Below are 55,170 nucleotides of genomic sequence, written 5' to 3' on the forward strand. Positions count from 1 at the left end.
TTCACGATCATGTGCTCCTTTGCAGGCGTCTAAATGATGTCAAATCCTGTCACATGATACTGACCGCATGACTTGATCCAAAATGGTCCCTTTATATTGGTTACTCCGAATGACATCAATGAAATTCATTTTTTTCCGGACATTCTTTCTCATAACAAAGCAACGACTTCTACACATAATTTTAATGCCATTTTGCACTATATATGTAGCAAAATATAATTAAAACCTTTTAAATTCAATAAAACAGCTCTATACAACCTTACATATTTTTGATGTCATATCTTTGTTTTTTATTATTATTAAGGCCTTTGGACAAAAAAATGACCCGTCACGTCACTGACCCATATATGAAAATGTCCACCAGGGGAAAAAAATAATTTATCACTTTATTTACATAAATATTAATCTCCAACGTGCATTCAACAACGTCCGATCTCATGTCAACACACATGCCTTGTGGTGCACTCTTCTTCTTTTGTGTTTTATGGCGGTTGGCAAAGCAACTTAAAGGTGCAATAGGAGATCTGGGAAAATGTTTACTTTAGCATGCTAGCACTGAAGCATACGATCCCACCCTCCCTGCAAATCGCCATCCAAAGCCACGCCTCCTCCAAAACACATGAACGCACACAGCTGCTCTCTGCAAAGCGTCACAAGAGACAACTTTAAACTACCTCATGTCTCAAAGCACATAACATTAGAATAATAATGAACGTAAACAACAGCTTGTACCTGACTGCTGCAGATTAATTTCGGTGTTGATACTGTTGACATGGAAACACATAATTGGCCAGGAGTTTAATTGACAGGCGATCTAACCAATCATAATGCTGAATCCGCCATTTTGTCCGACAAAGCAGTCAGGGGAGTTAGTAGATTAACGTTGGTGGACTTGAACTTGAAAAATGGTGTGTACTGACGTCTTTCCGTGATTGAAACAACATTCCTTATGATGTTCATTCATATTTATTTGATGCTATAAATTAACTAGTAGGAAGAGAAGATCGGTTCACGAGCCGCTTTAACTGAGGCGCTACAGTTTCATATCAAAAGTAACCTGCTCTGTCTTGTCTGTCGACACGTTGTTTGCTCCGCGATGTATTTTTCACTGCGTGAGAACACGATGTGTGGTGTGAGAGCGGTCTTTGCGAACGGTCAATTCCGAGTCTGGCTAAACAGTTCCGGGTAGAACGTCACGGGTTGCCATCTCTTAATTACAGTAGTTATGGCGTAAACGCAGCACAAGGTTGTTGTTTTGATTCAGCAGGAACTGTAAAAGGTGGCAGCTGTTTGTTTGCGGTGCTCAGTGATTGAGGTCTGTCTGTAATCTGTATAAACTGCATAGCATGAAGTGCACCGATGACGTATGATGTCTGAGCGAACAGGGTGCGCGAGGGGTATGTAAAAACATATGTTGACAGGCAGGTAGGACGTTGTATTATTTGGGCTGAATATAATAATTGGATGAACATGTTTTGCTCTACGCCTCCACAGATTTTATATATATATATATATATATATATATATATATACACACACACACACACACATTTAGACTGTTTAACATAGTGAATGCTATCAGGATGAGGAGACTTTCAACCAGTACAACAAAAAAATTCTGTAGAGAATCACCTATTTCCGCCACCTACTGGGATGGAGTGTGAGGCCTTGATGAATGAAACGAATAAATGAAAACAACTAAATCCTTCTTATCAAATATGCATCTCTCAAATATTTTAGAAGAATATCATACACCCTTAACTGTTTCTGTGCATTCTGAAATATATTCTTAACTGTAATGGCATTAATTTACACATCTCGTTTTCAAAGATTTCTTTCTCTGTTATATGCCTCAGTGCACATGTTCAACTGTTTCTGTTATTCCACAGTATTTGCAGCAATCCGACTCACATTTTCCTATAATGTGCAGTCAATAATTAAGGTTTGAGTGTCCTATATGGAGCCTGGTTATAATAGTATCTTCTCTTCTGTTTACATATCTTTCTTTTAATTCAGTCTGCTCTCACGTCAACACAACACGCATGCGTCAGCTTTGAGACATGAGGTAGTTTAACGCTGTCTCTCGTGAAGCTTTTGTTTTCTCCCTGCTGTACGCATTTGTGTGTTGCGAAGCAGGAGGGAATTATAATTTGGAGAGCTCTTAAGGGATGGTGGCATCTCATGCTTTTAAAGCTAGCTCGCTATTGCTGGCCTCTTCGAAAAATGCCTACCCTACCTTTAATGACAGAATTGTCATTTTTGGGTGAACTAACCCTTTAACATGGCGGATGCCACCCTTTGTGTTTGAATGAAATGAAAGTGAAAGAAGATGCAGCGTGATACAAAAGACACAGATGTATGCTGGTTTTAGTTCAGAATCAGACGAGCGCTCTGGTTTACAGCATTGCCACAGATGACAGCAATTATTAGGAGATAGCTGAACATTAAATTCCACAATAAAGTTGTGCAGGGATGACATCAAACCCTAACCTGGAACATCAACTCACCCCTGGCTCCCTCAAGACTTCTCAAGAGTTTTTATAAGGAGGTTTTTCAATTTTTTAATAAAATAAAGCCTGAGGTAAACATAATATGACGATAGACATACTGAAATCTTGAATTTTGAAGCAGTTATGTTTATTTTTGAAAATGTACTTTCCTAGGGCTAGACTGGGGCTAAAATTCGGCCCTGGACAAATCCAGCTCATGGCTCACGAGCCCCCCCCCATGAATGTTTTTGCTGGGGTTAGACCCTTAAATTGGAGTAAATAAATGAATAAATTAATATCGGCATTAATGTATTTAAACGACTACATTTGTGTAGTGTAAAATGTTGTACATTTTTGTCTCTGTTGAGACAAAAAACATGATTTGAATGGGTCAATACCGGTTTCTATACCTCCATGCACACCCTGGAGGAAGAATCCATGTTGTCGCTTTGAAAACGGTTGTTAGCTTTTGTTGTCAAAGGGTTTTCCTTTTTCAAACCATGTCTAGATTAGCAACGGTGTCTGTTTTATATCTCTTTCATTAATTGACAAATGACCTAAAAACATGTGCAGAATCTTGAATATTTCTTTTATTTTTTTCATTTTATATCTTTAAACTCAACATTTCTCTAGGCCTACATATTACATTAAAAATTTGATATGGATTGTAAATTATTGTAAATTGGACAAACCCAAAGTTTTGCCCTCAACTCAATGGTCAGATTTTACACTTTCCCAGGAATTACTCTTGAACTGACTTGAACTCAGCACTTAACTGATTAACGAGTCAATGTACTGCAGTCTTGACTTGTACTGTACTGTATAACATTCATGTCAAATGAGGCAGTGTCAATAGAAACTCAAGGAACTACAGCAGTGTTGATTTATCTAATCAATGTTATATGTTTGTTCCCTCCCTTTGCCAACAATGTGCTCTGTTTCATAAGAGTATTTCTGAAGAACAGCTGTTTCTTCTAGACTGTCAACACTTGCGTTTGCAGTACCACAAAAAGGTGGAGCCATCATCTTGCTTTACATGCACATCAAAAACCTGATGTTTGCCTTTGGAGGAACTTTTGTGCTACTGAGAGAAGTTGTTTGAATGCTTGAGCAGCTCTCAGTATCAGAAAATTATGATATTTGCTGTTGATTGAACAATGATTTACAAAGGAGTGCCTGAATTTACTTGCCGTCTGATGGCCTGCCACCCTAATGATTATTCACTATGGATAGTAATAAATGAAGGGCTTTGTCAATGAACCTTACTTTAAATGAAATTGCATTAAAATTAAATAAAAAAAGATAGATAAAAAGGTGTTTTATATCATTATATCAGCGTGTCAAATGTAATCATATGGATGTATACAAATGTAAATCCATTTGAGCTTGAAAATGGAATTACTGTGTTTTTATTATATTTACTGTATTACTGTAGAATTTACATATAATTCCTGCCTGCTATGATTACATTATTAGAATAAAATATACTGCAAATACAATAAAAAAAGTGTGTACTGTTTTAACAACATCTTCAACAGGTTTTTTTATTTTTTATTTTTTTGCAGTATTCCATTCTCAGTGAAACTTTGTCTTATTTCTTTTTCTTTTCTTTTTTTTCATTTACACAGGAAAAGTCTTATATTGATATATTAAAAACATCATCTTCAGTGTTTTTCTTTTTGTTTTGTGAATATCACATAAAAATTGTCTTGGAAATTTTTACTAACTTTAAAGGGTTAGTTCACCCAAAAATGTAAATTTCTGTCATTAATTACTCATACTCATGTCATTTCAAACTCGTAAGACTTTCGTTCATCTTCGGAACACAAATTAATATGTTTTTGATGAAATCTGAGAGCTTTCTGTCCCTCCATTGACAGCTACACGACTGAAACTTTGACGCTTAATTCATAAAGAGACCTTAAAACTAATCCATATGAATTGAGCGGTTTCGTCCAAATTTTCTGAAGAGACTCGATCACTTTATAGAGTATGAACAGATTGAATTTAGGCTTTTATTCACATTCATCAACTCACACATCAGTTGTGGTAAACGGAAGCTCAAGCATGTTTGCTTGACATGTGAGAACCAATGAGGTTCATTCTTGTGTTACGCAGCATGTTTGAGCTTCCGCAAGAACCAATGAGGTTCTTGCTTTCGCAAGAGTTTTGTCCTCACACATCATGTATGGTTGAGCTTCTGTATATGTTCACTCATCAATGTTTATAAAAATATAATAAAAGCCTAAATTAAATCTTTCAATCATAGAAAGCGATCGTTTCTCTTCAGAAAATTTGGACTTAAGGCTGATTTATACTTCTGCGTCGAGTGTACGCCGTAGCTACAGCGTAGGCAGTGTGTAGCACACGTATCCTATGACGTAGCCTGAAGTGCACCTCTTCAAAAATGTAACGCGTCAATTCTACGCGGACCGCAAGCGCTGTGATTGGTCTGCTAGAACCCCTCCCTCAGGTCAAAAAACTGGCGTGGAGCACTCGGAGAAGAGCGAGCGTTTTCAACTTCCATAAAAATGCTCTGTTTCAGGGGACACATACAGTCAAACTGCAACAAAAGTTGTTACCTATTTACCGCTTCTCTGCCGCTTCTATTTGTAAGCTTCTCTGATAACGTACATGACAAGCTGCTTCTTCTTCGGCTTTTGTCTTGATACTCAACATGACCGCGGACACTGCCTCCTAGTGGTCTGCATGCACGACGCAGAAGTATAAATGAAAACAGACGCATAGCCTACGGCGCGAGTATAAATCAGCCTTAAACCACTCGATTCATATGGATAAGTTTTACAATATCTTTATGAAATTTTTGAAAAGTCAAACGTGACTTTTTTTTTGGGTGAACTAACCATTTAACATTTATTTGCATGACTATTTTAGCCTTGTCCTAATCTCATAATTGTAATCTTAAAATAATAAAACCCATATAGAGTCAAACATAAAGTAGTTTTGAGTAAAGTTTAGGTAAAGGAGACAAAAGCAAGTTAAAAGCTTGAAAACAAACAACTAAAAAACAAGGTACATATCCACAATTTCATATTGTAAATTAATTATATTACTTTTAGTATAATGTAGCCTAATATAATTATAAATGTAAATCATTTTTTAATAAATTATTTTTAATTGAGCATATTTAGGATACATAAATGTGCAGCTTGTGTGATGTCTGATCTGTGTTTGAGTTGGACTTTAAGTTAGGCCTGGGACACACTAGACGATTTTCAAATCTTAACCGATTATAATTCCAATAATTTTGTAGGTAATATAGTAATATTACTATTTTATAGTAATATTAACTTAAAAATAAATGTAAACAGAAACAGAGATATTAAAAAGAATTATTGAGGACGCAGTAACTTAAGCACACGCAACACGCCATTCCCGCTTCGCCCCGCCCCCACCTCATACTGACAACAGCAGTCTGGCCCTGAGAAGCGAAAAAGAAAAGAAAACAAGATTAATCACGTGCATCATTTTTAGGTATGTTCACAAACATGTGGAACTTCATATTTTTGACTATTGTAGTTAATGGGTGAGATTAATTAAACGTGTTTAACGACGTTAAGGATTTGACCACCACCAACGCATCTGCCCGATTTGATACTAATGCAATTTTTTTCATCGCTATAATTTCAATATTTTAATGTCCTACGTATTTGATTTTGAACCATGGTAAAGATATTTTAGCCAGATTTCACGATTCCTCAATTCTTTTTGAGTGCTCGATTTCGCCAAAATATTAAATAAAAAGTAAAATCATAATTAGACAGTTTTCTAAGGGTTCACGATATATTAAACAATTTAAAAGATGATAATATAGCATAACATAGTGCTATCATATATAAACCTACGCTAACATAGGAGAATACTTGTTTCTAAATGTTCACCGCGGTTTCAAAATAAAAGTTTTGTGCATGTTTTGATAACATGTTCTTGTTGAAGAAATTTATATCATAAATGTGGACAAATATTAAAGATTAAGTGGACATTTGAATTACATGTTGCTTGGACAATATTAAAAAAGGATTTGATCATGCTGTAAAAACAATAGCAAGAAGCGTAACAACAACAATCACCTAGCCACTGGCATTTGATATAATACATAATGTATGCAAGTTGATTGTTTACATTATGTATTACATTATGTATTTTGACAGTGTTGTTAAAAAAAACATAAAATAACTTGCTTTTATTACTTTCGTTGAAACATTTATTACTGCCTCATTATTATTATTATATAGCCTATGTAGTTAAAGTCATTTTAAAGACTGTTGTTTGCTTAGGTCTATTTTTATAACCACAAAAATATATTGAGTGTGTGGAAGGGGCGGGCACAACAATACAGTTCTGCTTAGGGCACCCATTTGGCCAGCAGCGGCCCTGCGTATGAATATAGTTATTTTTACTGCAGCTATAAAAATTAAGAACTTAAACTGTTCCCTTCAATAAGACTTCTTTATTTTATTTTATTCTACTATAAATACTGTAAAGATTTTTATGACCAATGTTTCATTTTTGAACGAACTAATCATTTTTCTAAATGTCCACAAGGTCAAACATGCTTGAAAAAAATAGTTGAAGAAATACCCATGAATGGTTATGGATGACATCACATTTCTCACAAGGAAAAAAAGAATCAGGATATGAGCACTGCCAGATGGTTAATGGTCAGTTTGTTTTAAATCATGAAGGCACAGGTGGCATTCAGGAGCTGGAGACACACCCGTGTATCTGCAAAGATGCTCAACGTCAATTATCTGCATCACAGGCAGGATGTTCAAACCTCACACGCAATCATACGTGGTCACTTGAAATGTACTGGCATTTGGCTGCACCTTGTCAAGAAGCAGCTTGATGGAAAATTTGATTCATTTGACACATTTATGATCGTTTCCAACTCATATGTCAACAAAGTAACTCAGGACACTAAAGACTAATAATTACTTACACAAGACAATGTTTTAGCTATTAGTCTTCATTTCATTGCCCAAACCAGCTGCTAAATTCATCATGTACTTTATATTTATTTTGCAGGTTTTAGTAGTGAATGTTATTATTACTAATCCTCCTCATACATGTAAACAGAAACTGTAAATTATTCACACCCTGGCGTAAATATAAAATTCATTAAATATATTTTAACAAACCTTTCATCAAACATCGTTCAGAAAGGCCGAGGAACTACCGCCCTCACAAACACACACATGCCATCACTGGACCTTTGTAATACCAGGTCAGCATCACATACGAAGGCTGGCAGACCCTCCCTGTAGGGTGGGGTGAGAAAGGTGAATGAGAAATGATATAAAAGGGGGTATGCAAAGAAATCCATCAGTACTAAGCTCTACCTGTAGACCTCTCTCACCTCCCACCATGGAGTGGAGAACATCTACAGTCTGCATACTGCTTCTGGCGCTTATCGGCATTCAGGTGGATTCGAAGAATAGTAAGAGTTAACTATTTTTGGCAGTGTTTCCTTATTTTATTTTAGTTTAGTTCATTATTTTATTATTTTTAATAATATGAAAATGGTTTAAATTATTTTTATTAACATAATATTTGTCAAAATCCTTTCTAAATGTATGTATTTATGTTACTGCAACTAAACAACAATCAGAAATTATTTAATTCATTCAGGTTCATTCAAAGAAAGGTAAGAGTTAACCATTAGAGTTAAAACCTCCAATACTTGAAATGGTTTTTGAGGAGGGCATCTCATTTTATTTTATTGTATTTTATTTGTATAAAAGGGTTAATATGAATTTAATAGTTACTGCAACTAAACAACAATCAGAAATGACTTAAATAAAAAAATTAAATAATTTTGAGTTACAATTTGGTTGTCCCCTTATTAAGACTTCTTTATTTTTTATATATTTTTTAATGAATTAAGTAATATTGACAACTAATATGCTATTTGGAAGCTTTTATACTCGAGATCCAATATCCTAAATGTGGATATCAAAAAATTAAGATGCATACATTTTTTTCTAAATCATGTTTCCAGAGGATTGTGACTTTGACCATGGCATTATTGGTGGTAAAATATCTTATATGATATCTAGATAGCATGATGTTGTGGTTGGAGACAGCATCAGCATCATCTGGAAAAAACAGGAACCAACCACCTGATAACACTTACATGTACACTTTTTTGTCATTCCGATTGGAGTCATTCCTATTGAAAGATTCAGTGGACTGTTTACATGAGACGTTATCTAATCCGATGTTTACATGTGCCGGCACTTTTAATCGGAATGACTTTGTGACATGCGCACATCAGCCTATGTCCTGTTTGCCGCCTTTTATTCCTGTCAACATGGAGTTACATTGTTTCTTATGCACGCTATTTTTATGTAAAGTGTTGCTCTTAATCAAGCAACAGCATGAATTTGTAGCATATTGCTGCTGGAAGGCATGAGGAAAAGACGGGCCCAGGAAGCTAACCTTTTTGGTGGCTGTCCATCTCTAAGGAGCATTTCAATACTACCCCTCCCTCCTCCAAAAAGCAGAAGCATGTGGATGAAGGTCCATAGTAATGATACACCGGGTTCCTTCAGTGTATTTAATAAATGCTTTGTTTTGTTTTTTTCTCAGTTTTACTCTAGTTTGATTTTTCCGCCGGCATTTTGCGTTCTGACGACCACAGACCTCTTGACGTAGACGCAAAGTAATCGGTTTAATGCGTTTACATGGAAGAATTTTTGTTTTGTTCAGTTTATAGACCCCTCTCAAACCGATTACAATTTCATTCGGTTTGGGCATTTTTATTCCTATTGAGGTGCTTATATGGAGCATTTAATTTGGATTGGACTTTTAAAACGATTATGTGCTCCATGTAAACGCCCTAAAAGCACGTTTCATCACTTGAACCTGATACTATTAGCTCGACTGATGACTTGCTTTAGAAGTTACTAAATATTGTCAGTTGTGAAAAATGTCAAAAAGTTAATTTGCTTGATCATCTTCGTATAATTTTGCAATGATCAACATTTGAAATGCCACTTACATCATTTCTCTTAAATCATTTCTCAATAAACTCACATTTCTTTCTTTCTTTCTTTCTTTCTTTCTCAAATCTTTGTTTTCTCTCTCTCTCTCTATCTCTCTCTTTTTTTTGCAGTTTCTCCCAGTAACCATGTCAACAACATCTGCAGCATGTGGGGAAACTTCCACTTCAAGACGTTCGATGGGGACGTTTATCAGTTCCCAGGCATGTGCGAGTATAACCTGGTGTCGGACTGCCAAAGCCTCATTCGCCAGTTCTCAGTTTTTGTGAAGAGAACAGAGCACACCAATGGCCCAAAGATCAGCAGGGTGTCAGTTAGTATCAGTGACATCTCCGTTGAGTTGACCGAGAACCAGGTTGTGATCAATGGAGAAAAGTAAGATTCTGCAGAACTTAAGTGCTAATTTGCTCCCACAGCAAAGGCTTTAAAAAGTTTTCTGATCAGTCAATTTTTCATTTTAATCTTTTCTCTTATTCAGAGTAACACTGCCTGTGCATGTCTCAGGGATCCTTGTGGAAGAAAACACAATTTACACTAGGCTCTATTCCAAAATGGGCATCACTGTCACGTGGAACAAAGAGGATGCAGTTATGGTGAGGATATGTGTCTCGTTATGAGTTCAAAACAAATTTAACTATAGATTTTCATATGGATATCAGTCTGATTTAAGTTTCACAAACCTAACTACACTAAACTTGCTTCAAAACGGTAACTTGAGTCTATTTTGAACGATTGATGAATAAAACTGGCTCATAAAATACGAGTTATCTGTTATCGAATCAGACACTGCTGCTGTAGTATTCTGATTCACTAAAAGAACTGGCTTGTATGAGTCATTTGTTACAGTTTTTGCAGCGTCTCATTTAGGAGGCTGCGTCCTCCGGAGGTCGCATTTGAAGGCTGCATACGTCATCGAGGCGGTCTCATTTTAAAAAAGTAACCGTTAGATTGCGAAGTAGGAAAGCAATTTCAGTATTTTACAACTCACGAGGAATAGGCTAACAGTCAATTTTATTAAGGTTACTTTTCTAATATAATACAGTGATGACATATGCAGCCTTCAAATGCTATTTACGGAGGACGCAGCCTCCGAAATGAGACGCAGCTAGTGTTATTGCTATGTTTTTGATTCACTAAAAAGAACCGACTCATTTGAGTCATTTGATATTGAGTCAGACTGCACTGTTAGTGCTGTATGTTTTTGATTCACGAAAAAGAACCGACTCATATGAGTCATTTGTTAGTGAGTCAGACTGCGCTGTTAGTGCTGCATGTTTTTGATTCACGAAAAAAAAACCGACTCATATGAAGTTTGTTAGTGAATCGGACTACATTTCTAGCGCTCAATGATTCACCAAAGAGAATCAGCTGGGATAGCGCTATACGCTTGTTTTTAGCGTGAAGCTCACAAAACAATTCAATCGGAAGACATGGTTACTTTCCACTAATTTGCGGTTCATGGTTTTAATTTATCCTCAAACTCAGTTCAGACCGTAAACTAGCATTCTAAGCTTGGAAAAAGTAAGATTTATTTAGTTGGTGGTGGTGTAAAATAATCAACGGCACATGAAGATTCGGTGTAGGCTACAACGGCTGCTTTTTGGATTGAAAAAAAAAAAAAAAAATCTAATTCTTAAAGGGTCAGTCCACCCAAAAATGAAAATAATGTCATTTATTACTCACCCTCATGTAGTTCTACACCCGTAAGACCTTTCATCTTCGGAACACAAATTAAGATATTTTTGATGTAACGTTAATCCGATTATCTGTGAGGCCTCTATAGAGGGTATGCATCAACATCACTTTCCCGCCGGAACGCGCTCCCTCAGATGGACTGAATGGCAAAAGTACGGTGACCGGGAGGGGACATGTTCGGTTCACTTAGTTTTGTCGTGGCAACGACATATAAACTCGTGGGAACGTAATAATATGTCGTGGCCACATGATATTAATTCGTGGAAACGTGATCATTTTGTCGAGGTAACGACATCCTTATGTCGTGGCCTCGAGATCATATGGTGAGGGAACCATATATTTTTCTCGAGTTAAATTAATGCGTAAACAACCTGCGCGACCATGGCAACCTGGAATTATCAGAAATAGGCCTATAATATTTATTTTTAATTAAGAATAATAAAATAATGGCGGAATTAAGAAATTATTATATTAATATATTATTTGAATGTTGTCTATATAGTTAACATTGCGCGCAATGTAAGCTATAAATAGCCTATTAGCCTGTATCATGCGCGATGTTGCCAATAGACAGCATTCAAATGAAGTTTGTTGTAATTTTTTTTTTTTAATAGCTTAAATATTCTTTTTTTTACGTATAACCTATTAATAATAATACATTTTTCGAACTTCATTCAAGGGCAGGAGGGGCTGCAAATGATAACAAACGCTCATTTAGCCTATCTTCACATAGTGAATGAATACAGTCATAAAGTCACATTTTTATTGGCATGATCGGGCATTTAAAGTATTTACAAAATATAGCTAACATAGCCTACAGAAAGGTAAAGAGATATGGGAAATAAAGCAAATTGACTTTCTTACAACTTGTCAAAGAAACCTAATCCATAGATATTGACATGCAGCCAGGAATCGTGTTTCCTGACATTTATATGTGCCTGATTTCGACGCCGGGGAAAAACATAAAGCAAATCTGCCTGTGAATATTTTATATAACTACAATATAGGTAGGTTTAATCCGAGGAATCACTTATATCAATGTTATATCGTCATATCGTCCAGCCCTAAAACTTGTGTAGTTTTTGTCAGTGTTTATTTAAAAACACCCAGTTATGCATAATATAAGATGGTAAATATTTCATTGATGAGTTGTCAACACAATTTATAACAATACAATATATACGGTACGATTTTACCTCAAAATCCAACAATTTAACACAAAATGATAACTGCAAATCCATGTTTCTCTGCCTGGAGTCCAGCTGTTTCTGTGAATTGCAGCGATACATTTGCTTCTTTTTTCTGTAGCTTTCAGCAGTCTGTAAAAATATACCTCAGGTTTTGTGTCAAAGCTATTTGTACAGTAAATCGCAAAGCTCTTTCCCGTTTTGGATGTGTTTTGTGTGTTTTTCACGGCATTCACGCTGAAAACCAATACTGCCGCTCAGTCTTTTGCCACTCAGTGGGCGTGACCGCAGTCATAACGGTCGACGGTGACCGAACCTCTCAAGATCCGTAAAGGTACTAAAACATATTTAAAACCGTTCATGTGAGTTCAGTGGTACTGCCTTAATATTATAAAGCGAAGAGAATACCTTTTGTGTGCCAAAAAAAATAAAAAAAATAATGACTTTTCAACAATATCTCGTAAAGTCGTGCTGGCCGATTTCAAAACACTGCTTCTGAGCTTTACGAATCTTTTGTTTCGAATCAGTGATTCGGATCTCCTATCAAACTGCTGAAATCACGTGACTTTGGCGCTCTGAACCACTGATTCAATTCGTAAAGCTCCGAAGCAGTGTTTTGAAATCGGCCATCACTAGATATTGTTGAAAAGTCGTTATTTTGTTTTTTTCAACCTTTTATTAAGGTTGAACCACTGTAGTCACATGAACTGATTTAAATATGTTTTTAGCACCTTTATGGATCTTGAGAGTTACAATGGCATTGCTCTCAATAGAGGCTTCACTGAGCCATTGGATTTAATCAAAAATAGCTTAATTTGTGTTCCGAAGATGAACAAAGGTTTTGGGGGTGTGGACGGCATGAGGGTGAGTAATTAATGACAGAATTTTAATTTTTGGTTGAACTAACCCTGAACTAACTGTGCAATGATATGTCAATCACCATATTTTCTGAATGTCCCACCTGAGCACCAGAATTTATGACACAACATGACAGTGTTGAGGTAAAACTAGTTTACACCACAGGAAACCAGTAGCAGACCTTTCAAGGAAGTAACCAGTAAATGATTTAGCATATTGTGCAAACACTGCAACATGTGAAGTGAAATACTAAGGCAATTTTCTGTTACACATTGAAATATCTGCATTTGTATCCTTATGTACATGCCATGGTTATTCAAAACAGTGAATTTCAGTCTGCAGATGATATTCACTGGTGTATACTAAAAAAAAAGGAGAACTGTGAAAATACCATGGTATATGTATATGGTAATAATTTAGTACCAAAGTATTATTGCCTGAGGCCATCATTATACCATGTTACTGGTTCCAAGGGCGTCCACTGGCCTTTTCCCACAAGACTGAATACAAGTGATGTCTATTCCATATTCCAGTCTAGTCCTTGCTTTGATGAATTATCATTAGAACTGACTTAATGTCAAATGGCCAAAAATACAAAGTCAAATGATCTAACAATGAAGTTTTGTCTGGTATTTTGTTAGGTGGAACTGGACTCCAAATATTCCAATCACACTTGTGGACTGTGTGGTGATTTTAATGGAGTTCCAGTTTATAGTGAGTTCATTGAATCTGGTAAGTTACTTTTACAGACTGATTTCTTACTTTACTGAATTTATTCATTATTGTCAGTTATGAACAGTAATGATTAATCCTCAAGAGGTTTAAGAATATCAGAAAAGATCAAGTGCGTCTGTATCTTATTTAATACAGAACGGAGGATTGGCTATACTGAGTTTGGAAATAAGCACAGAGTTCCCAACCCAACACATGACTGCGAAGATCCTTTTGAAAACATCGATGAGCAAAATGAGGTGGACCAATGTGAAAAATATGTAAGTTACAGAAAAAAGTTGTTTATTTCAAATTAAACTATTAATCACTCCACCTATGTCACAACAGCAACTCAAGGTATCCCATGTCCTTTTCACAACAGCGGGCAGATTGTGTAGACCTTTTGGAGGATGAAAAGTGGTCTTCTTGTAGCTGGGTTTTGGACCCTGAGCCATATATCAAGGCCTGTACAAATGATATCTGTTCGCGTGAACCTGAAGACGAAGACACCACAGCACTCTGTGCGACTTTGTCTGAATATTCACGTCAGTGTTCGCACGCTGGAGGAACTCCGCCGACCTGGAGAACAGCAAAATTCTGTGGTAAGAAATACCATGATAGATCTGGTAAAAATTACAGGATTGTTCTATCTTTTTCTTTGCTTTGTATCCTTTTGTATATAATTCTTTAATTATGTTTACACAGCTATAGTAGGAGGGATCTAGGCAATTTTTCTCTTCGAATTAATATTTAAAAATTAATATAGACACATCCAAAGATTGAAAGAATAGAATAAAAGTTCTGAAATTATTATTTTTGTTATAAATAAAAATGTTTTCTGGCTTCTTTCTAAAGTTTTTTTTTTTTTTTTTAATCTTAGGCCCGATTTCACAGAGAGGGCTTAGATTAAACCAGGATTAATTCTTAGTTCAATTAGGGCATTTAAGTAGCTTTCATAAATGTACCCTAGAAAAAACATTACTGGTGTGCATCAGACAAAACAATGGCACTGACATATTATAAGATATTTCAGTGCATGTTACTTTCAGTTAAAAAAGCTCAAACATGCATTTTAGTCTGGGACTAGCTTAAGCCTTGACTGTGAAACTGGGAGTAAGTCTCTGTTTGACTTGTATTCCCATGTAGCCATCACATGCCCCTACAATATGGTACATTCTGAAAGCGGCTCCCCCTGTATGGACACATGCTCACACAGAGACACAAACACACTGTGTGAGGAACACAACATCGATGGCTGCTTCTGCCCACCAGGTCAGTACTTATATAATAAAAATACACAGTGTTTTTTAATGCCGTTCAAAAGTTTGGGGTCAATTTGTGGAGAATTTTTTTACTTTTATTCAACAAAGATGCATTAATTATATAAAATATATTTCTTTTTCGAATAAATGCTGTTCTTTTGAACTTTCTATTTATCAAAGAATCGTGAAAAAAAATCTATCACGGTTTCTACAAAAATATGAAGCAGCACAACTGTTTTAAGCATTTATAATAAGAAATGTTTCTTGAGCAGCAAATCAGCATATTAGAATGATTTCTGAAGGATCATGTGACACTGAAGACTGGAGTAATTTCATAATATTACTGTTTTTTCTGTATTTTTGATTAAGTAAAGTAGTAAAATGTTTCCCAACCCCAAACTTTTGAATGGTAATTTATGTCTTTTTTCTTAATAAAGTTGATATTAATGCAGTGTCTTTGTTATAGGAACTGTGTTTGATGACATTTCAAACACGGGCTGCATCCCAGCAGAAAAGTGTCAGTGCAAGCATGACCGTGTCTACAACACAGGAGAGGTTCTTCGCAAAGACGAGGAAGAATGGTAATTAAACATATCTGTAATATGAGGATACCTGAGTAAAATGTGTGTAACACTACTGTTTTTTTTTCCAGTGCATTCTGGGACCCTTTATATACTGTATCTCATGCATTTTACTACTCGTATAGAAGAAAATCAGGCCACCCTTTAGATTAGGGTCCAGTTGTCACTATTAACTAACTATTAAATATGACTTTTGCCTCAATAAAATCCTAATTACTGCTTATTTAATACTTAGTAAGGTAGTTGTTAAGTTTAGGTATGGTCATGCAGAATAAGGCATTAATATGTGCTTTATAAGTACTAATAAACAGCCAATATCCTAGTAACATGCATGCTAATAAGCAACTAGTTAATTGTGAGAATTGGACCCTAAACTAAAGTGTTACTGAAAAATATTTATATTTGTTATTAATAGTATTAAATGCATATGCCTGACTAACCTGTTGTTTACTATGTTTGTTTGCAATTGTATTGTGTAATTCAGTATATGTGAGGAGGGAAAGTGGATCTGTGAGAGTATTCCTGGTCCTGGCCTGTGCGCGGTAGAGGAAGGATCTCACTTCACCACTTACGACGGGAAAGAATTCACTTTCCATGGAGACTGCAACTATGTGCTCTCAAAAGTAAGCATGTTTTAGTCACTAATTACATCTTCTGTAGTTGCTAAGACATATGAGCTTGGATTTGTTTTGTTTGTATCCATTAGGAATATGTGGAATGCTTATAAATGTTAACTTTTGCATTTTTGTTTTTGTAGGACTGTGATGAGTCCAAGTTCATCATATTGGGTCTGATTGTTCCTTGTTTTACTCATGAAACGGACACCTGCTTGAAATCTGTTGTGGTGCTGTTTGACAACGACAAGAAAAATGTGTGTATAACGCTCTACTTCCTCAACAACACAAAAGACTTGTATATTTGGCTTTTATAGCAGACAGGTCCTTTTAGTTGAATATTGAATGATTCATTTAAACAGAAATGTAGCTTGTGCAAAATAAAACTATGACGTGTGCTTTCTTCTTCAGCCTCTGATTATTAAAGCTGATGGGACGGTACAACACAATGCAGAAGTTTCACTTCCTTACATGACAGGTGAGGAAGAAGAAGCTCTTTATTTTGTTTCTGTGCTTTAAAGCCTGTGTGATAAAGATATATGAAATGTTTTTCAAACTCTTTGTCTCTTTTCTCCAGCTGACTTCACGGTGTTCATGCCGTCATCATTTCACATCATGCTTCAGACCTCCTTTGGGCTGCAGGTGCAGGTACAGCTGGTGCCTCTTATGCAGGTGTACATCACTGTGGACCAAAGCTTCCAGGACAAGACTTGTGGTGAGACCTCTGTCTTTAAAAGCAAGAAAAAACATCTGAATTAAAAAGTGAATCCATCATGATGGCCAATAATGCGCCATTTGTGTGTTTGTGCAGGTCTCTGTGGAAATTTTAATAAAGTGCTGACTGATGACCTGAAGACTCCTCAGGGAGTGGTGGAGGGTACAGCGGCTTCCTTCGCTAATGCCTGGAAGGCCCTTTCCAACTGCCCTGACCGCACTGAGAGGATGGACGACCCTTGTTCCTACAGCAGTGACAGTGGTGAGATTTTATATATATATATATATATATATATATATATATATATATATATATATATATATATACACACACACAAGTATACTTCCAAAACTGTTGTATCTGCAAGTATTGCCACATAACATAGGTGCAACTTTTAAGTTACTATATATACATTTTGTTGTTAAGTAAGAGTTTTGTATAAAATACCATATTTTATGATGCCTTTAGAGCACTTTGCTGAGCACTGGTGTTCCAAGATGAAGGACAAGGAGAGCCTCTTTGCCAAATGTCACGCCAGTGTCAATCCAGACAGCTACTACAAAGTATGATCTGAAACAGGAAACCTTGAGATCTGTACAATTTTCCATATTGTAATGAATGTTACCCAACCTCCCACAATAAGCAGTGACACAACATGTTTATGTGCTTTCAGAGATGCAAATACTCTAGCTGTACCTGTGAGAAGAGCGAGGACTGTCTGTGTACGGTGTTCTCCTCATACGCCCGGGCCTGTGCGGCTAAAGGAATATTCCTCCAAGGCTGGCGAGAAATTGTGTGTGGTAAGAAGGCTGAAAGCAGTTAATTTGGCAGACAGATGGATGGGCAAGGAGTTTTCAAACCAGGTCGTCACAAGGGGGGTCTGTGGAAAATTTCAATTTTCAAATGTCAAAAGTGTATTTAAAAAGTAAAAACATTTTGTTGCTTTCATTCTGCTTTCTAAAGATAGTGTGATTTATTTAAGGCCAATTCACATTGAGATGCACCGACAGACGGCAACAGACACTTTCGTTGAGTTTTGTCAGATGTGTTTGGCGTTGGTCGGCTCTTGTTTTCACCGACTGAATCGTTATGACGCTGTTGGTTCAGCTTCTGTCGGTGCAGTGTTAACTGCCCTTTAGTTGACAACACTAGATTTTCACACTAGCAAAGAAATGCAAATAATTTTGTCAAGAAAAAAAAATGCTCATCTCTCATTCCTTGCAGTGTACAATAGTTTGTACTTGTGTTACATATTTCTTGGGAGTTTTTCCTTGGCACTATTCTCTGTAAAACTGCTTTAAAGCATATAAAAATATGATAAAATTAATTAATTAGGTTTACATCCAACATTAAAAGTAAAGTACATATATTCCAGATACTATTTTCATAATAATTTATTTGGTTTAGTTTTAATACAATGATAATATGAAAGCTGATTATATAATTTTGAAAACAACATGGCTTAATAATATAATACTCACCACTTTTTCACACAATATATAAGTATATATATATATATATATATATATATATATATATATAGCTGCCTTTATAGTTTAGGAAGGGCATCCTTCACAAGTGGGATTATCATATTTGGATGTCACTGGCATCAAAAGTTTGAAAACCCCTTATTTAGGCTAGAAGATTAGAAGAATGCTTGTCATTTTCTCCATGCACTTTTACAACACATTCTTTTCAAACTGATTCCTACAGAGAAGTATACAGAGAACTGCCCGGCCTCGCAGAACTACTCCTATCAGCTGCAGAGCTGCCAGCGTACCTGTCTTTCTCTCGCCTCTGAGCGCCAAAGCTGCAGCGTTGACTTTGTGCCCGTTGATGGATGCGCATGTCCAGATGGATTCTACCAGGATGAGAATGAACTGTGTGTACCTATGGAAAAATGTCCATGTTACCACAATGGACAGAAAATCCATCCCGGCAAGTCTGTCACCATTAGGGATGAACACTGGTAAGTGGATGATAATTTCTTTCTTTCTTTCTTTTTTATTTTGAACAACAACCAATAAAAAATAAAATAAAATAAAATATGAAAATACAATAATTGTGTTACCACATAAAAAAACCCAAAAAAACCCCCAATATCTACGAATAATCATCAATTAATTACATGTGTTCGAAAAGGAGCGGGATGAAGCAAAAGCTTGTTATTTACCCACCCCTTATACAACCATTCAAAATTCCAATATATATTAAATATTTTCTATATATACTATATATTCATTGCACAATAACAAATAAACCTTTTTTTTTTGTTTTGTTTTTTTACTCAAACCTAATTTTACCTTTTATACCAAACAACCCATCACCCTTTAGTCTTAATACAATCAATCTTTTAACCCACCCTCACATTCCCTTTTGTTCATCCTCATATCCTTTTAATAACTTGTTTTTATACAACTTTTTAAACTGTTTAAAGTTTGTACAATATTTTAACACCTATAATATAATATTAATATTAGTGCATTAGTTATACAAACTATGAATTTATTAGACAGTTTGATCTTATTTCTCTGTCCAGTGTTTGCATGAATGGAAAGTTCCACTGTCGTTCCTGGAAAACCCGAATTCTGGGTATGAAAAATTACTTTCATCTACTGCATAGGTTAAATCAGAAGGCTTTTGGTTTTCAAATATGGCTATATAAAAAGTATGTGAATGGTGCAGCATCTGCGTCTGATATCTTTTGCAGGATGTTCCTCTCCAAAGGTTTTCTTCAACTGCAGTACAGCAGGCCCAGATGAACATGGATTGGAGTGTGCACAGACTTGTATGCAACAGGAAGTTGACTGTGTGAGTCCATAGTTTTTTCTTTCCCAAAGTCTATAGCTTGATTTTGCTGGTGGTCTAATTTTTGTGTTTTCTTCCCTTCTTCCCAGTTCTCGGTGGACTGTCAATCCGGCTGCCAGTGTCCTTTAGGTCTATTGGATGATGGCAGAGGACACTGCGTTAAACCGGATAACTGCCCATGTAAACATGATGGACAGTTTTATGCACCAGGATCTGAGATAACCATGGATTGCAATAAATGGTGAGCAAAGCCAGTTGTGTTTTTTGCATTTTAGTAGTTTTCATTTATCTATATAGTTTTTATTCAATTTTATTTCAATTTTAGTTATTTTAGTACTATTAAGTTAGCCCTAAGTTAAACTATACAAAATTAGAAATGTTGCAACTAGCTGAAATAATTTTTTCATATATATTTTCTATTTCTATTTATTTTTTTAGTTAACAATAATAACCCTGTGTAAAAAAACAGCTATTACCATTGCCACATTGAAGTTAAATTGCTATAAAAAAATCTGAACAATGAGTAAATACACTAATTAGCTTTTTATGATATATATTATTATACTGTAGAATGACAGTTTTTAAAATTTAAGTCTACCTCTATAATTACAGCACTTGCCGACAAGGAAAATGGAAATGTACACATTATAAGTGTCCCGGCATTTGCACCATATACGGCAGTGGACATTATAAAACTTTTGATCAGCAAAGATTTGGCTTCAGGGGAGACTGCAGTTATATTGCTGCTCAGGTATGAGCTGTGGGTGGACACAACAGCATTTGATTAGATATTTCATGAAAATAAAAATACAAATAAACCTCTTCCTTCCAGAGGAAAAATGTCATGCTCTCTTATTTTACAGAACAATTGTGGAAATAAAACTGGCAATTTTCATGTGATCACCGAGAATATGCCTTGTGGAACAACAGGAACTACATGTTCAAAGGCTGTAGGGATACTTTTGGGGGTAAGTTTTGTAGGTCTCAGGCTCATTTAGAGTAAAATAAAAGATGTTTCTAAAGGGTTGTGAAATACTAAAGCTAGCTGTTCAGCATGTAAACACTGTTACATATGGTATAACACAATGATAGTGCTCATCATTTTTTCATTTAAAAGACCAGTAAAGGATTTTTTCCGTATTTTCTTCAACATTTGAAAGAAATATCGAATGATTATCAGTCACCGGATGCAATATTTGTATTGAGAACTGACCTGTGCTGAAATTGGGTTTGGGTTTCATGACTCTTTAATATTATCTGTCATGCAGTATAATTTTAGTTTTTTCTTTTAGTTTTCAATTTTAGTTTTTTTTTTAAATTTTTTTATAACAACTTCTCTTGCACACTCACACACAGAGGACTTGGCTGCTGCTTTCTGATGGGACTGTAAAAGCCACTGATACTGGAAGTGGTCCAAAGATCAAGTACAATGAGAGAAACGTCGGGATGTACCTTGTCATTGATGCTAATATCGGACTGACAATTTTTTGGGACCGCAAAACCACCGTCCGCATTATTCTGCAACCTCAGCACATGGTAAGTTGAAGTCATGAATCATGATCGGCAGTTTTTCATGTTTTGCGCTAACATTTCCAGACAATTTACAATAGTCCCTCAATTTAATTTATTTGTAGCCCAACCTCTTTGCTTTGTTAAATTTTCACAGGGAGACGTTTGTGGCTTGTGTGGAAATTTCAATGGAAATGGAAAAGATGACTTCACCACTCAGGGAAATTTGCCAACTACAAATGTATTGGAGTTTGTGGACAGCTGGAAAGTGTTAAGCACCTGCCCTGATGCAAAACCAGACTTTAACCCGTGCCTTGAGACCCCCAATCGAGAGACATGGGCAAAAATACAATGTAGCATCATAAAAGAAGATACATTCAAAGACTGCCATAACAAGGTATAGATGGAAAGCATTTTGTGTCAATAAATTGAAGTTTCCTGTAATGTGGTATACAAGAATCCAACATTTAAGGTGGGAAATGCATGTTTCCACAGGTGGATCCAAACCCATATTATGAGAACTGTGTGAAGGACTCTTGCTCATGTGACACAGGTGGAGATTGTGAGTGCTTCTGTACAGCTGTGGCAGCTTACGCTCAAGCCTGCAATGATGCGGGTGTTTGTGTAGTGTGGAGAACACCTGAGATCTGCCGTAAGCAACTTTAATTCTATTGCACATTTTAAATCTGTAACCTTTGAATGTGATTTTCATGCAGATTCTAAATCTGTGGATTCAGTATCTTCAGCCATTGTGCTGGAGAAAAAGAGATGAATGAACTGATTGTCTAATTTGATCAATGTTTAAAGTGTTTTCTTTCTTTCAATAATATACTGTAGTTACATTGCATTTCATTTAGTTTGTTTGTATACATTTATACTTATATTCATGTTTCTCTGTCAGCTGTGTACTGTGACTACTACAATGAACATGGAGAATGCACATGGCACTACAGTCCTTGTATACCTTGCTACAAAACCTGTCTCAACCCTGATGGTATCTGCAATACCACTTTACCCAACCTGGAAGGTGAGTACACACTGTTTTGTATTTTTGAAGACTAAGTGTTCCCGGACTCCACATTCCCTTCCCCTCCCACCCCTTTCCCCCACATTTCCAGCCCTGGTAACAAGTTAAGAATGTTTTTTTTTTTTTTTTTTTTTTTTTTTTTTTATTATTTATCAAACTTTTTCACAGTAAACTTAAAGGTGCCCTAGAACCCTTTTACACAAGATGTAATATAAGTCTAAGGTGTCCCCTGAATGTGTCTGTGAAGTTTCAGCTCAAAATACCCCATAGATTTTTTATTATTCAATTTTTTTATCTGCCTATTTTGGGGCATAATTAGAAATGTGCCGTTTCTGTGCATGGCCCCTTTAAATGCTCGCGCTCCCCGCCCCCAAACTCTTGACTCTATAATACATTGCATAAACAAAGTTCACACAGCTAATATAATCCTCAAAATGGATCTTTCCAAAGTGTTCGTCAAGCAGCATAGCAAATCATGTAAGTATAGTATTTATTTGGATGTTTTTTGATTCGGAATGAGTTTGATAGTAGCTAGGCTGCGGCTAACGGGCTAAAGCTAACATTACACACTGTTGGAGAGATTTATAAAGAATGAAGTTGTGTTTATGAATTATACAGACTTCAAGTGTTTTAAAAATGAAAATAACGACATGGCTCTGTCTCCGTGAATACAGTAAGAAACATTGGTAACTTTAACCACATTTAACAGTACATTAGCAACATGCTAATGAAATTTTTAGAAAGACAATTTACAAATATCACTAAAAATATCATGATATCATGGATCATGTCAGTTATTATTGCTCCATCTGCCATTTTTCGCTATTGTTCTTGCTTGCTTACCTGCATAAAGTCCGTTGATTCGGCTGTGCTGCTCCAGACGTTAATACTGGCTTGTCTAAGGCCTTGAACATGGGCTGGCATATGAAAAATTTGGTGGCGTACATATTAATGATCCAGACTGTTGCGTCACAGTCGGTGTTATGTTGAGATTCGCCTGTTCTTCAGAGGTCTTTTGCAAAAATCTAATTTACATAAGAAGGAGGAAACAATGGTGTTTGAGACTCACTGTATGTCATTTCCATGTACAGAACTCTAATTATTTAACTATGCCGAGGTAAATTCAATTTTCAATTCTAGGGCACCTTTAATTATACCAATCCTGTTGGCCTAATCTTTCTTTCTCTGGGAGAATACTGTAAAACACTTGAAAAATGTGATTTCATATACAACAGCAACGACCAAGGAGAACAAAATTTCTTTCACACCTCTTTTTTTTAAAAAAACATTCTACTTGCAAAACAACTCTGCAATCTACAGGGAAAGAAAATATTTGTATGTTAAGCTTTTTTTCCCTGCATAGCAGCCCATTACAGGCAATGTTAAAGGATTAGTTCATTTACTCACCCTCTAGCCATCCTAGGTGTGTATGACTTACTTCTTTCAGACAAATACAAGCTGAGTTATATTAATAATCACCCTGATGCTCCAAAGCTTTATAATGGCAGTGTATGGAAACAACCTGTTTGAAGCTCTAAAAGACAGATAGATGAGCCCAGAATGTAAATGTGAAGTGCAAGTTTTATATTACGAAATATTGCATTTCTCTATGGACAATTTGGTAGTAGGCAATGTTTATAACAAGCAGTGTTTGAGGGAAATTTGGTTCTTTTTTATCTTATTTTTAGTACAGTAAGCAAAATTCAGCATTTTTCACATTAAACATTTTAGAATGTGCCTGTCTGTGTACTCTTATATGAGAAAAAGTGTTCACCAGATTTCGTCTAGTTAGATACATTAAGGACAATGGCAGTGGAATGATTAGTTTCTTATCCCGGAGGATACTTTTTTTTTTCATGATTTCATTTTTTTTCCCCCAGGATGTTATCCAAAATGTCCAGAGGATAAGCCTTTTTATGATGAGCAAAATCAGATCTGTTTGGAGGAATGTATACCATCTACCACAACGACAACTACCACAACGTCTACTACAACAACACCAGTACCTCCCTCACCACCTACCCATATACCGACAACTACAACACCAGTACCTCCCACACCATCTACTACAACACCAGTACCTTCCACACCATCTACCCCCACACCGACAACTACAACAACGTCTACTACAACAACACCAGTACCTCCCACACCATCTACCCCCACCACAACTACCACATTTTCATCAACGTCACCATGTATTATATGTGAGTGGTCTGAATGGTTTAATGTATATAATCCTGCATTAGGAGGAGGGAATGACTTGGAGACTTATGAAAATATTGCAGGAAGTGGAAAACAGATCTGTGAACAGCCAGAAGATATTGAATGTAGGGCTGTGGGCCAACCTGACATGAGCTTTGAAGATTATATTCATCATTCAGGACAAGTTGCCCAGTGCAATGTTTCATATGGATTGGTGTGTGAGAAGGAACAACAGAAATACAGACCCTATAAATGTTTTGACTATGAAATACGGGTTAAATGCTGTTTTGATTGGTGTGGGAGTCGTACATCTACCCCCACACCGACATCTACTACAACGTCTACTACAACACCAGTACCTCCCACGCCATCTACCCCCACACCGACAACTACCACAACGTCTACTACAACACCAGTACCTCCCACACCATCTACCCCCACACCGACAACTACCACAACGTCTACTACAACACCAGTACCTCCCACACCATCTACCCCAACACCGACATCTACCACAACGTCTACTACAACACCAGTACCTCCCACACCATCTACCCCCACACCGACAACTACCACACCATCTACTACAACACCAGTACCTCCCACACCATCTACCCCCACATCGACATCTACCACAACGTCTACTACAACACCAGTACCTCCCACACCATCTACTACAACACCAGTACCTCCCACACCGACAACTACCACAACGTCTACTACAACACCAGTACCTCCCACACCGTCTACTACAACACCAGTACCTCCCACACCATCTACTACAACACCATCTACCCCCACACCGACAACTACCACAACGTCTACTACAACACCAGTACCTCCCACACCATCTACTACAACACCAGTACCTCCCACACCGACAACTACCACAACGTCTACTACAACACCAGTACCTCCCACACCGTCTACTACAACACCAGTACCTCCCACACCAGTACCTCCCACACCGTCTACTACAACACCAGTACCTCCCACACCGACAACTACCACAACGTCTACTACAACACCAGTACCTCCCACACCACCTACCCCGACACCGACAACTACCACAACGTCTACTACAACACCAGTACCTCCCACACCATCTACTACAACACCAGTACCTCCCACACCGACAACTACCACAGTGTCTACTACAACACCAGTACCTCCCACACCATCTACTACAACACCAGTACCTCCCACACCGACAACTACCACAACGTCTACTACAACACCAGTACCTCCCACACCGTCTACTACAACACCAGTACCTCCCACACCGTCTACTACAACACCAGTACCTCCCACACCAGTACCTCCCACACCGTCTACTACAACACCAGTACCTCCCACACCGACAACTACCACAACGTCTACTACAACACCAGTACCTCCCACACCACCTACCCCGACACCGACAACTACCACAACGTCTACTACAACACCAGTACCTCCCACACCGTCTACTACAACACCAGTACCTCCCACACCATCTACTACAACACCAGTACCTCCCACACCGACAACTACCACAACGTCTACTACAACACCAGTACCTCCCACACCGTCTACTACAACACCAGTACCTCCCACACCACCTACCCCCACACCGACAACTACCACAACGTCTACTACAACACCAGTACCTCCCACACCATCTACTACAACACCAGTACCTCCCACACCGACAACTACCACAACGTCTACTACAACACCAGTACCTCCCACACCATCTACTACAACACCAGTACCTCCCACACCGACAACTACCACACCATCTACTACAACACCAGTACCTCCCACACCGACAACTACCACAACATCTACTACAACACCAGTACCTCCCACACCGTCTACTACAACACCAGTACCTCCCACACCAACAACTACCACAACGTCTACTACAACACCAGTACCTCCCACACCATCTACTACAACACCAGTACCTCCCACACCGACAACTACCACAACGTCTACTACAACACCAGTACCTCCCACACCATCTACTACAACTCCAGTACCTCCCACACCGACAACTACCACAACGTCTACTACAACACCAGTACCTCCCACACCATCTACTACAACACCAGTACCTCCCACACCGACAACTACCACAACGTCTACTACAACACCAGTACCTCCCACACCGTCTACTACAACACCAGTACCTCCCACACCATCTACTACAACACCAGTACCTCCCACACCAACAACTACCACAACGTCTACTACAACACCAGTACCTCCCACACCATCTACTACAACACCAGTACCTCCCACACCGACAACTACCACAACATCTTCTACAACACCAGTACCTCCCACACCGTCTACTACAACACCAGTACCTCCCACACCATCTACTACAACACCAGTACCTCCCACACCGACAACTACCACACCGTCTACTACAACACCAGTACCTCCCACACTGTCTACTACAACACCAGTACCTCCCACACCAACAACTACCACAACGTCTACTACAACACCAGTACCTCCCACACAGTCTACTACAACACCAGTACCTCCCACACCACCTACCCCCACACCGACAACTACCACAACGTCTACTACAACACCAGTACCTCCCACACCATCTACTACAACACCAGTACCTCCCACACCATCTACTACAACACCAGTACCTCCCACACCAACAACTACCACAACGTCTACTACAACACCAGTACCTCCCACACCATCTACTACAACACCAGTACCTTCCACACCATCTACCCCCACACAGACAACTACCACAACGTCTACTACAACACCAGTACCTCCCACACCACCTACCCCCACACCGACAACTACCACAACGTCTACAACACCAGTACCTCCCACACCATCTACTACAACACCAGTACCTCCCACACCGACAACTACCACAACGTCTACTACAACACCAGTACCTCCCACACCACCTACCCCCACACCGACAACTACCACAACGTCTACTACAACACCAGTACCTCCCACACCATCTACTACAACACCAGTACCTCCCACACCGACAACTACCACAACGTCTACTACAACACCAGTACCTCCCACACCATCTACCCCCACACCGACAACTACGTCTACTACAACAACACCAGCATCTCCCTCACCACCTACCCATATACCGACAACTACAACACCAGTACCTCCCACACCATCTACTACAACACCAGTACCTCCCACACCGACAACTACCACAACGTCTACTACACACCAGTACCTCCCACACCGTCTACTACAACACCAGTACCTCCCACACCACCTACTCCCACACCGACAACTACCACAACGTCTACTACAACACCAGTACCTTCCACACCATCTACCCCCACACCGACAACTACGTCTACTACAACAACACCAGCATCTCCCTCACCACCTACCCATATACCGACAACTACAACACCAGTACCTCCCACACCATCTACTACAACACCAGTACCTCCCACACCGACAACTACCACAACGTCTACTACAACACCAGTACCTCCCACACCATCTACTACAACACCAGTACCTCCCACACCGACAACTACCACAACGTCTACTACAACACCAGTACCTCCCACACCACCTACTCCCACACCGACAACTACCACAACGTCTACTACAACACCAGTACCTCCCACACCATCTACCCCCACACCGACAACTACAACACCAGTACCTCCCACACCATCTACTACAACACCAGTACCTCCCACACCGACAACTACCACAACGTCTACTACAACACCATTACCTCCCACACCATCTACTACAACACCAGTACCTCCCACACCACCTACCTCCACACCGACAACTACCACAACGTCTACTACAACACCATTACCTCCCACACCATCTACTACAACACCAGTACCTCCCACACCGACAACTACCACAACGTCTACTACAACAACACCAGTACCTCCCACACCATCTACCCCCACCACAACTACCACATTTTCATCAATGTCACCATGTATTATATGTGAGTGGTCTGAATGGTTTAATGTATATAATCCTGCATTAGGAGGAGGGAATGACTTGGAGACTTATGAAAATATTGCAGGAAGTGGAAAACAGATCTGTGAACAGCCAGAAGATATTGAATGTAGGGCTGTGGGCCAACCTGACATGAGCTTTGAAGATTATATTCATCATTCAGGACAAGTTGCCCAGTGCAATGTTTCATATGGATTGGTGTGTGAGAAGGAACAACAGAAATACAGACCCTATAAATGTTTTGACTATGAAATACGGGTTAAATGCTGTTTTGATTGGTGTGGGAGTCGTACATCTACCCCGACACCGACATCTACTACAACGTCTACTACAACACCAGTACCTCCCACACCATCTACCCCCACACCGACAACTACCACAACGTCTACTACAACACCAGTACCTCCCACACCATCTACCCCCACACCGACAACCACAACGTCTACTACAACACCAGTACCTCCCACACCATCTACCCCCACACCGACAACCACAACGTCTACAACACCAGTACCTCCCACACCATCTACCCCCACACCGACATCTAACACACCATCTACTACAACACCAGTACCTCCCACACCATCTACTACAACACCAGTACCTCCCACACCATCATCTACCACAACGTCTACTACAACACCAGTACCTCCCACACCATCTACTACAACACCAGTACCTCCAACACCATCTACCCCCACACCGACAACCACAACGTCTACTACAACACCAGTACCTCCCACGCCATCTACCCCCACACCGACAACCACAACGTCTACTACAACACCAGTACCTCCCACACCATCTACCCCCACACCGACATCTACCACAACGTCTACTACAACACCAGTACCTCCCACACCATCTACTACAACACCAGTACCTCCCACACCATCATCTACCACAACGTCTACTACAACACCAGTACCTCCCACACCATCTACTACAACACCAGTACCTCCCACACCATCTACCCCCACACCGACAACCACAACGTCTACTACAACACCAGTACCTCCCACACCATCTACCCCCACACCGACATCTACTACAACGTCTACTACAACACCAGTACCTCCCACACCATCTACCCCCACACCGACAACTACCACAACGTCTACTACAACACCAGTACCTCCCACACCATCTACTACAACACCAGTACCTCCCACACCATCATCTACCACAACGTCTACTACAACACCAGTACCTCCCACACCATCTACTACAACACCAGTACCTCCAACACCATCTACCCCCACACCGACAACCACAACGTCTACTACAACACCAGTACCTCCCACACCATCTACCCCCACACCGACAACCACAACGTCTACTACAACACCAGTACCTCCCACACCATCTACCCCCACACCGACATCTACCACAACGTCTACTACAACACCAGTACCTCCCACACCATCTACTACAACACCAGTACCTCCCACACCATCATCTACCACAACGTCTACTACAACACCAGTACCTCCCACACCATCTACTACAACACCAGTACCTCCCACACCATCTACCCCCACACCGACAACCACAACGTCTACTACAACACCAGTACCTCCCACACCATCTACCCCCACACCGACAACTACCACAACGTCTACAACACCAGTACCTCCCACACCATCTACCCCCACACAGACAACTACCACAACGTCTACTACAACACCAGTACCTCCCACACCATCTACTACAACACCAGTACCTCCCACACCATCTACCCCCACGCCGACAACTACCACAACGTCTACTACAACAGCAGTACCTCCCACACCATCTACTACAACACCAGTACCTTCCACACCATCTACCCCCACACCGACATCTACCACACCAGTACCTCCCACACCATCTACCCCCACGCCGACAACTACAACAATGTCTACTACAACATCAGTACCTCCCACACCATCTACTACGACACCAGTACCTCCCACACCATATAGCCCCACGCCGACAACTACCACAACGTCTACTACAACACCAGTACCTCCCACACCATCTACTACAACACCAGTACCTCCCACACCATCTACCCCCACACCGACAACTACCACAACGTCTACTACAACACCAGTACCTCCCACACCATCTACCCCCACACCGACAACTACCACGTCTACTACAACACCAGTACCTCCCACACCATCTACTACAACACCAGTACCTCCCACACCATCTACCCCCACACCGACAACTACCACAACGTCTACTACAACAACACCAGTACCTCCCACACCATCTACCCCCCCACCGACATCTACCACAACATCTACTACAACACCAGTACCTCCCACACCATCTACCCCCACACCGACAATTACCACAACGTCTACAACACCAGTACCTCCCACACCATCTACTACAACACCAGTACCTCCCACACCATCTACCCCCACGCCGACAACTACCACGTCTACTACAACACCAGAACCTCCTACACCATCTACTCCCACGCTGACAACTACTACGTCTACTACAACACCAGAACCTCCCACACCATCTACCCCCACGCCGACAACTACCACAACGTCTACTACAACACCAGTACCTCCCACACCATCTACTACAACACCAGTACCTCCCACACCATCTACCCCCACACCGACAACTACCACAACGTCTACTACAACAACACCAGTACCTCCCACACCATCTACCCCCCCACCGACATCTACCACAACGTCTACTACAACACCAGTACCTCCCACACCATCTACAACACCAGTACCTCCTACACCATCTACCCCCACGCTGACAACTACCACGTCTACTACAACACCAGAACCTCCCACACCATCTACCCCCACGCCGACAACTACCACAACGTCTACTACAACACCAGTACCTCCCACACCATCTACTACAACACCAGTACCTCCCACACCGTCTACCCCCACGTCGACAACTACCACAACGTCTACTACAACACCAGTACCTCCCACACCATCTACTACAACACCAGTACCTCCCACACCATCTACCCCCACACAGACAACTACCACAACGTCTACTACAACAACACCAGTACCTCCCACACCATCTACCCCCCCACCGACATCTACCACAACGTCTACTACAACACCAGTACCCCCCACACCATCTACTACAACACCAGTACCTCCCACACCGACAACTACCACAACGTCTACTACAACACCAGTACCTCCCACACCATCTACTACAACACCAGTACCTCCCACACCGACAACTACCACAACGTCTACTACAACACCAGTACCTCCCACACCACCTACTCCCACACCGACAACTAGCACAACGTCTACTACAACAACACCAGTACCTCCCACACCATCTACCCCCACACCGACAACTACAACACCAGTACCTCCCACACCATCTACTACAACACCAGTACCTCCCACAACGTCTACTACAACACCAGTACCTCCCTCACCACCTACCCATATACCGACAACTACAACACCAGTACCTCCCACACCATCTACTACAACAACACCAGCATCTCCCTCACCACCTACCCATATACCGACAACTACAACACCAGTACCTCCCACACCGTCTACTACAACACCAGTACCTCCCTCACCACCTACCCATATACCGACAACTACAACACCAGTACCTCCCACACCATCTACCCCCACGCCGACAACTACCACAACGTCTACTACAACACCAGTACCTCCCACACCATCTACCCCCACACCGACAACTACCACAACGTCTACTACAACACTAGTACCTCCCACACCATCTACTACAACACCAGTACCTTCCACACCATCTACTACAACACCAGTACCTCCCACACCATCTACCCCCACACCGACAACTACCACAACGTCTACTACAACACCAGTACCTCCCATACCATCTACTACAACACCAGTACCTCCCACACCATCTACCCCCACACCGACAACTACCACAACGTCTACTACAACACCAGTGCCTCCCACACCATCTACCCCCACACCGACAACTACCACAACTACCACAACATCTACCCCTACTCCGACAACTACCACAAAGTCTACTACTACAACACCAAAACCTACCACAACAACTGAAAAAATAATTCCTACTACTGAAACAACAACAAAACCAGTGAATTCATCACAAATTATCATACCAACTACTACACCAACTCCACGCTACGACTGTCCTGAATGGGACAAAAATGTACAATTTAATATACTTTATTTTATTTTTCTGTTTAAATATATATATATATATATATATATATATATATATATATATATATATATATATATATATATATGAGTACATAGAAAACAGATACTCTATTTCAATTTTGCATTATCAGTCTTTCTAATTCTAGCACATTTTTCATTATCACCAGACCAACGAGACCTTCATCTTGTGTAACTGCACCATGGCAAGGTGCATTGAAGACAACGTCATTGAAATTATTCCATTTGAATGTCCTCCACTGCAGAACATCACCTGTGAAAATGGCAAGAATCCTGTGCTTGTTTATGATGAGCACTACTGCTGCCAATATTACACATGTGACTGTGAGTAAATTGGTCTTCACAATCTATGATTCTGTATTCATTTAAATTATTAGCAATGATCAAGGCCAGTGTGCTTGATTTAAACTGTTATGCTTTCATGGTATCCTTGAAAATTGTTGTTTTTTCCCCCTAGGACATCTAGGACTGGTTTCACAGACAGGGCTTAGAATAAGCCAGGACTAGGCCTTAGTTCAATCAGGACATTTAAGTACCTTTTATAAATGTGCCTTAGAAAAAAAAACATTACTGGTGTGAGACAAAACAATGGCACTGACATATGTTAAAATATGTCACTGCAAGTTGCTTTAAAGGTATTATAGAGGATGTTTTCGACGACTGAGAAATCAAAGACTGTTAGTGAGTTTTTGAAATGACCGCATGCGTAAGAACAACCCCCCTCCTTCGCAGCTCATTTCGAGGGAACGCCTCCCAAAACTTGTGCACGAGTATTGGAACACGAGTGTTTGTTTACCACCGGCATTCGCTGTGTCGTGTTAGTGGATTCATTATGTCGGACTCACCGCAGGTAACTCATAATCTGCAGTTGTTACTCCTGACAAAAACATTGCATACGCCGCCTGTGGAGTGTGGAAAGTTACTGGAGCGTGCACGTCTCTCACAAGGAACGTAATGGCAGTGATTGACAAGCCAGAGGGCCAGTCCGCGTACGTCTCTCACAAGGACATAATGGCAGTGACTGACAAGCCAGAGGGGCAATCGTTTATGCAATGATCACACAAATGATTGGCTGATGTTTTTAAGGCCCTACCTCGTGCACAGATGATGTATATTGATATTATTCCTTTCAGTGCACCTAATAAATAGTCTTTTATCAGTTAGTAAAGACAGTTTCAAGTAATATTGCAAAAATGTATAAAACAAAACATCCTCTATAGCACCTTTAAGTTAAAACAGTTCAAACATGCATTTTAGTCTGGGACTAGGTTTGAGCCTTGTTTGTGAAACCAGTATTAGGGCTAGGTTTTTAAAAGAGAACTTTTTAAAATAATATTTTAAGTGTAAACAATGCAGTTAAGTGTAATTTACTTGGTTCACATTAAGTTTATTTGCTTTGACGTGGTACAAGTAAATAACATAAATTGTAATAAATCGGCACTTTCCTGTCTCTGTCACAGGTTAAATGATAAAGTGGTTGTAATGACATTATTACTTCTTAAAATATCAAGTGATATTTTCAACAGTTAATATACATAGTTATTTACCAAATTCAAGTAGCTTGTTCAGTTCAAATAATCGAATGTTTTTTTGTTTGTTTGGTTTTTTTTTTAAGATATTTTTTGTAAAATAATAATAATAATAATAATACATTTTATTTTTTGTAGGCTTTTGTGAAGGCTGGGGTGACCCGCATTACATCACATTTGATGGACTCTTCTACAGTTATCAAGGAAACTGCACTTACATATTAATGGAGGAAATAAGGCCTCATTTCCATTTAAAGATCTACATTGACAATGTCTACTGTGACCCCATTGAGCATGTATCCTGTCCCAGATCCATTATTGTGTCTTACAACAAACAAGTCATAACGCTTAAGAATCACAATCTCATTGGAGGAGCAGACCTAGAGGTGAGACTTTCTAGATTTGCAATGATTAATGTGTGCTTTGTCTGCATTACAGTGTAAGTATCCTATGTTTTTCTTGTCTCTTGTCCTAACAGGTTATTAAGGATGATGTTAAGTTAAATCTGCCATATGCTTTCAATGGTGTGAGGGTTATAAGCTCAGGCCTAGACCTGTTCCTGAGTATTCCACAGCTGGGTGTTGATATAACATTCGGAGCCACTGGCTTTAGCATCAACCTGCCATTCCAGCATTTCGGAAACAACACACAAGGCCACTGTGGTAAGTCAGCCACCCCCCATTTTTGTATGGATGGTGACACCACAATGTGGATGATATATGAGGGATTTGTTTTTTTGCATTATCCGTCTGAATTGTTTCAAATGATTCTCACTAAGGAACGTGCAACAACAACCAGGCTGATGACTGCATGCTTCCTGGAGGGATCTTGGTGGACGACTGTGCAGTGATGGCGGATTACTGGCCAGCCAGTGGTGTGAACGGTGAAATGTGCACTCCACCAACTGCATTACCTACCGTTGGTGGTGATATCAAACCTACAACTAAGCCATGCCAGGCCCATCCTGAGTGCAACCTCCTCAGCAGCGAGTGAGTTGATTTTTTTTTTTTTTTTTTTTTTTTTTTAACTACAAATTTGAATACACTAGGCTTTGAAAGTGATATTTGCTACTTCTATCTTCTTCAGGCTGTTCGAAGCATGCCATTCCCATGTGTCCCCCAACAACTTCTTTTTAGGATGTCAGTATGATAGTTGTCATATGAGCAACCCTGCCGTGGTGTGTACCAGTCTGCAGAGCTACGCAAGGGCTTGTTCTCAATTAGGGATCTGCATACACTGGAGGAACTACACTAGCCTTTGCGGTAAGTTATAAAAACTATTTTATTAATTTAAAATCATAATGTTCCTTTATCGAAACTTTCTGTTGTACCTTTCCAGATTTAAATTTCTTTTTCTTTCTGATCTCTAGACCCCATATTATTGGAAGCTATAGAGTATTTAAGTGTAGCATTTGCATTTTTTTCCACAGATATTGAATGCCCAGCAGATAAAGTCTTCAATCCTTGTGGTCCAGCTGAGCCACCAAGCTGTGATGATATGTATGCCCATTTATCCACATTTTTAAATAATTTAGACAATTGTGGAAATTAATGTTTAGTTCTGGTTCAGTATTGTAAATTAAGGGATGGGGAAATGGCAGATATGTACTTCAAAATAATCAGTTAATAAAGCCTGTTATGCGGATTTGTTCCTAAATGTTTATTGGAATGAATCTCAGGTGATATGTGTGTAATAAAAAAAAGCTGAAATACTCTTCTAATTGCAGACCTGAACAGAACACCATTATAGTGCCCACAGAGGGCTGCTTCTGTCCTGAGGGCACATTGCTCTTCAACAAGAAGTCAGGAGTCTGTGTGAACAAATGCGGTAAGTGTGTGCGTGCTTTAGGCATTCAAATTGAGTGTGCCTTTCTGCATCATCCTGCAAGTCTTAGACCCATTTTGTATCTTTCTGATTTTATTTTTCCTTTTTTGTTTTTAGGATGCCTGGACTCCTCTGGGACACCACGTGAGGTACGGCAGTGTTTAAAACTGTTAAAGGGTTAGTTCACCCAAAAATGAAATTTTTGAAATTTGCACTTTTTGAGGTCCAGAAAGGTATTAAAGACATTGATAAAAGAGTCAACAGTAGTTCAATCTCATAATATTAAGATTGAACTACTGTTGACTCCTTTATCGATGTCTTTAATACCTTTCTGGACCTCAAAAAGTGCAATGACGTTGCTGCCTATGTGTGGATCAGATACCCTCGGATTTCATCAAAAATATCTTAATTTGTGTTCCGAAGACAAACGAAGGTCTTACAGGTTTGTGACGACATGAGGGTGAGTACTTAATGACAGAAATTTCATTTTTGGGTGAACTAACCCTTTAATTCAGCTGTTCACTCAATATTAGTATTTCATTTCATAGTTATTAAACTTCAAGGTAATTCCAGAATGCATTGCAACAAGCTTTGTGAAAAAAAAAAAATAATAATAATAATCCAAGATGGCAGGTGGCGCGAGAGAACTATTAGAATTCATTCTTATTATTCATTCATTACCGAAAAATATCAATATATATGTACCAATATTCTTGTGTATTTTTATGCTTACTAGAGTTAAATTTTAGCTTAGTAATATACTAATGCCAAGCTCTTTATGTGAGTTTGCTATTTGTAATTGCATCGGAAGTTCAAGCTCAATATTTTGATTAAACATTACAGTGAAAAAAAAAAAAAACAACCAAAGAACTTTGCTGTATGCATAGATGTATCATTCATAATTTATAACATGCATTTACAAAATCAGTTGGGTGAATTTAAATTTCATGCCAATTTTAAAGAATTACTTAGCTGAATAATGACCAGACTAGACATTTAACTGAATCCTTTTGTTTGTTTGTTTTGGCAGTTCGATGAGGTTTTCGAGTACAACTGCGAAGAGTGTATCTGTGATAAGGCCAGCAAATCGGTGATCTGTAAGCCCAAGAAGTGTCCTGATGTGAATCCTGAGAGCTGCACTGAGCCTGGCTTTGTGCTGGTCAATGTCACCAATCCTTCAGACCCATGCTGCAGCAAACAAGTTTGCAGTAAGATGAGCTTTTTACAGTATTTTTAAAGGGGTTTGCTTTAGGTTTGCATCACCTAAGTTTCCTCTACTCTGTTATTTTTATGTAGATTGTGATGTCAACATGTGCCCACCTTTGGATAAAAAGTGTGCAGTCGGATATGCGCCAGTCCTGGAAGTGCCTAACGGAAAATGCTGTCCAGAAATCAAATGCGGTATCACTATTATTCACACTATATTTTGGTGTCATTTGCTTGTTTTCATCTCATATACTGTCTGTATCACCTTAAATATCATTCTATATAGCTTTATGTTCTTTTGTTTTTTGCCTCCTTAGAGCCAAAGAAAGTGTGTGTCCACAAAAACATTGAGTATGAGGTAAAACTAAAATGAAAATCTCCGAAATATAATTTTTGTTTGATTAAATAATGATTAATGAAAGTTTTACACACTCAACTCTCTCTCCCCTCACTTCCCTCAGCCTGGTACCGACATCCCCGTCGTTGACTGTCAGGAATGTAGCTGTACATGGGATGTGGATCCTAAAACGCAGTGGTTCAAGATCAAATGTGGATTTGTGCAGTGCAATGAGGAATGTGATCCTGTAAGTTGTTTGACAAGCTTTTGAATGACTTGTCTCAGGAACATGTACAATTTCATTGACTTCATTTGATGTTGGTTTTCCCCAGGGTTATGAATATGTTGAAACAAGCTTTGACGACTGCTGTGGAAAGTGTGTGCAAACTCACTGCATCGTCAACATCAATGGCTTCACTCAAATACTGCCGGTAAGGTCAAATGTCAAAAGCTCATTCGCCTTGAGGTGTTTCTGAAAAGGACAAAAGGCCTAAATAAATATTCAAGTTAAATGGAAATTAAAGAAATAGGTATTAGAATTTAAAATTATTATAAATGTAAAAAAAATGTAACCTATCTTCATGTAAAAAAACTTTTTTTCTTTTCTTTGGACACAAAATGAAACTGTTCGTGCTGCTTTTTTCCATATAACAGAAGTGAATTGTCATCATCAGGGTTAAAAAAAAAAACTCGAACCTGGACAAAAAAAGCATTATAAAATTAGTTGTGCACTATATTGCAAGTTTTATTTTGCCATTATTCCCTGAAAATCTAAATCTAACATTTTTGCACTGTCCTTTAACCGAATTTGACCTCTTTTCGTTCGTAGGAAGGAGCCACTTTGCCCATTCCAAACCAGGGCTGTGACAAAATCACGTGCACTAAAGTTAATGGACAGTTCATCGCCAACAAAAACACAGTCCAGTGTCCTCCTTTCAACATTTCCAACTGTCAGCCTGTCAGTACTTCATATTTCACACAAACACACATTTACATGTTATACTGACCAATCATGGTGATTAAATCATATTGATGACATTCTGCTTTTGTGATTCTCTCTACAGGGCACCATTCAGGTGACAGCTGATGGCTGCTGCTATGTTTGTGAGTATTTTTTAAAAGAAAACAAAGCATATTTTTGTTGATTTGAGTTGATTATTAATGTGTCCATGTGTGTTCAATTGCCTGTGTTTTTAGGTGTGGACCAAATTAAAGGATGTCAAGTACAGACCGTTCACGATTACATAACTCACAATGACTGTCAATCAGAGAAGAAAATGGACCTGACATTTTGTGGTGGAGATTGTACCAGTTTTAGCAGGTGAGTACATGCAGACTCTGTTACGAAACCTACATAGGCAGTATACTAACTGAAACACCCTCATAAGAGACCAATTTGAAATGCTTTACATGTTTTCCTCTCTTTCTCGCATGCACAGGTACACAGAACCTGGGTTGTCATCTTGTAGCTGTTGCCAGGCCAAACGCTCAAGTAATCGCACAGTGAATCTTGATTGCGTAAATGGAGACGTAGTAACCCACACATACATCCATGTTGAAGAGTGCTCCTGTAGCACAACTAACTGTCATGAAATGGGAGCGACACTCACTGAAAACGTCGAAAGAAAACGCAGCTTCGGACTTCCGTGAGCAGCAGCAGTGAATCATTGACCCAAACTCTCTGAAAAACTACTCTCAAGTATCTTTGATCAGAAATTAATTTAAATTGCACATGCTTTCTTTAACATTTCTTAAACTATCTATAGAGCTTTTCATTTTTCTTTGTTAAATGTGAACTCTTTTGCTTGCTTGAAATAAAAAAAAAAAACAATTAAAAAGGCATTTTAAAACTAAATTCATGGGTACTGAGTCTTGCATTGAGAATATTTATGTATTCCTATTGAATGCAAACTGGAAAGATACTGTACATTTACAGCATTTCATGTTGTAGCATAACTGTACAGTGTACAAGACACAATGAAACGTGGTTAGCATCTAATCAGAAGTGCAAATACCAATATGTTTATAAATGTGTGCAGGGGCAGACTGGGGCAAAAAAGTGGCCCATCACACCCAATCCGCAACACACCTCACCATAAAACCCACCAGCTCATTATGCACAGAGCAATTTTTTACACCACTTTTTATAACATAAAAATATAAATGCTATTTATACAGAAATATAAACGCTATTTTTTTATTATTATTATTATTGAAATGCTTTTTAACATGACTGGCATACTTCTTTATGTTATTATTTGTCTTTCCTGGTGCACATGGCAAATAGTAAATAATTTTGAAAAAAATGTCAAATCTCTTTTCCATTCAGGGAAGTTTAATATCACTAAAGTTCAATACCTACCATTAAATCAGTCCATATATAACAATGCTCTGGTATGGTCTATTAGACTTAGAATGTGGTGCAGAATGTGGACTGTTTTATGGTGCCTTTCTAGTGGGGTACAGTATTTGTCCTTTCAGGAGCTTGACAACTGTCATTTTATGGAATAGAGCTCTAATTGTGGAAAAGTGTAAAAATTCTTATGTTTATGAAAAATACAGCATATTAGAATGATTTCTGAAGGATCACGTGACTGAGGACTGGAGCAATGATGCTGAAAATTCAGCTTTGATCACAGGAATAAATTACATTTTACAATAAATTCACATAGAATACATTTGACTGTATTTTCGATCAAATAAATTTCGCCTTCCTCTTTCAAAAACATTAAGTCTTATTTCAAACTTTTGATCACCAGTAAAATAATGCATGTGATCTCAATTAGCAAATTATATTTTATTTTAGACACTTTCCTAACACGGGACATAGGCTACTTCAATATGAAAGTTGCCGGTTTTGCCATGTTTTAGTTTAAGTTTGAGAATGATATTGAGTTTTATGAATCATTTTCAAATGACTGTGAAATTACTGAAGAAATCCTGACCACAGATAGACTACACAAACACAAACCTCGGCTCGCATTTTTCAAGCATTAGTGATGCCCGGCTCGTGAACGAATCGTTCTTTTGAACCGGTTCTTTTTAGTGAACCGGTCGAACCAGTTCACCAAATCAGACTGAATCGATCCAAACAGTTCACATCTCAAGTCAGCAATGATCCACATTTTTTTAAAGTTACTCACTTTCGGACATGCCTGACAGTCCCTCTGACCAGAAATAAACCAATATCCCGGAGTATAAAGTTACTCTAGTAACTCAAACACACAGCATGAACAGACATGCTGTGCTGAGAGAACTGATGAGAACGAGCAGCTGATACTGAGCACGCGTGTACTACCGAACGTACAGTTCTCGAATCACAGTACAGAACCGAGAACTGTTTATTTCGGACACGTTCGATACTGAGAGCCGAGCATTAAAAAGTGCCGCGCTGTTCGGTTTCTGTGGACAGTAAATCCCGCCTCCTTATGTAAGTTTAAGTATAATAATTCTATGGAATTATTTTTGTGTCAATAAAAATTAATGTAACTTTATAAAACTGAACGTAACTTTTCCAGAAACTATCAAACATATGCCATTACAAAAGAAGAAAAACACAATGACAATTAAAAAAATGCACAAATCAGTCACACAAATGTAACATGCTTTTCAAATATGCTTCATTCTTTGTGATTTTCAAAGATTTGTTTTTGCAAATCGTGGATTCTGAATGCGTTGCCACCAGAGTTGGGTATTAACGCATTAAAAAGTAATGCGTTACTGTATTCTAATTACTTTTCCTAATAACGCAGTAATGTAATGCATCACATTTTAAATTTATGTAATTTGATTACAGTTACTGATGTCAATAAAATTACGTTACTTGCGTTAACTATTAGGAAAAATATTAGGTAAAATGCATTTCTATTGCATTTGTTGAAGCACTTAAACAGAAAGCATTCTACAACAAAACTCATTGCCAAGGAGGATACCCGCGCCCAAGACGAGAGCGCTCCAACCTCGCCTAAACAAGCTAGATTGGATTTTTGTTCAGGATTGGGAGGGAAGGTAACTTCTGAATAATACTGCTCAATACTGTTTTCAGATGTTATTAGAAATGTTTTCAATTTAAGGCATTTTTTTTACTATCTTTAATGCAGCTACATACAAATGTAACCGGGTGACGTATGGGTTTGGCACTACAACTCCCATAAGTCTTTGGGGCAATTATAAGAATTGCGTCATTACGCACGGAAGTATAGCGCGTCCTCGTTTCATTCATTCATTGACTCTGGAAATAAGCGTGAGCTTGCATCAGGTAATTTGGTCTTAATAGTTATTTTAATGTTTTAATTGAGGGCTGTTCCTTTTTTGAGCAATGAGACATTTATATTGCTTCATGCTGCTCATGCTTACAATTGTTTGTGTCTCTAGGTCACCTTTATGTGATCTGAATGCGGGGCATAAGGCAGTCGTATATATTTGTTTTATCGAGGTAATGGGTTTATGTAAAGATAATAGTAGGTTAATTTGGGTGGGCAGAAAGTCGTTTTATCTTGTTGTATTTCAGAAGCCCTTGTGTGTTGATGGTGATTGGCCTGGTGATGCAGTCTTCAGAGTGTTGAATGAGTTGAGAACGAATTGGGTAACAAGTATTATTTAGTTTTATTTATTTATATGTTTGAAGGTGGTTGTTTTCATGAAAGTTTGTTTTGTAGGTTTCTTTTAAAGAAGAACCGTCTGGTTGATTTATTCTTCCCTTTTCTTAAATCCAGTTAATTTAAAGGTATTTGATTAGATTAAATAATTTGATTTATGCAAATGTGTATTTCAGTTAATAAAAGGTTTTTATTTTGCAGGATTAGCACGACTATTGTTACTATTTGTTTTCTTTTCTTTTCTTTTCTTTTTTTCTGGTGAATTACCCTAATTTTCCTTTTGATGTTGTGTATTCATATTATTGTATATTGATACATTGTATAACTGATACATTTTTTTTTTTTTTTTTTTCCTTCTTCCTTTTAGTTTTTCATTATTTCCGTGGCAGCTGCAGGGTCTCCTCCAAGGGTGTGACTGGCACTGGTGAGGTGGTAGGCATTCTTTTGTGATTCCTGGTGATTTATTTATCCTTTTGAGTGCCGTGGATTTTGTGCTGTATTTGGAGTGTGTATTGCAAGTAGTGGCTCTATTTTTCTACACACATATGGTTGTACCCTGTTGGAGCCCTGCGGTTCGTCATAAATTTGTTTTGTTTTTGTTTTTCCTTGCTGAATGATGTGTACCAGTGTTCTAAACATTTAATTGTTTTTATACAAAATTTGGTACTTATTAATGTGAATAAAAGCTTGTACAAGCAATACATTTTCACTACAGTCTGTGGCCAGTTATTCACCCACTTGTGGTGGGTTTCACAAACTTAAACACAGTTAAGCTAGCACACACATACATGCTACATACAGCAAGGAATGATGTAGATAAGACCACATACTGTACAGACAAATTTAAGGAGACTACAGTTTTCATTGTTACGCAGGTTCTAAGAATGTTAAGTTTTATGTTCTAGTAATGCATTGGAACTTTAAGTCAAGTTGCTGTTTTCATACTTCTGTAATATTTTTTTGATTCAATTTTTAATTACGGAAAGAACTATGAGTTTCACTTTGTGGTGTATTTTTGTAGGTTTTATAGGTTTTCAAAGTAACTTGAATGTAAAGTAATTAGTAATCTGATTACTTTTTACATGCAGATCAGTAATGCAATCAAATTACAATTTTAATGTAGTAATTTGTATCGGATTACTTTTGAGTAACTTACCCAACACTGGTTGCCACAGATTTCGCTTGCGCTTCGCAATTTTTCGTTTGCTATTTTTGGCGCACATCTCTCGTGGGGGCGGGCTTAACAGCGATCTACTCTGATTGGATAGTGAGTTTTTGATGGATAGCTGCTCTCTGACCTCAAAGAACATCACTCAGTGGCGTGCATTAGAAAGCTGTCGCGGTGATTTGTGTGCAATACGTCGTGCTTTAATGTAAATAATATTTGACTTTCGGTCGTCCCTTAGTCTGTAAAGATGAGCTCTCAGGAGAGACACGGAGCGGCATTATCTTCCTCCTCAGCTTGTCCCTCAAGGCAGCTTCAAGTAAATTTGTGTTACTAAAGTAATCAATAACATCGAAAAATTATGTATAGTGTGCAACAATTCTGGCTTTGACACATTTATTGTTTAAAAACGTTTTATGTATATCAAGATACAGTGTATAGATATAAATATAAAATAGAAATAATCTTTGCTTAATCTTTTCTTTTAATGCTACTTGTCAGGACTAAAGACAAATGTCACTTTTCCAGGTAGGCACTGATGGTATATAAATTATAAAGCTTAATTAGTGTAAAACTGGTTTGCTAGTCCTTATACAGGTGCTGGTCATATAATTAGAATATCATCAAAAAGTTGATTTATTTCACTAATTCCATTCAAAAAGTGAAACTTGTATATTATATTCATTCATTACACACAGACTGATATATTTCAAATGTTTATTTCTTTTAATTTTGATGATTATAACTGACAACTAATGAAAATCCCAAATTCAGTATCTCAGAAAATTAGAATATTACTTAAGACCAATACAAAGAAAGGATTTTTAGAAATCTTGGCCAACTGAAAAGTATGAACATGAAAAGTATGAGCATGTACAGCACTCAATACTTAGTTGGGGCTCCTTTTGCCTGAATTACTGCAGCAATGCGGCGTGGCATGGAGTCGATCAGTCTGTGGCACTGCTCAGGTGTTATAAGAGCCCAGGTTGCTCTGATAGTGGCCTTCAGCTCTTCTGCATTGTTGGGTCTGGCATATCGCATCTTCCTCTTCACAATACCCCATAGATTTTCTATGGGGTTAAGGTCAGGCGAGTTTGCTGGCCAATTAAGAACAGGGATACCATGGTCCTTAAACCAGGTACTGGTAGCTTTGGCACTGTGTGCAGGTGCCAAGTCCTGTTGGAAAATGAAATCTGCATCTCCATAAAGTTGGTCAGCAGCAGGAAGCATGAAGTGATCTAAAACTTCCTGGTATACGGCTGCGTTGACCTTGGACCTCAGAAAACACAGTGGACCAACACCAGCAGATGACATGGCACCCCAAACCATCACTGACTGTGGAAACTTTACACTGGACCTCAAGCAACATGGATTGTGTGCCTCTCCTCTCTTCCTCCAGACTCTGGGACCCTGATTTCCAAAGGAAATGCAAAATTTACTTTCATCAGAGAACATAACTTTGGACCACTCAGCAGCAGTCCAGTCCTTTTTGTCTTGAGCCCAGGCGAGACGCTTCTGACGCTGTCTGTTGTTCAAGAGTGGCCTGACACAAGGAATGCGACAGCTGAAACCCATGTCTTGCACACGTCTGTGCGTAGTGGTTCTTGAAGCACTGACTCCAGCTGCAGTCCACTCTTTGTGAATCTCCCCCACATTTTTGAATGGGTTTTGTTTCAAAATCCTCTCCAGGGTGCAGGTTATCCCTATTGCTTGTACACTTTTTTTCTACCACATCTTTTCCTTCCCTTCGCCTCTCTATTAATGTGCTTGGACACAGAGCTCTGTGAACAGCCAGCCTCTTTTGCAATGACCTTTTGTGTCTTGCCCTCCTTGTGCAAGGTGTCAATGGTCGTCTTTTGGACAACTGTCAAGTCAGCAGTCTTCCCCATGATTGTGTAGCCTACAGAACTAGACTGAGAGACCATTTAAAGGCCTTTGCAGGTGTTTTGAGTTAATTAGCTGATTACAGTGTGGCACCAGGTGTCTTCAATATTGAACCTTTTCACAATATTCTAATTTTCTGAGATACTGAATTTGGGATTTTCCTTAGTTGTCAGTTATAATGATCAAAATTAAAAGAAATAAACATTTGAAATATATCAGTCTGTGTGTAATGAATGAATATAATATACAAGTTTCACATTTTGAATGGAATTAGTGAAATAAATCAACTTTTTGATGATATTCTAATTATATGACCAGCACCTGTATTGGCTTCAATGTCCTAAAGGGCCTGTCTTTTTTTTTTTTTTTTTTTTAAGATTTTATTGGATTTTAATTACACATTAATACTTAATAGGCATTGTTTATACCTGCAGGAACAAGTGCAACAAGACATTTTACAGCATATGCTGACAAAGTTTAGCTTGATTTTTCAGAATGAAACTTTAGATTTGAATTACTTCCTGGATACTGCTCAGCAAAAACTGGATTTGGCAATTACTGCATCAAATCATGTCAACATCCCAGAAGCTTTAATTATGGGTCTACAGGAGCTAATCAACATAATTCATGTAAATGTAAGTTCTGAAGAAACTTCAACAACTGCATCTGATATTGTAACCTGCCCTTGGGGAAACGTGGGACACCCACGTTTTTGCCTCAAGTGGGCCGAACAATTCAACTTTAAGATAGTTAGCTCCACATCAGCTACATAAATTCATCAACTAACCATTCAGAAACGTCCTGTTGCATTCGACATGTCACTTCTTCTTGAGTCCCTCCATCATTGTCTGACTCCAGTTTGAACATAAAGGCTGAACAGTTTCTGACATTTTCAGTGAGTCTGCATGAGGTAATGGGCACAAACACGAGCTCTTGAAACTCCGCCCTCTTCTTGGGAGAAGCAGCTCATTTGCATTTAAAGGGACACACAAAAATAGAGCGTTTTTGCTCACCTTCACAAAGTGACAAATTTAACATGCTATAAAAAATGATCTGTTGGGTATTTTGAGCTAAAACTTCACATACACACTCTGGGGATATCAGAGACTTATACATCTTGTAAAAGTGGCATTACATGACCTTTAACCATTAGTCTTCATTTCATTTCTCAAATCAGCTGCTAAATGGTTTATTAATAATGTACTTTATATTTATTTTACAGGTTTTAGTAGTGAATGTTATTTTTAATAGTTCTCTTCATACATGTACACAGAAGCTGTAAATTATTCACACCCAGCCGTAAATATAAAATTCATTAAATACATTTTACCAAATGTTTCATCAAACATCGTTCAGAGAGGCAGAGGAACTGCCACTCTCACAGACACACACACACACACACACACACATCACTGGACTTTTGTAATACCAGGTCAGCATTTTTTCTGTCACATACGAAGGCTGGCACACCCTCCCTGTAGGGTGGGGAGAGAAAGATGAATAAGAAATTATATAAAAGAGGGTATGAAAAGAAATCCATCACTACTGAAGCTCTGCCTGTAGACCTCTCTCACCCCACCATGGAGTGGAGAACATCTACAGTCTGGATACTGCTTCTGGCGCTTATTGGCATTCAGGTGGATTCAAAGAATGGTAAGAGTTCTTGAGGGTGGCGTCTCATTTATTTTATTTTATTTTAATTGAATGGTTTTTATTATTTTTAATAACATAATATTTGTTTAGACAAACCTTTTCCCATTGTATATTTGTTATTGCAACTAAACAACAAACAGAAAATAATTAATTCAAGTTCATTCAAAGAAGGGTAAGGGTTAACTTTTAGTTAAAACCTCCTGTACTTGAAATGGTTCTTGAGGGGGGTGTCTCATTTTATTTTGTTATTTAATTTAATTTTATTTATGTAAAATGGTTTTAATTATTTTTTGTCTAAATCCTGTCTGTATAAATATAATTGTTACTGCAACTAAACAACAATCAGAAATTGCTTGATACTTAATCGAATGATTAAGTATATTTTCAGAGAAACGCACGGCTAAAGTAGTTCTAGGCAGGTCTTGACCGCATTGCAGTTCCATATCACTGCGCCAAACGATTTCAGTGATTTCCATAGGTCCTTACAACCGCAAAAGAAACAAAACCCAGATGAAAACGACTAATAATTGTCATGGTTTTTGCCACAAAATACGTTTTATTCTGTCTTTAAAGCGCATACTCTCTCTTTCAAACGTACACACGACACGACTGTACGGACACACACTCGCACAAAAACGTTTGGTCAGCGCTGCTCTGACGGATTAATCAGTAAAATAGTTTAGCAACTTAAGATACATGACTCACCAGCGAGGTAATAACTGTGCGGTTCTTGAGATAAACTTATAGTTTAGCTATTAGTAGAGACACTGCTATCGTTAGAGACGCACAGATCAGGTAACGTTAGGCTAATTCACATATGATGCTTATTCTCTCTCTCTCTAACTGCGTTAATAACTGTATCAACTGTAACGTTATTCTGCTATCAAGGCTCAAGCCTCAGATACTAGCTCTGAAATTACGTTTTGGAATTAGCAACGAAGGCTTAAGATGAGATGCGTAAGAAACTAGTTCCACACACAAGAGTGTTTTAAGGACAAAAACCTGACAAATGTCTTGAAATACACCATCGAAACAGTGTCTTGAGGTGTGGTAACCGTAGTTTAAGCAGAATATTTAACTCCGCTTCGCGTTGTGGCCGCATTGATAACACATACGTCGGGCCGATGTTGTCTCGATGGACAAAGTTTCATCGGCGGGACGTAGCTCACGGAGCGTTTGCTCATCGGGAAAATGTCGCCGAGACGTCGGCCTCTGATCGCGAATGCTCTCCGGCCGATGTGTGGACGATCCAAAGCTGTAAATACTGGCCGCTGTGCAGGGGCTTTCTAGGGCCTTTATTTATTTAGGCTGAACCTTTCAGGCTACACCCAGATAGCACACTGACACAGAATCAACCTAGCATCGATGTTTCTCACGGCATCAAAGACCAGCGTCAGACACGACATTCAAAACTAACGGAAAATAGACGCAGATGGTTTGCTTACTTTATGCTGAAACGATGTTGATTTCAGTTGAGTGAAACACGATGTTGATTTCAGCTGAGCTGAAGTTTTACAGTTAACACATTTTCGTTTTTGAAAATCTCAAATACTTAATACTAATAGATAAATGAGCATGTTTATGTAATAATCACACATCACATTCAGTTAACATTGTTTTAATATTTACAAAATACAGTTACAGATAGCCTGCATGTTTAAGGCATACATCCTCCTATATACAACCCGTCAATATGACTAATAGAGAAGGCATTTACATTCAGATACACGCAGAGGTATACAGAAAATTACAGGCTAAACAGTCTCAAGTTAAAAAATTAAAAGCAATATTTACTCATGAACAAAACTGGTCATGTTCTTTTGTACCAAACATGTTATTTTTATTGGAGCACTAAAGGAGATGTAAGGCAGAACATCAAGAGACTGACAGCCTCAGTCACAATTCACTATCAGTTTCTTTTCTAATGGTGACTGAGACTAAGTGACTCTCTCCTTTTGTGTTCCACGAAAATAAAGACATATGGGTGAGTAGATGGTTTATAAAGAAATCTTACCCTTGAAAATGGAGGACAGAAGAATATAGCAGATGAATTGGTTTTCCTTTGTAATTAAAATGTAAGTTCCTCGCTCTTGTATTATCAGGAATGTAAACTCCTTGGGTGAAAAAGGTGACAAAGATGTAACCCACAATTTCAATAGCATAGACAAAACTATTTTTAATTACTTTTTAAAAAAATACATATTATGGGCCAAAAAAGAGGTTTAACCCACACTGAAAAGTCATGAAATGCCCATGAGAAGGATGCAATACTAGAGAAACCGGAAAATTAAAGTATGACCATTGGACGAGAAATACTGATTGGGTCAGCAGAGTCCAGTCAATCCCTCATTAACAACTAAATATCACTTGTTTAGATATTGATTATACACAAAATGAATAGTTGTTAATAAGATAGACGTGGTTTGTCATTGGTAAAATGAGAATCAGAATATTGTCTCAAATTATGCATGTGCTGTATAATATATAGTATTATTGTAGCAAAACTGAGCACCTGTGACAGTGGAATTTGTAGAGAATATTTCAGTAGTCACTGAGAAAATGTATTAGGATTTTCAAACTTGTAGTTTTCTTTTTCTCTCTCACAAACACAACAGTTAAATTTGTACTAATCTTATTCTACGAATTCAAATTATTAAACTCATAGGCTCAAATTTTTGCTGATCATTCAAATAAATGACCTGTAATGAAAAAAATCCTATCATCCATAAAAATGGCTTCTATCCCTCTCTAACATAGTCTTAAATATTAATTGTAAAATAGTAGCATTTATAATAAATAATTGGCTATTTTTCATTTCTTGCCAAAACCATAATTCTACAGTGCAAGGCAATTTCGGGGTGGTGCTGTGTTGATTACTGATTGATTAATAACGACAAGAACATGTTTATCACTGGATAGAGCACGTGTTGGAGTGGGATGTGACATACTATTGTGTCATATGTGAGATCTCGCATATCGGTTCACAAATAAAATCTGTCCATGACTTCACACTTTTGATACAGGTGTGCCACAACTGCAGAATAAAGGTGCGGTCACACTACGCTTTTCATTCCATTGACCTCCATTCATATGCACACAAATGCGGGAGACCAGAAACGCAAGCTCGTGCAAAAAGTTTGGTTTGGAACTCTGACCTGCGAATTCACATCACACGACTGTGTAAAGAGTACAAAATCGCTACATGTAGGTGTGACCTCTTGGCTAAAAAAAAAAAAAAAAACGTAGTAAAGTCGAGTAGACTGTATATTTTTATACTTTGAATATACTATTTGTTAAATGTTGAATTCATGTTTATAAAAAGACTCTGCAGACGTCATATCACGCCAGTTACAGTGTCTGAAGAAATTTTGCATGCTCAAAGTAGTGTGTCCGCAGCTTAAATGTGAGCATATGAATATCTTAATTTCTGTTTCGAAGAATAGGACTTGTGCACCACCAGAAAAGAATTTGAAAAGGTTTAACTGTTGTGTTGTTTGTAAGAGAGAAAGAGAGAGAAGTTTGCAACTTCTAAAAAACATTGTGTGATTATTCTTTACAACTAGAAATCCCAGTGTCACAGGTGCTCAGTTTTGCTATAGTAATACCCTCACAGAACATGGTAGTAATCAGCCATCCATGCAAAAGCAGAGGTCGGTGTGGTGTACTGTTGGTACATCTGTCCAGGCCAAGATCTGATGTCTTCATGCCTTCAGCTGGGGATCCCAGAGACCCTGCAATAAAAATAGTAGAGTTCAAAATCCATTGTACATGCCCATTACAAAGTATCGCATGGTAACATAACTCAACATTCCAGGTTCAATTTAACTTTAGCTCAATAGACGATATTTGTAGCATAATATTGCCCAAAAGAAACAGTTTTGACTTGCACTCTGAATATTCCTTTAATATGGCATTTTGTGAGAGGCCTTGTCACATTTTCTTCTATAAGTAATTTTTATTCAAAATTAATGATTAATATAAAATATAAAGAATTCATGCATTTACAAACCTCATTTGGATAAATATGATGGTTTACACAGGAAAGCCTGTCAGTTATGGGCTGTAATGAAAAAGAAAAGACACATAACATATATACCTCTCAAAATAGTCTAACACAGATAGACTAATACAGTCTCTTGATCTGGGTAGTGGCAGCTATTGGGGAAACTCACCATCTTCATGGCATCAAGGCCTTTGTCCTGAAGAATCTCAGCGCCAAACGCTGGGGATCAGATCTCATCTGGTAACAAGAGCACAGCCATAATTGTAAGAACTCTAATGACATCTTTAACCCCTGATATTGTATTGGTGATTCAATTCATACATTTTAGAGGCTGAGTATGAGCAGTGTGTAAGCTGACCAGATTTATGTGAAAAATAACTTAAATGCCTAAAGTTCTTGACCCCCTGAACCAGTCAGCATTTAAAGTATTTAAGTATTTGGTAACACTTTACAATAAGGTCCATTAGTTAACCTTAGATACTAATACATTATTAAAATTTTGTTAACATTAGTTAATGCACTGTGAACTAACATGAACAAACAATGAACAACTGTATTTTCATTAACTAACATTAGCGAAGATTAGTAAATACAGCAACAAATGTATTGCTCATAGTTCATGTTAGTTAATAATTAACTAATGTTTAACTAATGAAACTTCTTGTAAAGTATTACCAAATATTTAGTAAAACGTATTTAAGAATGTATCAGTAAAAAATACATACAAATAAATAACTCAAAAAAGACCTAGAGAAAATATATTAATGACAATAACATCCTGTTATCATAATAGTTTATCATAAATACAAACAATATAACATTTGTCACCTAATCTAATTTCGCTGATTATTTTACCCTAAAGGCTTTTCACAGACACTCTCACTGAAACAACCAGGGGTTAAAGGGTTAGTTCACCCAAAAATGAAAATTCTGTCATTAATTACTCACCCTCATGCCGTTCCACACCCGTAAGACCTTCGTTCATCTTCGGAACACAAATTAAGATATTTTTGTTGAAATCTGATAGCCAGCAATGACATTTCCTCTCTCAAGATCCATTAATGTACTAAAAACATATTTAAATCAGTTCATGTGAGTACAGTGGTTCAATATTAGTATTATAAAGCAACGAGAATATTTTTGGTGCGCCAAAAAAAACAATAAAATAACGTGATAGCCGATTTCAAAACACTGCTTCAGGAAGCATCGGAGCGTTATGAATCAGCGTATCGAATCATGATTCAGATCGCGTGTCAAACTGCCAACGGCTGAAATCACGCTCCGAACAGCAGATTCGATACACTGTGCTCATTGTGCTCCGATGCTTCCTGAAGCAGTGTTTTGAAATCGGCCATCACTAAATAAGTCGTTATTTTGTTTTTTTTGGCGCACCAAAAATATTCTTGTCGCTTTATAATATTAATATTGAACCACTGTACTCACATGAACTGATTTAAATATGTTTTTAGTACCTTTATAGATCTTGAGAGAGGAAATGTCATTGCTCCCTATGAAGGCCTCACGGAGCCATCGGATTTCAACTAAAATATCTTAATTTGTGTTCCGAAGATTAACGAAGGCCTTACGGGTGTGGAACGGCATGAGGGTAAGTAATAAATGACAGAATTTTCATTTTTGGGTGAACTACTGTCCACAGAAACCGAGCAGCGTGGCGTTTTAATGTTTGAAGAATGCGAGCCGAGGTAAGATAAGCAGCTGAACATGATGCAATACAGCAATATTTGCTGTCTGTTAATGATAAAAAAAAGTTAAATGATGGACATTAATTTCCAGGGATGCAAACTACTTCTGACCTTTTCGACTTCTGACCTCAGATTTGAGTGCCATTTACGTTATTCGTCACACAATGCACAAAGAAACATTAACGTAGCAGTTTTCAGCATATCAGATAAGAGTGAATGTTTGTGTAACTGTTTCCAGGCTTTCTTTAGTAATTTCACAATCATTTGAAAATGATTCATGAAACGTAAAATACCATTCTCAAACTTAGACTAAAACATGGTAAAACTGGCAGCTTTTATATTGAAGCAGCCTTACAGTTGCAAGAAAAAGTATGTGAACCACTTGCAGAATCTGTGAAAGTGTTAATAATTTTAACAAAATAAGGGAGATAATACAAAATGCATGTTACTTTTTATTTAGTACTGTCCTGAGTAAGATATTTTACATAAAAAAAAAAAAAAAAAATAGCTGAATTTCTTAAAATGACCCAGTTCAAAAGTTTGTGAACCATTGATTCTTAATACTGTGTGTCATTATCTGGATGATCTACGACTGTTTTTTTGTTTTGTGATGGTTGTTCATGAGTCCCTTGTTTGTCCTGAGCATTTAAACTGAGCTCTGTTCTTTAGAAAAAATCTCCAGGTCCTGCAGATTGTTCAGTTTTTCAGCATTTTTTGCATATTTGAACACTTTACAGCAGTGACTGAATGATTTTGAGATCCGTCTTTTCACACTGAGGACAACTGAGGGACTCAAACACAACTATTAAAAAAGGTTCAAACATTCACTGATGCTCCAGAAGGAAACACGACGCATTAAGAGTTGGGGGGGTGGAAACATTTGAAATTTGAAGATCAAGGTAAATTATATTTAATTTGTCTTCCGGGAAACATGCAAGTATCTTCTGTTGCTTCCGAAGGGCAGTACTAAATGAAAAAAAAAATGATATTCAAGCGAAATAAGAAAAATTTGGACCTGTTCAAAAGTTTTCACCCCCCGACTCTTAATGCATCGTGTTTCCTTCTGGAGCATCAGTGAATGTTTGAACCTTTTTTAATAGTTGTGTTTGAGTCCCTCAGTTGTCCTCCATGTGAAAAGATGGATCTCAAAATCATTCAGTCACTGTTGTAAAGGGTTCAAATATGCAAAAGATGGTGGAAAACTGAAGAATTTTTGGGACCTGGAGATTTTTTCTGAAGAACAGAGCTCAGTTTAACTGTTCAGAACAAACAAGGGACTCATGAACAACCATCACAAAACAAAAAAACAGTCGTAGATCATCCAGATAATGACACACAGTATTAAGAATCAATGGTTCACAAACTTTTGAACTGGGTCATTTTAATAAATACAGCTATTTTTTTGTCTTATGGATTATATGTAAACATCTTTTATGTAAAATATCTTACTCAGGACAGTACTAATTAAAAAATAACATGCATTTTGTATGATCTCTCTTATTTTGTTAAAATTTTGCACATTTTCACAGATTCTGCAAGTGGTTCACATACTTTTTCTTCCAACTGTATATATATATATATATATATATATATAATATATATATATATATATATATATATATATATATGTGTGTGTATCAGTGTAAGTGCAGTTATTCTAAAATTTGCGTAAGTCATACAATTCTGATGCAGAAATTTCAGAAGCACAATACATGTTGTTTAAAACATGTTTCCTGAGGATTGTGACTTTTATGGAGCTAGAATTATGACAATACTATTTGAATTTGAATTGTGTAAATTTGAATTATAGACAAGTGTAATTTGATAAAATTGAATATTATGTGGCATTTTACATAGTTCTGAATTTGATTTTTTTAAAACTTGAATATTAAATATTTGAAATTAAACACAACTGAAATGTTTTCATGCTAGAATTTTATGGACATGTATTTTCAAACAGCAGATTTTTCGTTCTGAAATTTTAGACTGCAAATATCCAGTTTTTAAAAATACAACTTCAAGTTTTCAAGATGAAGAAGAAATTCAGAACATCAAATTCAATATTGTAAATTCAAAGCGCAGAAATTCAGATCGTACAGAAAGTAGGTCAGAGGCCATCCGCAGGGAAGACTAGAGGGTCTCAGAAAAGTTTCGGCCAATTACAGAGCTGCAGTTGTTTTTCTGAGGCGAGTCTGTGCTTAAACATTTATGATATGTATTTATATGTTAGGTTGGCTTTTTCAGCACTTGAAACATTTGTCTAGTTTCTCTATTGTTTGTTTTAAAGTATATTTGGTGTGAAAGTGATTAGCATGCTACTGTGTCTACACAGGATGCGAGCGACGTGACAAAAGAACCCATTGAAT

The 55,170-nt window shown here is 38.1% G+C and overlaps 1 protein-coding gene and 4 long non-coding RNA genes across 6 annotated transcripts; 2 read left to right on the forward strand and 3 right to left on the reverse strand.

Annotated features, from left to right (window-relative positions):
- The first annotated feature begins 7,859 nt into the window (after nucleotides 1-7,859).
- muc2.1 (mucin 2.1) lies at nucleotides 7,860-33,217 on the forward strand. Its single transcript, XM_051884738.1, has 27 exons — nucleotides 7,860-7,950; nucleotides 9,628-9,889; nucleotides 9,993-10,107; nucleotides 13,896-13,986; nucleotides 14,125-14,246; nucleotides 14,348-14,567; nucleotides 15,112-15,237; nucleotides 15,694-15,808; nucleotides 16,293-16,431; nucleotides 16,566-16,679; nucleotides 16,834-16,900; nucleotides 17,000-17,137; nucleotides 17,234-17,398; nucleotides 17,606-17,700; nucleotides 17,811-17,937; nucleotides 18,851-19,106; nucleotides 19,677-19,729; nucleotides 19,848-19,948; nucleotides 20,035-20,186; nucleotides 20,558-20,696; nucleotides 20,809-20,913; nucleotides 21,302-21,481; nucleotides 21,612-21,851; nucleotides 21,950-22,106; nucleotides 22,356-22,481; nucleotides 24,362-24,688; nucleotides 33,052-33,217. The coding sequence occupies exons 1-27, from the start codon at nucleotides 7,878-7,880 to the stop codon at nucleotides 33,075-33,077; spliced, it is 3,831 nt and encodes a 1,276-aa protein (XP_051740698.1). The 5' UTR covers nucleotides 7,860-7,877; the 3' UTR covers nucleotides 33,078-33,217.
- LOC127507549 (uncharacterized) lies at nucleotides 16,906-23,472 on the reverse strand. Its single transcript, XR_007928371.1, has 6 exons — nucleotides 23,325-23,472; nucleotides 18,918-19,027; nucleotides 17,834-18,017; nucleotides 17,585-17,707; nucleotides 17,272-17,381; nucleotides 16,906-17,150 (listed from the first exon to the last, which is right to left on the reverse strand). It is a non-coding gene; the product is annotated as an uncharacterized LOC127507549 (long non-coding RNA).
- On the reverse strand, nucleotides 29,110-32,038 carry LOC127507555 (uncharacterized). Its single transcript, XR_007928378.1, has 3 exons — nucleotides 32,008-32,038; nucleotides 29,821-29,925; nucleotides 29,110-29,145 (listed from the first exon to the last, which is right to left on the reverse strand). It is a non-coding gene; the product is annotated as an uncharacterized LOC127507555 (long non-coding RNA).
- Nucleotides 33,218-41,996: 8,779 nt separating the features above from the next.
- On the forward strand, nucleotides 41,997-43,110 carry LOC127507550 (uncharacterized). Of its 2 annotated transcripts, none has more exons than XR_007928372.1 (2): nucleotides 41,997-42,524; nucleotides 42,764-43,110. It is a non-coding gene; the product is annotated as an uncharacterized LOC127507550 (long non-coding RNA). The 2 variants fall into 2 exon arrangements; XR_007928373.1 differs by having other exon boundaries at nucleotides 41,997-42,383.
- A 5,590-nt stretch (nucleotides 43,111-48,700) lies between these two features.
- Nucleotides 48,701-51,910, reverse strand: LOC127507552 (uncharacterized). Its single transcript, XR_007928375.1, has 3 exons — nucleotides 51,271-51,910; nucleotides 51,108-51,158; nucleotides 48,701-50,829 (listed from the first exon to the last, which is right to left on the reverse strand). It is a non-coding gene; the product is annotated as an uncharacterized LOC127507552 (long non-coding RNA).
- Between the last annotated feature and the right edge of the window lie 3,260 nt (nucleotides 51,911-55,170).

This window comes from Ctenopharyngodon idella, chromosome 24, assembly GCF_019924925.1.
Source record: "Ctenopharyngodon idella isolate HZGC_01 chromosome 24, HZGC01, whole genome shotgun sequence".
Classification (NCBI taxonomy): Eukaryota; Metazoa; Chordata; class Actinopteri; order Cypriniformes; family Xenocyprididae; genus Ctenopharyngodon; species Ctenopharyngodon idella.

Excerpts from the sequence above, each read along its gene's own strand:
- muc2.1 (XM_051884738.1), top strand. The coding sequence starts at position 7,878 with ATGGAGTGGAGAACATCTACAGTCTGCATACTGCTTCTGGCGCTTATC. Across the intron at positions 14,247-14,347 it reads TGGACCAATGTGAAAAATAT|CGGGCAGATTGTGTAGACCT; the intron begins GTAAGTTACAGA and ends TTTTCACAACAG. Across the intron at positions 19,730-19,847 it reads CTGGAAAACCCGAATTCTGG|GATGTTCCTCTCCAAAGGTT; the intron begins GTATGAAAAATT and ends TATCTTTTGCAG.